This window comes from Euphorbia lathyris, chromosome 9, assembly GCF_963576675.1.
Source record: "Euphorbia lathyris chromosome 9, ddEupLath1.1, whole genome shotgun sequence".
In the NCBI taxonomy this organism is placed as follows: domain Eukaryota; kingdom Viridiplantae; phylum Streptophyta; class Magnoliopsida; order Malpighiales; family Euphorbiaceae; genus Euphorbia; species Euphorbia lathyris.
The window spans coordinates 58,282,197-58,354,285 of NC_088918.1; the positions used below are offsets into that span (position 1 = coordinate 58,282,197).

General features: G+C 36.4%; 1 non-coding gene across 1 annotated transcript; it reads right to left on the minus strand.

Moving 5' to 3' along the window:
• Positions 1 to 23,965: 23,965 nt before the first annotated feature.
• LOC136207648 (small nucleolar RNA R71) lies at positions 23,966 to 24,072 on the minus strand. Its single transcript, XR_010676778.1, has one exon. It is a non-coding gene; the product is annotated as a small nucleolar RNA R71 (small nucleolar RNA).
• Between the last annotated feature and the right edge of the window lie 48,017 nt (positions 24,073 to 72,089).

Here is a 72,089-nt window from a genome sequence, read left to right on the forward strand (position 1 = left end):
GTACATGGTCTCTAATGAAGTGATGTCGGATGCTGACATGCTTCATTCTGCTATGTTGTATTGGGTTCTTGGACAGATCAATTGCACTTTTGTTGTCACATTTGACCTCAATTGTCTTCGTTTGAACACCATAATCTTCAAGTTGTTGCTTGATCCACAGGACTTGAGCAACACAGTGACCAGCAGCAATGTACACAGCTTCAGTGGTGGACAAGGCTACTGACGCCTGCTTTTTGCTGAACCAGGATACAAGACAGCTTCCTAAAAAGTGGCATCCTCTAGAGGTGCTTTTACATTCCAGCTTATCTCATCCATAGTCAGCGTCAGTGTATCCGATAAGTGTAAAATCATGAGTATTTGGATACCACAAACCTGCGTTCACTGAGCTTTGCAAGTATCTAAGGATTCTTTTTACAGCAATGTAATGAGATTCCTTAGGGTTAGATTGATATCTAGCACAGTAGCATACTGAAAACTGAATGTCCGGTCTACTGGCTGTTAAGTAAAGTAGAGAGCCTATCATACCTCGATATAACTTGCTGTCTACTGACTTACCATTCTCATCAGCGCAGAGGACAGTGTCAGTGCCCATAGGAGTGGATATTGGCTTGCAATTTTCCAAGTCATATTTCTTTAAGATCTCCTTGGCATATTTTGCTTGACTGATGAAGATGCCATTGTTTCCTTGTTTAATTTGAAGACCGAGGCAGAAGTTGAGTTCTCCCATCATAGACATTTCAAACTCAGTCTGCATTTGTTTGCTAAACTCCTTGCACATTGATTCGTTAGTTGCACCAAATATTATATCATCAACATAGATTTGGGCCAGCAGGGTATCTTTACCCTTTTTCTTAATGAATAAGGTTGTATCAGCTTTGCCCCTGACGTAATTTCTAGTCAGCAGGAAACTGGTCAGCCTCTCGTACCAAGCACGTGGTGCTTGCTTGAGGCCGTACAGAGCCTTTTTGAGTTTGTAAACATGGTTTGGGAACTTAGGGTCCTCAAAACCTGGAGGTTGATTTACATAAACCTCCTCGTTTATAACTCCATTAAGAAATGCACTTTTGACATCCATTTGGAATAATTTAAAATTCATGTAAGATGCATATGCACATAATATTCTAATTGCCTCCAGCCTTGCCACTGGGGCAAAGGTCTCACCGTAGTCTATACCTTCTTGCTGACTGTAGCCCTGAGCTACAAGCCTTGCTTTGTTCCTGACTACGTTTCCTTGTTCGTCCATCTTGTTCCTGAAGACCCATCTTGTTCCGATGGTCTTTTGACTCTTTGGATGAGGCACTAACTCCCATACATCATTTCTTCGAAATTGATCGAGCTCCTCTTGCATTGCGTTCATCCAGAATTCATCATACTCAGCTTCAGCGAAATTCTTCGGTTCTTGTACTGAGACGAAAGCAACATTGCTGAGGTATTTCCTGAGTTGATTCCTCGTCATCAGGGTATTCCCAGCAGAATCAAGGATTGCACTTTCAGAGTGCCCTTTAGGAATCCTTATTTCTTTGGGTAGATTCATGTCTTGTGCTGTTCCTGTTTCAACAATCTCTACAGAAGTAGATGGGTCAGTAAAAGTAATCTTAGGTTCACTCTTACTCTTGGTCAGCCTTTTCGTGAATGACTCAGTAGCTGGTTCTGTGTCAGCGATGGTTACTGAGTTTGGATCATCTTCGGTCAGCGGCTGGTATCTACCTGCAGGGTCAGTTTCATCGAACTCTACATGTATTGACTCTTCTAAAACTTGAGTTCGCTTATTAAAAACTCTGTATGCTTTGCTGTTTGTTGAGTAGCCCAGAAAGATAGCTTCATCAGCTTTTGAATCAAACTTTGCTAAGCTATCTTTGGTATTTAAAATAAAACATCTACAGCCAAAGGCACGAAAGTATCCAATATTGGGCTTTCGTCCTTTCCAAAGTTCATAGGGGGTTTTCTTGAGTATAGGTCTAACTAGAGCCCTATTAAGAATGTAGCATGCTGTGTTAACAGCCTCACCCCAAAAATACTTTGGAAGCCTATGCTCATCCAGTATTGTCCTGGCTATTTCAACCAGAGTTCTGTTCTTCCTTTCTACAACCCCATTTTGCTGAGGTGTTCTAGGAGCAGAAAAATTGTGGTCAATGCCGCTGGCTTCACAGAATTCAACAAACTTTTGGTTTTTGAATTCTCCACCGTTATCACTACGGATATGAGCTAATTTTAGGTCTTTTTCATTTTCAATTTTTCTAACCAAATTTGAAAATGTCTCAAAGGTCTCATCCTTGCTGGTCAGCAAGATAACCCACGTATACCGAGAGAAATCATCTACAATGACCAAGGAAAATCTTCTTCCACCCAGACTCAGCGGCTGGACTGGACCAAAGAGATCCAAGTGTAGTAATTCTAACGGACGTTTAGTTGAGACAATGTTTTTACTGTGAAAAGATTGTTTGGTTTGTTTTCCAGCTTGGCAAGCGTGGCATAATTGATCTTTTTGGAATTTAAGTTCAGGCAGTCCCTCAACCAATTGCTTTCTTGCTAGTTTGGCCAGGAGGTCCATGCTTACATGACCAAGTCTCTTGTGCCATAGCCAGGAATTTTCTTCCTTTGTTACTAAGCACACAGTTTTTGAAAACTTTTTCTCTAAGTCTAGCATAAAGACATTATCTATCCGAGGGGCAGTTAAAATTAACTCATTAGTTTTACCCTCGTATATTTTACATCCAGTAGCATCAAATATAACTTTTCTCCCATTGTCACATAGCTGAGCTACGCTGAGTAAGTTATATTTGAGTCCGCTGACTAGGGAGACAGATTCAATAGTAGGATTACCTCCGATGGTTCCTGAGCCTACTATCTTACCCTTCTTGTTGTCTCCAAAACTTACACTCCCTCCTCGTTTACGTTCAAACGTGATGAACTGAGTTTCATCACCCGTCATATGCCTTGAGCATGCGCTGTCAATATACCACATCTTTGACTTCTCGGCACATCTCAGGCTTACCTGCATTGTAACTAGTTACTTTTAGGTACCCAATTCTTTTTGGGTCCTGACTTGTTAGATGCAACAGGTATAGCATCATATTTTATTTTATGACGACATACATGGACAGTATGGCCATTCTTTCCACAGAAGTCACAACTGACCTTCTGTTTAGGGTTTTTTACTGACTTGTCAGCACCCCAGTGCTGAGCATGCCAGCACACTTTAGTAGTGTGTCCTAACTTCCCACAAAAGTCACACTGGACTTTTCGCTGGGGATTCCATCTCTGCTGAGTACCTTGGTACTGAGTTCTCAGAGGGATGTTATTTTTCTTAGGAACCTTTAGTTGGTTCTGGATGGTTGTGACGTCCTTCCTCAGTTTCTTTGAAACTGTCTGGACTTCAGACACATACTCATGCATGATCTTCATGTTATCATGCAGAGTCGAGTTGTCCTGAAGAAGGTATCTGAGGTCACTCAGTTTGACCTCTTCCACTTCGTCACAGCGCCTGCTGAGTGCTCTAACCTTTTTATTACACTTCTTAACAAGTGTATAGAGATCACTCAGGGCATTAACCATATCGTTTCTGAGCTGGGGAAGAGAAATTACCTCATTTGATTGCTCTTCATCATCTGATGCGATGGATGGGTCAGCATGCTCAGAGACGCATGGCTCAGCAAGTTCGTCAGCCATAATGGGCTTTGAGCTGTCCTTTCTGTATTTGCTGTCGCTTGAGTCAGCCTTATACTTATCAAACTTTTTGTAAGGCTTTTTAGAATATTTGTCGTTCTTCCTGAACAGCCTCTTCATCTTTCTTGTGAACATGGCCATCTCCTCATCATCAGTTGAACTCCCATCAGTGGAGTCAGCCTTCATGACAAGTGACTTCTGCTTCTTGTCATCAGATTTTTTCTTCACCTCAAAGTTTTTCATGGATATCTCATGGGTCAGCAATGAACCGATGAGTTCGTCATATTTGTAGGTGGTTAAATTCTGAGCTTCCTCAACTGCTGTCTTCTTTGCTTGCCAGTCTTTTGGAAGACTCCTGAGTATCTTTTTGACTTGTTCTTCCTCAGTGAAGATTTTCCCAAGTCTCTTGAGCTCATTAATGATGTTGGTGAACCTTGCGTTCATGTCTGAAATGCCCTCATCATTGTTCATCTCGAACAGCTCGTACAGTCTCATCTGCTGATTCACCTTGGATTCTTTTACTTTGTTTGTTCCCTCGTAGGTGACTTTCAGCTTCTTCCAGATCTCTTGTGCCGACTCACAACCTGAGATTTTGTTATATTCTGCAGCATCGAGCGCACAGTGAAGCATATTGATAGCCGAAGCATGGTTTTGAAGCTTCTTAAGATCATCCTCTGTCCATTTGGCCTCAGCTTTTATAACTGTTTGGCCAGCCACAACCTTAACAGGTACAAACGGCCCTTGGTCTATAGATAGCCAGGCACTCATGTTTGTAGCCTGAATGAAGTTTTTCATCCTATTCTTCCAGAAGGTATAGTTTGACCCGAAGAATAGGGGAGGCCTAGTAATGGACAGCCCCTCAGGCAGTATTTGAGTTGTTTGGTTTCCAGGGAGAAACCGAGTGCTGTTTTCGCCCATGGTAGGGATCAGCTCAAGGTTGTTAGACCTTTTAAAATGAGCTTTTAGGCTCTGATACCACTTGTTGGTCCCTTGTTTAGTTGCAAGTATAGTTCCAAGGGGGGGTTAGAAACTATTTAAACTTTTTTTCGCAATTTAGGCAGACTTCTTTTTCTAAAGAAAAAGGTTTGAACAGCGGCGCTGAGTAAACAGCAAGATACTGGCTTAGTCAACAGGTGACTAGGTCAGTTCCTCAGCTTGAGTCAGGAGATAGCACTTGGAGTCTATTCCTGAACTCAGACGTTCAACGCGCACAACTCAACTTGACCTCTTTACTTGGTCAGTTTTGATTATTTAAAGCAAGCAATATAAATTAGGAGTTAAGGTTTAGAAATACTTCACTCAGCAGATTTATCCAGGTTCGGCTTCTTCCAAGCCTACGTCCTGTCCCCGGAACACTTCCGAGATTTCGAATCCTCTACTGAGCTCTTTAAAGGTAGAGCCTCAAACCTTTTACAATATCAGCAATTGAGTATGACAAGAGTACCTTCCTCTATACTTCTACTCAATCCTAATCTCTCCGCTGAGTACTTAAAACCGAGTACTCAGCCTCTCCTTTCTATTTCTAGAAATGATAAATGTTTTTGTCCTAATACAAAGATGTGCTAAGACACTTTAGACGATTTACAATCACTCTAGACTTTTACACAAATATGAAAATGTAGTGTAAGAAATTTGCTTTGCTTCTTGCTTGCAGAACTTGTAGAGATTTGGTCAGCATAATGGCTTGATCAAGTTCTGTGTGTTGTGAAGCTTGTGATGGCACTATTTATAGAGACGTCTGGTCATTCGGTCATTTCGAATTTCGAAATAACCGTTGGAGGGAAACGGCTATATGTCATTGTCATCCTGACTTGCATAGAGCTCTCGGCCAATCATAATCGTGTATCTTCTGTCCTCGGTCAGCACAGCAGATGGTCTCTCCTTTTATGGTAAAGTCAACTGGGCAGCATACTGTGTCGTCTGAACTTTGCCAAAAGAGGAAACACTTTGTCTGGAAGTTTTCCTTTGCCAGCTGCTGTCTTGTACGCTTTGTCGAGACTACTCAGCAGCTTCATCTTGAAGTTGTTCCCGAAGGTCTTCTAGATCCTTCCGATTGCTGAGTTGCGTTTTGAACAAAAACGGCAGTGTCTTGACATACGCGGGCTGAGTGTACTGAGTTGTTTAACTTGGGCCTTGGTTTCCGTATTGGGCTTGGGCCTTCCAATCCTTATGACTTATAACATTTATACTCAACATTGAACAAACACATTAGTAGAATAAATCAAAGCATTTAAACTTAGTGTGTTTAGGATATGTGTTATAATTTATATTTAAACAATTTTGTCAAATCAAAATTATGTGGAAAGGTATTTCAACAAAGTCTTCTTCAGAACAAATGCTTGAAGACAAAGCCGCCCGAAGACGCTGAGTAGAATGGTACTCAGTCTCTGATATAAATAAAGAACAAAGGCAACGTCAATAAAGTCAAGCTGAGTGTTCGTCAGGACAGCGCGAATGATGCATTTACTAAAAGACAAGATCTGACATGAGTCTGCGCCAATACAGAAGCTTTGGAATTACGCAAGGAGATAGTTTCGAGACGCATGGGTCAACTGGCGTTTGGCTAAAAGATGAAACTGGCGTTAGAAGACGAACCTGGTGGAAGAAGACAAGCCTGACGCCTGCTAAATTCAGACGATAAGATTGGCCTGCAAAACTGTATGCTGACCAGTGAATGATGCAAGAAGACCGTTTGAATTCAACGGATACATCCGAATTCAAATGATTGAAGCCTCAGAGTTCACTATAAAAGGACAAGTTCATCACTTGGATCCTAAGCCGAAATACAAAAGAGAAAAGCATACATACAAGCACATACAAACAAGAAAAGCAAATACTTACACCCAAATCCTATTTCTGTGTAAAAGTCTAGATTGAATTTGTATCCATCTAAAGTGTTCTTCATCTAGAAAGACAAATTTGTATCAATTGTAAAGATTGAGAGAGTGGTGCTGAGTACTCGGTTTTAGTACTCAACGGTAGAAAAATCTGAGTGTTTGGTTATAGCGCTCAGTAGGGTTGAGTAGAAGACTAGAGGACGGTACTCTTGCATACTCAACTGCTTGTAAACGGTTTGTGCTCTACCTTTAAAGAGCTCAGTAGTGGATTGAAAAAGCCCGGAAGGATTCTGGGGACTAGACGTAGGCGGTGAGGCCGAACCAGGATAAGTCTGCTGAGTAATCTCTAACTCTGTCTCTCAATATATATATGTATGTGTTGCTTGCTTAAATTACTCAGAATATAAATTATATAAGCTGACACTGAGTAATCAGAGTGTTGAGTTGGAAGCTGACCTTAAGTGTTAATTCCCAACTCACAAGTAAAACGGTTCTAATCAGCTTCTGACTAAAGCTGTCTTACATCTTGCTCGGCCTTGCTGACCAAAACTGAGTAAAGTAATTTAAAGATTTAAATTAAGTCAGCATAAATAAGCTAAAAGTTACATTAGTTCCTAACCCTCCCCTTGGAACTAATTACACAGGACCAACAAGTGGTATCAGAGCTCATTAGCTCACTACTCCAAGATAAAACTATCTTGAGCTGATCCCTGTAAATGGCTGAGAACAACACTCGTTTCCTTCCTGGAAATCAAACAACACAGATACTCCCTGAGGGATTGTCTATTAGTCGGCCTCCCTTGTTCTTCGGATCCAATTATACATTTTGGAAGAACAGGATGAAATTTTTTATTCAAGCCACAAACATGAGTGCATGGCTTGCAATAGTTCAAGGCCCGTTTGTGCCTTACAAAATGGTCAACAACGAGAAAGTTGTTAAGAGTGAAACTGAGTGGTCAGAAGATGACCTTAGAAAACTACAAAATAATGCTTCGGATATCAATATGTTTCACTGTGCGTTAGATGCTGCAAAGTATAATAAAATTTCAAGTTGTGAGTCGGCACAGGAAATATGGAAGAAGCTGGAAGTGACCTATGAAGGTACCAGCAAGGTCAAGGAATCAAAGGTGAACCAACACATGAGACTATACGAGCTGTTCGAGATGAATGACAATGAAGACATCTCCGAAATGAACACTAGATTCACCAACATCATAAATGAGCTGAAAAGACTCGGCAAGAACTTCACTGAAGAAGAGCAGGTGAAGAAAATCTTGAGAAGTCTACCCAAGAGCTGGCAAGCTAAAAAGACAGTTGTGGAAGAAGCTCAGAACCTGACCACATACAAGTATGATGAGCTCATAGGATCTCTGCTGACCCACGAGATCTCCATGAAAAACTTTGAAGCTAAAGAAAAGTCAGAAGACAAGAAGCAAAAATCACTTGTCATGAAAGCTGACTCAACAGAAGCTGACTCAACAGATGATGAGGAGATGGCCATGTTCACAAGAAAGATGAAGAAGCTGTTCAGAAAGAAAGACAAGAATAGTAAAAGGCCCTTCAAAAGAAGCGACAAATACAAAGTTGAGCCCAGCGACAGCAGATACAAAAAGGACAGCTCGAAGCCTGTCACATGCTTTGAATGTCATCAAACTAGGCATATTAAATCAAGCTGTCCCACTCTGAAGAAAGAAAAGAAAGGCAGCAGAAAAGCAATTGTGGCAACATGGAGTGACAGTGATGAGTCAACCTCATCAGAAGCTGATTCCACGGAGTCAGCAAACATATGTTTCATGGCTGACGAATCTGCTGACCAATGCCATTCTGAGCAAGCTGACCTCTCAGATGAATCTGACCAAGAGGAGCACTCCAATGAGGTAACATCTCTTCTCTTGCTTAGAAATGAAATGGTTAACACCCTGAGTGATCTATATACACTGACCAAGAAGTGTAACAAGAAAATTAGAGCACTCAGCAGGCAATGTGATGAGATCGAGGAAGTCAAACTAAGTGACATCCGACATCTCCTTCAGGACAACACTAGGCAAGATGAAAATTTAAAAATAATGCATAGATTTGTCTCTGAAGTCCAATTAGACTCCAAGAAGCTGAGAAAGGACATCACAACCATACAGAACCAGCTGAGTACATCGGCTAAGAAAAGGTTATATCCCAATGTTGAGTATCATGGTACTGGTCAGCATGGACGGTACACTCAGCAGAACAGTCAGTGTGACTGTTGCGGAAAAAGAGGACACACCATAGATATGTGTTGGTATACTCGGCGGAATATCCAATGCGACTTTTGCGGAAAGAAAGGCCTTACCACTAAGGTATGCTGGCATGCTCAGCACAATCGTGCTGACCAAAAACAAAATCACCCTCAAAGGGTAACTTAGTGTGACTTCTGTGGTAAAAGTGGCCACACCATAAATGTATGTCGTCATAAAATAAAATATGATGCTTCACATGTTCATGCTAACCAACGAGGACCCAAAAAGAATTGGGTACCTAAAGATGAATAGTTTAAAATGCAGGTGAGCCTAAGGTGCGCGGAGAAGTCAAAGCTTTGGTACATTGACAGCGCATGCTCGAGGCATATGACTGGTGATGAAACTCAGTTCATCACACTTGAGCGTAAACGAGGTGGAAGTGTAAGCTTCGGAGACAACAAAAGGGGTAAGATAGTAGGATCAGGTACTATCGGAGGTAACCCTACTATTGAGTCAGTCTCCTTAGTCAGGGGTCTCAAATATAACCTATTGAGCATAGCTCAGCTGTGTGATAGCGGTAGAAAGGTTGTATTTGATGCCACTGAGTGTCGGATACTCGAGGGAAAAACAAACGATTTGATTTTAACTGCCCCTCGTGTTGACAATGTTTACAGGTTGAGTTTAGAAAAGAATTTTTCGAAAAATATATGCTTAGTGTCAAAGGAAGATAATTCCTGGCTATGGCATAGGAGACTTGGTCATGTAAGCATGGACCTCCTTGCCAAATTAGCAAGAAAGCAATTAGTTGAGGGCTTGCCCAAGCTTAGATTTGAGAAAGATCAATTATGCAATGCTTGTCAGCAAGGTAAACAAACCAAAAAGTCTTTTCAAAGTAAAAATATTGTCTCAACCAAACGTCCATTGGAATTACTACACTTGGATCTTTTCGGACCTGTCCAACCACTCAGCTTGGGCGGTAAGAAATTTTCCTTAGTCATTGTAGACGATTTCTCTCGGTACACTTGGGTCATCTTGCTGAGTAGCAAGGATGAAGCTTTTGAGATGTTCTCAACACTGATCAGAAAACTTGAAAATGACAAGGATTTAAAATTAGCTCACATCCGTAGCGATAATGGCGGAGAATTCAAAAACCAACAGTTTGATGAATTCTGTGAAGTCAGCGGTATTGACCACAACTTTTTTGCTCCTAGAACTCCTCAACAAAATGGGGTAGTTGAGAGGAAGAACAGAACATTGGTTGAAATAGCTAGGACAATGCTGAGTGGGAATAGGCTTCCAAAGTATTTCTGGGGTGAAGCTGTCAACACAGCATGCTATATACTCAATAGGGCTTTAGTTAGATCTATTCTTAAGAAAACCCCCTATGAACTTTGGAAAGGACGAAAGCCCAACATTGGATACTTTCGTGCTTTTGGTTGTAAATGCTTTATACTAAATACGAAAGACAACCTTGCCAAATTTGATTCTAAAGCTGACGAAGCGATCTTTCTAGGGTATCAACTAACAGTAAAGCATATAGGGTGTTCAATAAAAGAACTCAAGTCGTAGAAGAGTCTGTCCATATCGAGTTCGATAAAACTGACCCTGCAGGAAAGTCAAGTCAGTCTGCCGAAGATGACCCAGGCTCATCTTCCGCTGACCAAAATGGAGCCGCTGAGTCATTACCACTCGGGCTGACCAAAGGTAAAAACGAACCTGAAATTACCTTTGCTGACCAATCTAAAACTGCAGAGATTGTTGAAACACCTGCTCCTGACAACTCAACATTACCCAAAGAGATCAAAATCCCAAGAGGACACTCAGTGAAGTCCATTCTTGATGCTGCTGAGAACAACCTGATGACAAGAAATCAACTCAGGAGATATCTTAACAATGTTGCGTTCGTCTCAGTCCATGAACCAAAGAATTTCACTGAAGCTGAGCACGACGAATTCTGGATCAATGCTATGCAAGAAGAGCTTGATCAATTCAAGAGAAATGAGGTATGGGATTTAGTACCAAAACCTAGGAATCAAAAGACCATAGGAACTAAGTGGGTCTTTAGAAATAAGCTAGACGAGCAAGGCAATGTAGTCAGGAACAAAGCCCGACTTGTAGCTCAAGGCTATAGTCAGCAAGAAGGCATTGACTATGGTGAGACCTTTGCTCCAGTTGCTAGGTTAGAGGCTATATGAATATTATGTGCATATGCTAGTTTCATGAACTTCAAGCTATATCAAATGGATGTCAAGAGTGCATTTCTTAATAGATTCATAAACGAAGAGGTATATGTTAGTCAGCCTCCTGGGTTTGAAGATCCAAAATTTCCAAACCATGTTTATAAACTCAAGAAGGCCCTGTACGGCCTGAAACAAGCACCATGTGCTTGGTACGAAAGGTTGACCAGTTTCCTGCTGACCAGGAACTATGTCAGAGGTACAGCTGACACAACCTTATTCATTAAGAAAAAGGGTAAAGATACCCTGCTGGCAAAAATTTACGTAGATGATATTATCTTTAGTGCTACTAATGAATCTATGTGCAAAGAATTTAGTAAATAGATGCAAACTGAGTTCGAGATGTCAATGATGGGTGAACTCAACTTCTTCCTTGGACTACAAATCAAGCAAGGGAAGAACGACATCTTCATTAGTCAGTCTAAGTATGCCAAAGAAATGTTAAAAAAATTCGATATGGAAGAATGTAAGCCCATATCTACCCCAATGGGTACTGACACTGTCCTCTGCGCTGACGAAAAAGGTATGTTAGTAGACAGCAAGTTATATCGAGGTATAATTGGCTCTCTACTTTATCTTACTGCTAGTAGGCCTTACATTTAGTACTCAGTATGTTATTGCGCAAGATATCAAGCTGACCCTAGAGAATCTCACTATATAGCTGTGAAAAGAATCTTTAGATATTTGCAGAGCTCAGTTAATGCAGGTTTATGGTATCCAAATACAAATGACTTCACACTCATTGGATACACTGACGCTGACTATGGACGAGATAAGCTAGATCGTAAGAGTACTTCAGGAGGTTGTCACTTCCTTGGAAGCTCTCTAGTATCTTGGTTCAGCAAGAAGCAATCGTCAGTGGCCCTGTCAACAACTGAAGTTGAGTACATTGCTGCTGGAAGCTGTGTGGCCCAGGTCCTATGGATTAAGCAACAGCTAGAGGATTATGGAGTACAAACTGAAACTATTGAAGTCAAATGCGACAACAAGAGTGCCATTGACTTATCCAAAAATCCAATCCAACACAGCCGGATGAAGCATGTCAGCATTCGACATCACTTCATTAGACACCATGTACTCAAAGGTGAGATCAAGATGACCTACGTACCAACCGATGAACAGCTTGCGGATATCTTTACAAAGCCTCTGGCTCGTGAGCAATTTAACATACTAAGGGAAGCTATCGGTATGTCTAATCCTCTTCAATAAAATTCTATGTCTAATTCAATGTTGAGTGATATGTGCTTAATTAGTAACTATTGCATGTTGAGCTAATATGAATTACATAAAATCATCTTATGCTGAGTAGACATACATACTGAGTGATTATCATAAGCTGAGTTACTAAGCACACGAATACTCCTTCTACGTAAAACTGAGCACTCAGAATGTCAAAAACGTTTAGTATTCTAGATACTGAGTAAAGCCAGTAACACTATAAATGCTAGCACACGCATTAAGTAGCCACCTATGATGACGTAGGCATAATAATTAGAAAACACATGCGCCGAATGTGTCATAAATGCCTGAGATAACTATCGATTGATCATCTCGAGATCAAACCGCCATTCTGACCTATCAGATCAACTCGGAACCTCTATAAATAGTGGACGAATTCCCACTAACTCCTCTTTACGTTTGAAATCTTAGGCATTCGATTTTGTCTCTCTAATCCCTAATCTTCAAATCCTCTCAAAATCTCTCAAAGAATCATGTCTGACGATTCTCAGAACAACTCCGACCGCGATTACGATAACAATAACTCCGATCTAAACCATCCGTCTCCTGCTCAGCAGGACTATGAGGAGACTTCATCTGAGTCTCAAGGACATGGTCAGCGTGACTAATCTAAGGTCAGCACTCCAAGCAAAAACCCTCAAACTGACCAAGCAACTCCATCAAAGAAACAGAAAAAGAAGAACAAGCAACCTAAGGAGAAGGTATTCCTCTCCGTATACAAAAACGCACAGAAGTGTGAGGTTGTCCGTTGCCGATGGTTCTCCCCAGGCTTTGTAAGCTGAGAAACCCTTTTGCGAGTGGATATCCAAGAATGGCTGGACCGAGCTATTCTCTCTCCCCGGTAACACTTACCCTCAGTTGGTAAGAGAATTTTATGCAAATCTCCGGGTTAACGAGGATAATGTTGACCACTTAGTGACCAAGGTCAAAGACAAGGACATCATGATCACTCCGTCCTATCTCGCAACTCTGCTAAAGCTGAAGGCCAAAGGTTCAGAACTCAGGACCACGAACGACTACTCAAAAATTGACTACCATGTTGAGTTCTACAAACTAAAGAACTATAAAGGGGAAATAGCCAGCACTTGTATGGGTCAGCCTCAGAAAATGGCTCATTACATCCTGACCAATTTCTTATTCCCTAAGATCAACGCCTCCTCCTCAACTTCAAATTTTGAGCAGTGCTTTATCTGGCACATGCTGAACTATATCCCACTCAACATTCCCGTCTTTCTTATTGGCGCATTCCAACGAAGTACCGAAAAACTCAGGATGGGCTCCCTCATCACCAAAATTCTGCAGGACCACCAGGTGAGCACCGTCAAAGAAATTGAAATTTGGGGTACATAAATCACAGCGGCACTGTTGTTTGGGCTAGCCTATAACCAACCCATTAAGCCCAAGAAAGGAAAGGGGGCAGCGGTTGAAGCGGAAAATGAAGAAGGGGATAATATGGTTGAAGAAGCACAGGATGTACCGACCAAGAAAGGGAAGAAGATAATTGTTGAAAAGGAACCCGCTGACCGCACTAGACAGGACAAGAAGCAGAAAGCTGACCAGTCCGTGAGAGATGTTAACACAGCACCAAGGAAGATTCGGATAATCTCTAGTGCAAAGAAAGCTGCTGCTGAGCAAGCTCAAGGGGAACCTAAGTCAGCAGAGAAATAGAAAAGACAAGTTGAGCCTGAAGAAGAAAGTGAGGAAACCCCGGAAATGCCACTAAAGAGGAAGAAAACCTCTGGGTTGACGCCGATCGAAGCCAACCCACTTGACTTCGTGGTCACTCCTGAATCACACTTTGTGAGGAGTCAAGAAATTGACCTTGAGAAGACTCCTACTAACCAAGAGGAAGAACTGGGTGATATTGGAAGTCAGTTTCAAGCTGATAAGACAGGTTCTGCTGAGCCGAGTATGACAGTTGATGCTGAGCAAACTGAGAATCAAACTGGGCAACCAGTGAAGGACAAGGTTGTGGAAGGCCTTGATGCTGACCTTGGTCCTAACTCCGCCTCTGAGTCCCCTGACTCCATTGCTGCTGATCCCTCTCCTCAAACAAACAAGGACAGCACAGGCAAGCAGCTCAAGCGTAAGGCTGTAAAACCAAAATTCATTGATCTAATGGATGAGTCTCCACTAAGGGATCCAATCACTGATCTCACCAAGCTTCAGTTTCAATTCTTCTCTACTGTCACTGAGCCTACTCCGGAACAACTCAAGGAAAAACAAGCCTCTGTTTCAAACTGAGGAACAAGCCGATCCCAAAGCTCCTCAGGGTCCTATTTCTGCCGAGCAAGTGCTCGAAGTCCACGCTGCTCAACCAAATGAGCTAGCAAAGGAAACTCCTACTCAAGTCAGCTCTGAATTAACTCAACCTTCACCTTCCACTCAACTTCAGACTGACACTGAGCAGGTCAATAACTGTGATGATCCACCACTTCCTAATCCTTCAACGCAGAATGAAAACTAGTCAGCTCCTGCTACTGACCTGGCTAAAAGTGCAGCTGCTGACCAAGCTGGCACCTCTACTTCTCAGCACCAAACACCTCCTCTATCCGGTACTGACAAGATTTCGGCTTCTAAACCACAGACTGATGAATCCTATGCTTACTTAAATGCTTCTGAGTCCGGCAGGAAGATTATCGACTTAGCTCAAGCTCTACTTCAGGATATTCATCAAACTTAGGCTGATGCTGCTGGGTCTGTTCATGTTGAGCCAACACAAATCTCATATGTCACTCAGCTTCTCACTGAAATCGAAGGTCTCAAAGACTTGATAAGTGTCATGACCTCTTTTGCTTCTCAACAGCCCAGGCAAGAATCAATAGTGAAGCTGGCCGAACTCCAGCTGATAATGGTGAATCATATGAACGCCATTCAAGGTCAACTCAATGCCTTATCAGCTGTGAACTCAACCTATGCAACCTTTGCTGAGGTTAATCAACATTTCTCCCTGCTGACCTCTGAGCTGACCGGAGCTCGTGATCTTATCTCCTCCTCCTCCCAGTGTTCCATCGAATAGATTGGTGAAGCCATTCGCCTACTCAACCTAAATAAAGCGGAAATGGACACTGACCTAGTGAAGACAAATGAGATTCTATAATGCACTCAATCTACTCTTAAGCAGGTTCGGCACACCAATGTTCAACGTCAATAATACGACACTGCCCTGCTTAGGATGTATCATCAATCATATGCCCGGATGACAGAATCCATAACTTGGATCGGGAAATCTCAAGAGTATCTATTAAGTATGCTCAGTGCCAACATTAAGATCCCCGCTTCCACTATGTCCGATGGCATGGAAGTCTTCAAAGGTCTTAGGGAGAGTACGAGTCAACTCCAAATGTACTCATCAAAATTGACTCGTGATGTTCAACAGGGAACCTTCTATCCTCCTCCTCCAACTCCCGATGCTGGCAAAACGGGGGAGAAAGAAAAGCAATCTACTGGAACTCAGCAGAAACAAGGGGAGATAACTAAGCCTGCCACCGGAACTCAGCAGAAGCCCGGTTCAACTTCTGCTGACCCAAGCAATCCAAGTCAGCAACAAAGAACTGCCAAGGGCAAAGGCAAATCCCACCAAGTTCAAGTCAACATAAAGAGATAAATTAGAAATTGTCTTAGACTTGTAACTTTATATGTGGCATGTTCCATTTTGCTATGCTGACTATCTATTATAAGCATCTTTTTATCCAAACTGAATTATCTATATGCGATGCTTACCTGCTATGCTTATATGCTGATATGTCATACTTAACTATCCATTTAACAACAAACTAAAGCTTGTGAACATAAGGAAAATACAAGTAAAACATACTCAGCACACATAACTCTGATACCTATATGATAACCTTGATACCTGTGTGCAACACTGAGTAACAACTATATGTTCCAAGTATTGACAATCTTCTAAAAGATAACCTAGGCTCATCTGAATTAGATCTTGGAAAGTCTAGAATCGAACTAAGTTAGTAAAAGCATGTCTTAAATTCACTCGATTAAACGTTAGAAGGTTTAGAGTTAAATTGAGTCAATAGATGCAACCCTTACGGGGGAGTAACTTCAGAAGAATAAAAGATAAATCAATCATGGGGAACTTTAATGCTGAGTTCCATAATTAAATATTTTTGCCAACATCAAAATGGGGGAGTTTGTTGAAACACCTTTCCACATGATTTTGATTTGACAAAATTATTTAAGTTAATCCCATGATTAAGACAATTAAATTTAAGTGCTTTTATTTAATTGTACTAATGTGTTTGTTCTATGTTGAGTGTAATTATAAATGAGAACAGAAATAAAAAGTAAGACAGGACGAAGTTAGCATGAGACACAACACAAGCTGAGTAGAAGTGTAACTCAGCATTATAAAAAGAAAAGTCTTCTTCAGAACAAATGCTTGAAGACGAAGCTGCCCGAAGACGCTGAGTAGAATGGTACTCAGTCTCCGATATAAATAAAGAACAAAGGCATCGTCAATAAAGTCAAGCTGAATGTTCGTCAGGACAGCGCGAATGATGCGTTTACTAAAAGATAAGATCCGACATGAGTCTGCGCCAATACATAAGCTTTGGAATTATGCAAGAAAACAGTTTTGAGATGCATGGGTCAACTGGCGTTTGGCTAAAAGACGAAACTGGCGCTAGAAGACGAACCTGGCGGAAGAAGACAAGCCTGACGCCTACTAAATTCAGACGACAGGATTGGCCTGCAAAACTGTTTGCTGACCAGTGAATGACGTAAGAAGACCGTTTGAATTCAACGGATACATCCGAATTCAAATGATTGAAGCCTCAGAGTTCACTATAAAGGACAAGTTCATCACTTGGATCCTAAGCCGAAATACAAAAGAGAAAAGCATAGATACAAGCACATACAAACAAGAAAAGCAAATACTTACACCCAAATCCTATTTCTGTGTAAAAGTCTAGATTGAATTTGTATTCATCTAAAGTGTTCTTCATCTAGAAAGAACAAATTTGTATCAATTGTAAAGATTGAGAGAGTGGTGCTGAGTACTCGGTTTTAGTACTCAACGGTAGAAAAATCTGAGTGTTTGGTTATAGCGCTCAGTAGGGTTGAGTAGAAGAATAGAGGACGGTACTCTTGCATACTCAACTGCTTGTAAACGGTTTGTGCTCTACTTTTAAAGAGCTCAGTAGTGGATTGAAAAAGCCCGGAAGGATTCTGGGGACTAGACGTAGGCGGTGAGGCCGAACCAGGATAAGTCTGCTGAGTAATCTCAAACTCTGTCTCTCAATATATATATATATGTATGTGTTGCTTGCTTAAATTACTCAGAATATAAATTATAAGCTGACACTGAGTAATCAGAGTGCTGAGTTGGAAGCTGACCTTAAATGTTAATTCCCAACTCATAAGTAAAACGGTTCTAGTCAGCATCTGACTAAAGCTGTCTTACATCTTGCTCGGCCTTGTTGACCAAAACTGAGTAAAGTAATTTAAAGATTTAAATTAAGTCAGCATAAATAAGCAAAAAGTTACATTAGTTCCTAACCCCCCCTTGGAACTAATTACACGGGACCAACAAAAACATCCAATATAGACGTAAGCACCGAAGTGGAATATCTTCAACTAAAAATCGAAAAACAAAATCAAGAAATAAAAGACCTACAAAAAGAAAATATAAAATTAGTCATAAATTCTACTACAGAATGAGTAGAAAAATATAAAAAATATAAACATAAATTTAAAAACACTAAAATAGAATTAAAGGAAACAAAGTTAGAACTAAAACAAACAAAAACAGAGTTAATCCACATTAAAGACCAATTGAAAGAGTTAAAGGAAGAAGTAAGAGTCTTAAGAATAATGGTTAAAGAAGTAAAAGGGAAAAATATTCACACCAGTAATAGTAGTAGTGATAGTTCCGATAGTTCAAATAATCAAATTGAAAATAAAATAAAAATCATTGGATATATAGAAGAAGAAAGTAAGGATGAAACAAAATTAATAGAAGAAAATAACCAGATAATGAAAGCATTAGAACAAATGAAAAACATTAATGGAATAATAGAAGAAGAACCATAAAGTGATATAGAAAATAACGAATACACTAGGTATGAAGAATCAGATATAGGATCAGAAAATATAGTAAACGAAGATGCAGATAATTATCCAGAAGAAGAAAGACCCCAATTTAGAAGTAGTAACTAAAAAACCACCTACAATTCCAAGACATATACATATAGGACAACAAGGAGAGTGTAAAGAATTTATAGGATCTATGTCTCAAGGATTAAATCCAAATGGATATTTTTTAGACTTAGATAATGTCTATGATGAACAAGAAATAAGTAGACGAATAAATGATTGGAATTTAGAAATGTACATAGCCTTAATGAATTCATCTCAAACTGGAAATTTAGATTATATGTATGACCTAATATCTAAAACAATGATAGGAAAAGTAGGATTTTGGATGGAATCAATAACTCATCAGTTAAGACCACAAATAGAAGCTTGTGCTCATAATTGGAAATCAATGTTATTATTATTTGATATGGTATTAAAAAAGAGAATTTTTAGGAGAAAGATGGTTAGTGGCAAGAGAAACAATATTTGCAGAAAGAAAAGCAGAAATAATAATGAATTTAAATAACATAAAATGTTGTAAAATTAGTAAATTACTAGAATATACTATCAGTTTTACTAAATTCTTTTATGAAGCTAGATTTTTACCACAAGAAGGATTGATATATCAACAACTATATTATGACCACTTACCAAACCCATACAACATAGAAGTTTCAAAAGAATATACTCAGTTAGAACCAAAAGAAAATACATTAGGAGAAAGAATAAGAGTTCTGAGAGCTTATCTTATGAGAAAATGTGAAGAATATAGAATTCAACAAAAGGTTAAAAAGGATAAGAAACTAGGACTAAAAGAGATATGTGGATTCACTGAAAAACGATTAGTTTTTGGTTGTGATGATAAAGTCAGAAGAAAATATAGACGATATAATCTTAATCGCAAATATAGAAATAATCCTACATATAAGAAGTCTTATGATAAAAATTATGATTATGGAAGATTTATACGATATAAAAATAATCCAGAAAATAGGAAAAGATTTAGATATAAACGAAAATTTAGGAAAAGATGAGAAAGATTACTAAGTGATAAGAATACTAAGCTTACAGAATGTAAATGTTGGAACTGTAATGAGAAAGGATATTATTAGGGATGGCAACGGGTAGGGTACCCGTGGGTAGTGTCAATCTCAAACCCTTACCCTTTTATTTTTTAATTACCCGTACTCGCTCCATTACCCTAACGGGTATATGATTTGCATCCCATACCCGTCCCATTTAATTCACGGGTACCCGCGGATACCTTTACCCGTTAAGAATCAATAAATAAAATAAAAAAATTACAAATTTAACAAAGTATAAATTTAAAAAATCATCCATTTTTAACCTTAATCAATAAAAATAAAGTATATTAATGGTACCACTTAATGGCTGAAGAACAAAAGGTTGGTGTTCAAATCTCACATTTTACATCTAAAACATAATAATATTTTTTTAAATTTAGAAGAGTTATGACAGGTAACGGGTACTGGGTACCCTATGGGGTATTTCCATTACCCTAACGGGTAATAATTTTGATCCTATACCCATCTCATATCCTTTTATACAGGGTACGGATAGTCCCATTAGGATCGGGTAGTGCCGGGTACCCACGGGTAGACTACTCGTTGCCATCCCTAGACATTATGCTAATAAATGTCCTAAATCTATATATATATATTAAAAGCTGGATACTGAAGTTGCTTATTTGGCTGAATTTCAGATGTTTTGCTGACATGTCATCTTTATAGAGTATTACTTTAATTTTAATAGATTAATAAATTAAAACTAATTTATTATTGTATTTTGTAACCGTTGAGAAAACCAACTCTCCATTTCACGTTCTCCCTCATTTCTCTTAAACCAGCGTCATCTCTTAGTTTTTGTTTATTCCTTTATAATAAACCACCCCCTTCCACCCGTTATCTTCAACAGTTGGTAAGTGCCTTTTAATTTCTCTGGTGTTTTTCATCTACAAATTGCTTCTCTTCCATTTGACAAGTTAAGCTGATTTTGATTTCCTTCTTCCTCTCTCTTTCTATCACATTACATCTAAATTGGTTGCTTTTATTTTAGGTTTTGAAATTGCTTTTTAGGAATGCACGATTCATGAGCTGGTGAGTTTCTCTTTCAATTCTAATTTTTTGTTTGTTTTATATCTCGATTTTCTATTGTACATTTGAATTTTTAACTACTGCACCATTTCAGATCAGTTTTTTTTTGCATTTTTTGATTCCTCATCTCACGGTTAGAATTTGTGTCAAACGATAACCATCTCTTCTTTGTCACCGTGATAGGCCTCTGTTCCACCCTCGATCACCTTATCCTTTGGTCCTCCATCTTTTGTTCTTTTGGTCCCCGATCATTGGCTTTTCAATCGTTTGATCGGGCATCTCAATCTTTTGTAACATGTAAATTGATCACCTTTTCAGATTTCAATTTCTTGATTTGATCTTTTATTCTTTAGATTTTGGGTTTCAGGTTTGTAATTGTGATTTCCACTCAATTCTGTTAGCGTTTTGCATAGGATTCCATTCGTATCTATTAGGTTCTTCAGGTTAGATTCCCTTTCATATGCATTTTACATCCAGATTTTCTCATTGTTGGTCTTCGCTACTACAACATTTTTCAGGTTAGATTATTTTAATAATGCATTTTACATATTGAATTTTGGAGCTTACTTAGTGTTTCTTCGTTCTATTTCTGACTCGGTTGCCTAATGATTCTAATTTGGTTTACTAATTTTTAATTTTTTCCCTCTCCAAATGGATCTGAACTGTGTGATTGCAGATTTTATGGACTGCAGCCTTTTGCTGAACTCTTTGCCAATATCTCTTTTTTGCATCTTCATCCTTAAGCTTATTTTCTATAACAGTAACTACTTTCAATTTCATATCTTATGTTATTTCAGGATAAAAATCCGCATCTACATGTAAAAGAACGCTAATTGAAGCATTTTCCCTTCTACTAATGACAAGCAACGCTCCTAAGGTTTTGTCAAGGTTAGGACCTTTGGTTTAGTTACTGTTTTAGGGTTGATAGCAACAACTATTTCTGCCTATTCCATAACAAATTTTCTTTGTCAAACCAAATATTGGAGAATGAAGTTTAGTCAATTTAGTCATTGTTTATAGTATATAGAGCCCTGAATTTTTATTTGCCAATAGTGATTTGGAGAGGGCAAATTAAAAAGAATATTCAGGATGACTTATATAGTATATGGATTCTGAATTTTGTTTGCAACAAATCAGTAGATATATAAAAAAAATCTAATAGGCAGGGGTAAACTCCATGTAATAGTCATCTAGAGTGTTACTCATTTGAACAGAGGTTTTGGAGTTTTTACTATCATTATTGGTATCACATGAAAAAAGTTTTACTTTGTTTGTATTGCTTTTGCCTCTCACCTTTTCCTTAAGGTGAGTTTATCTAACATAGTTTTGCATGTAAGCTTAGCCTCCTTTTAAGGATCTGCAAGCATAATTGTTAAGCCCAAAATATACCTAAAATATTATCAATAATTACATCAATATTGCTACGAATTTATGCTATTATAACTGTTTAGAAAGCTTTTACTCTCGAATATGTTTCTTTCTTGTAAGGTACATAAATATTTGGTAAAATCCAAATAGGAACGAAAAGAGCTCAAAAACAGAAGAAAAACCCTACAAAAGGAGTCGAAGACGACAGAAATTAATAACGCCAAATCGAGGACGAGAACAAAAGCCGAAGAAGTGAAAAACGTTCCGTGCCGCGACCGCGGCCCCCAAATTCTCGGTCGCGACACGCGTTCTTCAGCTTCTCCTTCCCTTCGTTCGAAGACCAATTGATGCTCCCCCATTCTCGGTAGAGAATTAAATATTCTCGGTACGAGCAGGAGTCTGTAGAAGCCTAGTTGCACACTTTCATTTTCGACGAAACGCGATCGTTCGGGTGGATAAAGACGTCCTTTCACAACGGATACGATCCTTCACAACGGACACGACACTTCAATCAAGACTCTTCAACATCTATAAATAAAGAGTTGATGGAGAGTTGAAGAGATGTAGAAGAAAGAGATTAGTATAGAATTTATGCAGAAATTCCGAGTCAAGTGATTCAGAAGTTAGATTTCGATTCTGTAAAAAGCAATATGCTATACACACATTGTTTATTCAATAATAACAAGTTCAGTAGCGTTTAGACATTGTTCCAATTTAGTTTTCATTTTGGTAGTAGACCGACCAAGTCTCTATTACGAAGATTCAACGAGAAGATTGAGTAGAGGATCCGCCCCTGAGCCTGACAAACTCTAACGAAACCCAAGGAAAGGATTGACAACCCGTTCACTTGCAAGTCATCGAATGTTTCCATGCTCCATGTTCTCTGTAAACTTGTATCAATTTATATTTCATCTAATAAAGTCCGTTCTATTCGATAGATTTTTATGCAGCACTTTGGTAAAGGATCCGAAGTGGATGCTGGTGTTTTCATTAAAACGTATTTAATTCAAAATCTTTACAAGGAAACTTTGTTGAGCACTTAGGCAAATTATTATCTCGAAAGAGTTTTAATTTGATTAAGGGAAATTATCCCGAATAGGGTTTTGTCATGTTCAAAGCCTAATAATTAGAGGTTCCGTCATTTATTTCATCTTTATAATTCATACAAAGTTTAAAGTTGTTTTCTTTGCTTAATGCAAACAAATACATTTGTTTACTTTTCTAAAAAGTACTAAAAGTTCCTGTCTTGCAAATTCATTCTTAAATCAGAATATTTTCTAACATCTTCATACTGTAATCTAATTCTTATTCTAGCAATTTCAAAACCAAAACCGATTAAACGATTTTCCATATTATAAACCTTAAAAGTAAATTTAACCGATTCTAAATAAGTTTTGTTTAAAAAACGTTCCCTGTGGGATTGATATCTTTTATTACTACAAGTGTATACCGTGCACTTGCGGAAATCGCTCAACAAGTTTTTGGCGCCGTTGCCGGGGAATGCCAAAATTTTTGACAAAATTTTAAATTTTTCGTGTTTTATTTCGAATCTAGGTTTATTCATACTTATTTTAATTTTTTTTAAAATTTAATAATTTTCACTTACTAATATATTTATTCTTCAAATTCTGTTTTATAGGTAGTTTCGGTTCGTGCAAGATTTCAAGTTCATGCGCAGTTCTCGAAGTTCAGGCATACCACCAAAACCACTAGACCCAGAAATTGAAAGGACACTTAAGAAGAACAAAAACAACAACAAAAATAAAAACAAAAACAAAAACAAAACCCCAGTAAAGACAAATACCGAATCTGGTAAAATGGCAGACCCACCAACACTTATGGATTAAGCTAGGCCAGGTGTGGCCGGTGTGACCAATAGTATCGTTAGACCCAGAATCACCGCAAACCAATTTGAAATTAAGCCTGCGTTGCTTAATATGTTGCAAAATAATGTAACATTTTATGGGTTAACTAACGAAAATCCTAACACCCATTTAACAAATTTCCTTGAAATTTGTGACACTTTTAAAATCCCAGATGTGACTGCAGAAGCAATCAAACTTCGCCTTTTTCCTTTCACTTTGAAGGATAGGGCTAAAGAATGGTTAACTTCTATGCCAGCCGCAACTTTTGCCACTTGGGAACAATTAGCCCAAGCGTTTTTATCAAAAAAATTTCCTTTAGCAAAAACCGCAAGAGTCATTAAAGAGTTAACATCTTTTTCTCAAAACGATAATGAAACTCTTTATGAGGCTTGGGAACGTTTTAAAGAACTTCAACGTTTATGCCCACACCACCAATTGCCCGCTGAACTTTTAATGCAAACATTTTATAATGGACTAAATCCTACAACTAGAGGTTCATTGGACGCTATGTCTGGAGGGTTATTCATGAAGAAAACATCTGCCCAAGCAAGAGAACTTTTGGAGGAAATGGCAATCAACAGCTGTATGTGGCCTGCGGAACGTGGACACGTACCAATAGTGAAACCATCATCCTCAACAACGTCATCAGTTAAAGGTATAGTGAATCTTGATCCAGTAGCGATGTTGCAAGCCTAATTTTCTGCCTTATCGCACAAAATTGATAGGTTTATGGAACCGTGTGATCCTAATGGTAACCCAATCCAAACGGATGTGGACTACGAAGGTATGAGTGAAATTGAACAGGTAAATTTTGTCCAAGGGCAAAACCAAAATAATAACCCTTATTCCAATACATATAATCCTGGATGGAGAAATCATCCTAACTTTAATTGGAGAGATAATAATAATAATGCAAATGTTAATCAAAATCGTACCACCAATTATCAAAATCAATCGAGAGATACGATTAGCACTTTATCTTCTAAAATCGACAAATTTATTGATGCTATGAGCAGAAAAATAAGTAATCACGACGATGGTTTTAAACAGATCGAGAATAAATTCGATCAGCTTATTAAAAACCAATCATCTAGCATCCATAATTTGGAGGTTCAAATTGGACAACTCGCTAAATCAATTCCATCCCGCAAAGAGGGAAGTCTTCCAAGCCATACGGAAGAAAATCCAAAAGAGCATGTTAAGGCTATCACTCTTCGTTCAGGGAAAAATTACTTAGGCCCGAAAATGCCCGGAAATTCGACTTTACCTGGAACTGATTTACCAAAGCCCAAAGAAGATACTTTAAAACAAAAAGATGCACCAATTGACTCTAGTACAAAAACTTTTGTACCCAAACCACCTTTTCCACACAAAGTCCGCAATAAGGACTATGACAAACAACTTTTAACATTTTTAGACAAACTTAAAAATTTGCATATTAATTTGACGTTTATGGATGCGATTATGCAAATTCCCAATTATGGTAAATTCCTCAAAGATTTAATTTCAAAGAAAATCAGTTGGGAAGGAATTTCATCCATTTCACTAACTGAAGATTGCAGTTCGATTGTGTCAAGCAATTTGCCCACTAAACTCAAAGATCTCGGATGTTTTACCATTCCGTGTAAATTGGGAGATATTGAATTTCCCAGTTGTCTCTGTGATTTAGGAGCAAGCATTAACTTGATGCCATTATCTATTTTTAATAAGTTAGGCTTAGAAGAAGATATCAAACGTACCAATATGGTTTTGCAATTAGCGGATCAAACCACTAAAAGACCATACGGTATAATCGAGGATGTTTTAGTTAAAGTTGACAAATTTATTTTTCCTACCGATTTCGTTATTCTAGATTTTGCTTATGATGTTAATTGTCCGCTTTGGTAGACCGTTCATGAACACGGGACGTGCTCTAGTTGATGTGTCAGAAGGGAAAGTAGTTTTAAGAATAGGAGATGATAAGATTGAGTTTGATATGAATCAAGCGATGAAATATCCTATGGAGGATTTCGCTTGTATGAAACTTGATTTAATTGAAGAATGTGTAAATGACATTGTTCAAAAAGAAGAAATAATAGAACCTATAATAAGTGAGGAACTAGAAGATAAGGACCCAGAACCTTTGATTCGTGAAGATGGACCAGTTCCACCTTCAATTATAGTTCCACCTAAATTAGAACTTAAAGAATTACCAAGTCATTTGAGGTACGCTTTCTTAGGCGAAGGCGATTCTCTACCTATAATTATCTCTAACAAATTAACACAAGTTCAAGAAGAGAAATTGAAAGAAGTTGTTAGAAATAGGATAGGAAGTATGGGTTGGCAAATTTCTGACTTAAAAGGTATTAATCCGAGTATCGTAATGCACAGAATTCACTTAGAAGAAGATAAGCCACCTAAAGCGGATAGGCAAAGACGCCTAAATCCCAATATGAAGGAAGTAGTAAAAAATGAGATTACTAAACTTCTAGACAATGGGATCATCTACCCTATTTCAGATAGTGAATGGGTTAGTCCAATCCATTGCGTACCTAAAAAGGGAGGCATAACAGTTGTAAGGAATGAAGAAGGTGAATTAATACCTACACGAACCACCACTGGTTGGAGAGTTTGTATAGATTATAGAAATCTAAATAAAGCAACTAGGAAAGATCATTTTCCTCTACCTTTCATTGATCAGATGATCGAAAGGATAGCTGGTCATGCTTTCTACTGTTTTCTAGACGGTTACTCCAGATTTTTTCAAATATACATTTACCCGGATGACCAAGATAAAACAACATTCACATGTCCTTACGGAACGTTTGCATATAGGAGAATGCCCTTTGGTCTATGTAACGCACCTGCAACATTTCAACGTTGTATGACTGCGATTTTTAATGATTTCATTGAAGATATCATTGAAGTTTTTATGGACGATTTTTCAGTTTATGGAGATTCTTTTGATTCGTGCCTAAAAAACTTGGATAAAGTTTTGTCTAGGTGTGAAGAAACAAATTTGGTATTAAACTGAGAAAAATGTCATTTCATGGTTGACGAAGGAATTGTTTTAGGTCACAAAATATCTGAAAAAGGATTAGAAGTGGATAGAGCAAAAACTTCAGTAATAGAAAAATTACCCCCTCCAATTACTGTTAAGGGAGTAAGATCATTTTTAGGACATGCTGGTTTTTACAGAAGATTTATTAAGAATTTTTCTGTAATTTCCAAACCACTCACTAATCTACTCATGAAAGATTCCACCTTTGATTTTAATGAAGATTGCGTTAAAGCTTTCGAAACATTAAAAACAACATTAGTCAGTGCACCTATTATTGCTAAACCCGATTGGGATTTACCATTTGAAATTATGTGTGATGCAAGTGATTTAGCTGTCGGATGTGTTTTAGGTCAAAGGAAGGATAAGAAACTTCATGTCATTTATTATGCAAGTCACACACTGTCCGGTTCACAATTAAACTACACCACAACTGAGAAAGAAATGTTAGCTGTAGTTTTTGCATGTGATAAGTTTAGGTCATACTTGTTAGGTTCGAAAGTTATTATTTATACTGATCATGCAGCATTAAGATATTTATTTGCTAAAAAAGATGCAAAACCACGTCTAATTAGATGGGTTTTATTGTTACAAGAATTTGATATAGAAATAAAAGACAAAAGGGGAGTAGAAAACCTTGTCGCCGATCATCTATCGAGACTTGAAGATGAGAACGGTCCTATAGGTGAAACTAACGGTATACGAGATGATTTCCCTGATGAACATCTCTATCAAATGAAAAGCGTCATGTCACCATGGTATGCAGATATTGCTAATTATCTTGCAGCCAATATTGTTCCGGAAGGATTAAATTTCCAACAAAAGAAGAAATTTTTCTTCGACATTAAACAGTATTTTTGGGAAGATCCTTTTTTGTTCAAGACTTGTGGTGACGGGATAATTAGGAGATGCCATTCTAGCTCTTATGGAGGACATAATGGAGCTAACAAGACAGCAGCTAGAATATTTGAATGTGGTTTCTTTTGGCCTACGATGTTTAAAGACGTCCGTTCATTTATTACTCGATGTGATAAGTGCCAAAGAACAGAAAATCTAGGAAGGAAAGATGAGATGCCCCTCACAACCATATTAGAAGTTGAAGTCTTCGATACGTGGGGAATAGATTTCATGGGACCTTTTCCCCCTTCTTTTGGTAAAACTTACATATTAGTTGCCGTTGATTATGTTTCAAAGTGGGTTGAAGCAATTGCAACCCCGACGAACGATTCTAAAGTTGTCATTAATTTTCTTGACGATATATTTTGTAGATTTGGTTGTCCAAGAGTCATCGTTAGTGATGGCGGTACTCATTTTATAAACCGAAGTTTTGAAACGCTTATGAAAAAATACGGAGTACGCCACCGCGTGTCTACGCCATACCATCCTCAGTCAAATGGTCAGGCGGAGATATCAAATAGAGAACTCAAATGGATTCTAGAGAAAACAGTTTCATCCTCAAGAAAAGATTGGTCTTGTAAACTAAATAATGCGTTATGGGCATACCGTACTGCATTTAAAACACCAATAGGAATGACTCCATACCGCTTAGTGTATGGGAAGGCATGTCATTTGCCAGTCGAATTAGAACATAAAGCCTATTGGGCTATTAGGGAACTTAACTTTGATTTACGACAAGCAGGTAAGAAACGTTTGCTCAATTTAAATGAGTTAGATGAGTTACGCCATCTATCTTACGAAAATGCAAAGATTTATAAAGAAAAAGTGAAAAAATGGCACGATGCCAAAATTAAAGTCAAACACTTTAATGTTGGGGATAAAGTGCTGTTATTTAATTCACGACTTCGTTTATTTCCAGGAAAACTTAAGTCCAGATGGATATGACCATATTTAGTCGTCAAAACATTCGATTATGGTTCTTTAGAACTGGAAGGTCCTAACAGAGTTCGTTTAAAGTTAATGGTAATCGATGTAAAATCTATTACGAAAATATTTCACAAATAGGAATTTCGTTCGTAACAAGATTATCTGACGTATAAATCACTCAGTTTTTCGATCACAGTTTATTTTGTTTTATTTCTTTTTATATTTTTGCTCATTTTATTTTTATTTTATTTTATTTTATTTTTATTTTATTTTATTTTATTGTATTTTTCCAAATGCCATTTTTATGATTAGATGACTTTATGTTATGCTTTAAATGCATAAAATATGTTTATTTCATGATTTTAGATTTAATTTTAGGAAATTAGAATGAAATTGAAGTTTCAGGCAATTCTCTGCCGAGAATTTGGAATTCTCAGCCGAGAATCCTATTTTTCAGATTTGTCCAAATAGGTTAGGTTTTTTCTGAACTTACTAAGAATAATAAATTCTCTACCGTGAATCAAGAAATGGGTTACGACGCCTGATTTCCGCAAGGAAATCAGCGTGTCGCGACCGAGAATTTGGAATTCTCGGTCGCGACACGCGTTTTTCCTACACAATCAGGTCTGAATCATCCTAAACCTTTAGACGAACCCTTTGACAAACGAAACCTTAAGTTTCTTCATTTCCGAAAGGTGTAATTTTATACCTTTTCATGATTAAAACAACACCTCTTTTCATCTTAAAATCTTATAAATTAGTCCTAGAAGATTCAAGTTCTGTTACAAATCTTTTCATCTTTGTCAGATTTCTGATTTCTTCAAACACCATTTTTCATTAGGTAACAGAAACCTTGTTTCTTTAAATTCTACACCATGCCTACCAAATACAAACCTTCAAGGCACAATGCTGCCTCAAGCAACAAACGCCCAGACTTATCCAAACGATATGGGGCGCCTTTTCCTATCTTCAATCACGATGAAGGTAGGCGTTACTGGAATCTCCGTTACAAATTCTTCACTGGAATGTTGTATATGGATGAATTTATTAACACCCAACTTGGCATTAGTGATGACATGAGCCGCTATATGGAACGTGGACAAAATTCGCCAAAATGCGATTTCCAATAATAGGCGACTGGATACTCGAATTCTTTTGTACCGTTCGTTTCACTAACAAACGACGGGTACGTCTCAGTTTTCATCGAGATGGCGAAACCTTCACTTTCGGCTATCCTGAGTTGCATGATTGGTTTGGTTTTCCCCCGAGGGATACAATCAAACGTCATCCTAGAAGAGACATGACATCCACGGATATTTGGAGAATGCTCACTGGATTTTGGCGATTCAATTCAAAAATCGCCTATAATCACTCCTTTCACTCCAACTCCATGTTGTATTTGCACAAATTCTTGTGTCACAGTTTATTCGGTCGCATATTTAGTAGTGTGGTCCGTGACACAGATCTTTATGTTCTTGGAGATATATTCCAAGGAAATACAGTAGATTCTTCAAAGATTCTGATGGAGGGTCTTGTCGCCGCTTCTCGATCCAATGATAAAAAGATTGGGTTCGGCAATATAATCTGTGGAATAATTCTTGGTACCAAGGGTACCATTGATGTTCCCTGGAGTGATGATGAATTCTTCCCGACAATAAACTATGAATTTCTCGAGCACGAAGGACTTGTGAAACGTGTCTTTCGCGCAGGGCCTCACTTTCTGTCTGCACCGGAACGTGAAACTTTCGTGCAGTTTCAAATTGATCGTATTAAGGCTAGAAATATCCCGCTTGATAGGGATGAGTATATAGAATAGTTTAGGTTTATAAGTTTTATTTTTGTAAATATTTGTGTATTTTGTGTTATTTAGTTTCATTTTTTTTTGTTTTTATGTTTTGTTTTATTCAATAAAATTTCTATTTCATTTTAGTTCATTTATTAATTTTACAATGGTTAGATATATGTTTGTTCCATTTCTTATATAATCATGGTTAAATCTATATATAATCCATAATGTTGAACAATTCTACTTATTTTTTGTTACATGAAGATAAAAAATGCTTTAAATAACTTATCATGGTTTTCTTAATTAACACATATATTCACACTTAATCCAGTTTCACAAACTTAATTCATTGAGTTTAATACATTAAGTTTTTTTTTTAAATTTATTCAATTGATTAAATTCATATAATTAATATATATTTATATGCACTTATTATGCACTTAATACGATTCTTTTAACTTATATGCATAAATGAACCATTTATTTCACTTTAATTCAATTTATTGAGGTTAAACCTTTGGTTTTCCTTGCAATTAATGTCATTTATTTTAGTTTTTAAGTGCAGGGACACTTTATATTAAGTTCAGGAACCATTCCATCAACAAAATTGCACAAACCAAGTCATTAGGCATCCAAATAGCCAGTTTTGACCAATTCTCTACCGAGAATTAATAATTCTCGGTATGAGCAGCAAAAACGGACCAATTTCAGGGCGAAAATTCCCCGAAAGTCGCGTGCCGCGGCCGCGGCTTTGCTATTCGCGGTCGCGACACGCGATTTATATGCCCTTTTGATTCCGATTTTTGACTCAATTTTTGCCTATTCCTATTCCTATTCTACCTATACACCTACCTAATTCCCCTATATAAACCTACCTCTTACACAAACTGTTGGGGTTTTGGTGTCCTATAGACAATTGTTCTAGGATACAAACTTAATGTAAATGAATTGTTCTTTATATCATTTGTTTTAATGAGATATATGTTTTATAACTATATAAAGGCAATCCCTTTTAAGCACTAAATAAAGTCTAATAAAAGGAAATCCGTAAGTTTGTTTAAAGTGATTATAAAGTGTTCATACAAGCATGAAGTGAGACAAAACTTTATAATAAACTAATAAACTTAAAACCACCCCAAGTCAAGTGATATGTTTAGGATTGATATATCACTGTTGAGACTTGTATGTAACAATGTCTTCTGTCCGACAGAAAGCTGATCTCACAAGCTTCATATATACAGATATCTGGACAGTTACATAGATCCGATGAAAAGTTGTTCATTAGGATTGGGGATCCGATTTGAGATAACAGGATGGGTAGATTCATCCTTGTCACCTGTTCATGTCATTGGTATTAATAGGTATAACTAATCCTCAGACTCAAAGGAATGTTAATTGGTCATCCTGAATTACTGAATGTGAGACTTTGATCCTGTTATCCCACGATCCTTAACAGAGATGACTCTGGGGTGTGAACAGCAAAGGTTGGGTGTCACAGGAGGTAATGTCAGGGTAGTTATACATTGGATTGAGCATTTATCACTCCCGATAAATGGGAGATACATCCAAGGATCGCTTGTGGAAGACTCGACTCTAAATCCTTGCAAGGTGATAGCTTAAGAGTAAGAAATACAGATTTCACTTAACCTATCTTTTTGAGTTGACTCGGCCTGAACAAGTAAAATGAACGTCTCGCTATATGTGACTTGACATCATCCATAGTCATAAGATTCAGTTCAAGGGTGTAGTTGATAAAGGATCGAATTATACTGTAACTAATACGGAAAGGTTAACGACAGAATCAACCTGTCTTCTTAACGGACTCTGGGGGAATGATTACAGACTTGCCAATAACATACTCAGTACATCATTCCGTTATGCAAAGATTAAATATAATTCTTGAAGAAATTAATTTAATAGTTGCATACGGCCAGAAGTAGTAAGAACCTAATGGATCACACATAAGACTTGGAACCAAAAGAGAGATGGATGTTATTAATTGATGGAAGCCCAATTGAGCCCAGTAAGGCCCATTTAATTAAGGGGGCCGAAATTTATATATAATTAGTAAGGAATTATTTTAATTCCATTAATCCTAATTTGATTAGGAATATGAATTAAATTAATTAAGAGATAATTAAGTTAGGAGTTTTAATTAGATTAATATACTCCTATTATTATCCAATAAGGTTATTTATTATTATCCTAGATATATTAGATATATAGTGAGATAATAATTAGGAATTCTATTCCGAATTGAATTCCTATTAAGTGACCTAATTCTATCTAACTAGGGTTTAGATACAAGTGATTATATATACCCTCTTTATACATGAATTTCGACTAATGCTCCCTAATCCCACCTAGTGATTTTCGAAATTCCTAGCTTAGAGAGAGAAAGAGAATTCGACTCCCCTAGTTCGTGGACAAGAATTCATACGGCTTCCATCGATCAATTAATTTCATCTATCTCCTTTTTCTTTGATCTTGTGTTGATTAATTAGAGGCAATCTATTTTGGTTGCATCTCATACGGTTGATTCTAACTTAATCTCACTGTGTCTTACTTTGTGCTTGGGAACTCGGAGAAGAGTTGTGGGCACTTCATTAACAACGGTAGATTGTTCATCAAAAGGTATTTCTTCTTATCCCTCTTTATATGAAATAACGATTAACAGATCCTATGGTTAAAAGGAAGTAGGCTAAAATTTTTATATTTCCGCTGCTATACCTTAGCCTAATTTCCTACACAAACCTCAGATCACCTCTATTTTTACCCAATCCCTTACTCCAAACTCTTCCCCATAAACCTACTTTTACTCTTCCCAATTTATTCATTCCAATTTCTATCCTCTTTTCCATTCAATCACTTCCAATTACAACTCCCAAACTCATCTTCAAGTTTTACTCTTTCTCTCAAATTCCTTTTTCTTCTTCTTCTTCTTCTCAAACCCTAAAACACCATTACCATGGTAAGGACTAAGCGTGTTGGTAACAAGCCCGCTGTTACGGAAGCTAATCGCCTTCGGGTTCAATGTGGAGCTTATTTCGACATCGCTTCGGAGGAGGAAGCCGCTCGTTTCAAACATTTTTCACAAGCCGATCGCCAATTTGTGGACATGCACTTCCTAGACTTCCATTCGGTAAGAGCATTGAATTTCTCTACTAGAATTGATGCTTTTATTGAGGCGTTGGGTTGGCAAGAATTCGTTAATATGCGTTTTTCGCGTATTAATGAATATGTGGTGGAATTTTTTGGTCACTTTGACCATGAACAAGAAGAAAACCTCAATCTCTTTTAGGAATAATGGTACCACTTACACCATTGATTATGAAGCAATGGGAAACATGTTTGGCTTCCCTACTTCTGATTTTTATGATAAGCCTAAGGATTTTGATAATGATGCTGTTTGGCGAACTCTTTCGGACCAAGACTATTTTAATTCGAAAAACACCTCAAGCAAGTTGATTAAGGACAACTGTGTGTTCTTCTTTCATAAATTTTTGAGTTTCTCCTTGTTTGGGCGTGTTGAGAGTTCAAAGATTCAGGTTCGGGATTTGTATGTTTTGGATAGTTTGTTTAAAGGCCTGAGGATTGATAGCATTGGTATGTTGTTTGATAATTTGTTCCGTGCTTCGAGGGCTACTACCATTCAGATCCCTCTTTGTAATTTTATCACCGCTATTGTGTTGGGAGCGCGAGGTGAATTGGCTGATTTTGACATGTCCACCTACCGTGGGTATGTTCCACTCTTGGACATTTCGGCTCTTGAGCGGGCTCATTTATTGCTTCCGCAATGTCCCCCCGTCTTTATTTCGTATGCCTCCCGTATTGCCCACCTTCGTGGCACTATGGGTGGTGGCGCTTCAAGTTCTCAATTTGCAGGTATCGAAGGCGGCGGAGAGGCGGAATGAGAGGAGGATGAACCCCAAGCTCAACCACAACCCCAAGCACCTCAAGCAGATGATCTGGTGGATTTGCGGAGGATTTTGAACCAAATCAATTCCAACAATCGTCAAATGAACTTAAGAATTGATGATTTGGTCGAAAACAACATGGTGATGAATGACAACCTCAATCTTTTGAGGCGTGAGCATAGATCGACTCGGCATCAGATGCTTTCCTTTTTCCGACGCCGAAATGTGGAGACTTCACCTACACCTCCGGATTCCCCGCCTCAAGCATAGGTTGTTTTCTTTAATTTTATTTTTATCTTGTTATAATTTGGTACAATTTTAATTTTCCTATGTTTGGTATAATTTTCCATTTTTAATTTTATGTTGAATGTTTCATTTGCTACAATTTATATCTTTATTATCGTATGCCTTATTTCGTATTTAATTTTTATGTTTTCTCCATTTTTGCACCAATGAGGACATGGTCCACTTTAAGTGTGGGAGGAGATATACATATATCATTTACACATATACGAAAAAAATGCAACGAAAATATTATTTAGCAAAACGAAAAAAATGCAACACTAATATATTGCAACACATTTTTTATGTTCATAAATTAACCATAAGTTAATATGATTATTTGTTTAGGTTATCATTATCGTTAGAAAAACAAAATTTCTATACGTATACGGGTAATATTTTTCAAAATTTTTCACAAATCTCCGATACGATTTTAAGTAAAATTGTCTCGAGTGAATGTATTTTAATTAAATAAATTCTTTATTTTCAATCTCTATTTTATATCATGAAATTCATGATACAATAAATCTTATTTTAAATTTTCAATTAGGTTTATAGGCATTAAATTGAACTAACATTTTTAGCTCGGTTTGATTTCGTCTTACATTAACACCAATTGAAGTTTTTAAGGAAACTTTAGCCATAATACATGTTGAATTTTAAGTCAATATAGGATGAATGTGCTATCTTTCTTTTTCCCAAGTTACAATTTTAATTTTATAATTCATATTAATTAATCAATTAGTTGAATTCTTAACTTTTGACCACGATTGAGACCAACCTTATCACAATCGAGGTATGAAATGGAAGAAAATTAAGTACCGTTTACTTTTGGCCACGATTGCGACCACCCTTATCACAATCGAGGTATGGAAGGAACGTTTAAACAAAAATAATAAGCGTGTTTAAGTTTAAAGTAACAATTGCGTCCACCCATGGCATGGTCGGTACCTCTTAAGCAAACACAAAGAAATAAAATACGTATAAAGTTACGATCAAGACCACCCTTATCTCGGGCGTAACTAAGCAATAATTAACCTAAGTACTTATTTTAATTTAATATATCTCATATATTAGTTTAGGTTTGGGAAAGGAAATTTTGTGCTTTAAAATGCCTTGAAATGAAAGATTCAAAAACATGCGTGCTTATATCGTCCCGAATGCTTCAATTCAAAATTGGAAATACAAGACGAGTGATATATCGTATATTATACTGAGTTAGTTTGATATTTTGCGTATAAATTTGCCATGCGAAGTAAGTCTTTTCGGCTTAACTAATTTAAAAGGTAATGCAGAGATATATGTTTTATTTTTATAAAGAGATTAGCTAAAGAATAAATTCAGTGAAATTTTGCTCGGGACTAGCAAAAGATTAAGTGTGGAGATTTGTTAAGCCCAAAATATACCTAAAATATTATCAATAATTACATCAATATTGCTACGAATTTATGCTATTTATAACTGTTTAGAAAGCTTTTACTCTCGAATATGTTTCTTTCTTGTAAGGTACATAAATATTTGGTAAAATCCAAATAGGAACGAAAAGAGCTCAAAAACAGAAGAAAAACCCTACAAAAGGAGTCGAAGACGACAGAAATTAATAACGCCAAATCGAGGACGAGAACAAAAGCCGAAGAAGTGAAAAACGTTCCGTGCCGCGACCGCGGCCCCCAAATTCTCGATCGTGACACGCGTTCTTCAGCTTCTCCTTCCCTTCGTCCGAAGACCAATTGATGCTTCCCCATTCTCGGTAGAGAATTAAATATTCTCGGTACGAGCAGGAGTCTGTAGAAGCCTAGTTGCACACTTTCATTTTCGACGAAACGCGATCGTTCGGGTGGATAAAGACGTCCTTTCACAACGGATACGATCCTTCACAACGGACACGACACTTCAATCAAGACACTTCAACATCTATAAATAAAGAGTTGATGGAGAGTTGAAGAGATGTAGAAGAAAGAGATTAGTATAGAATTTATGCAGAAATTCCGAGTCAAGTGATTCAAAAGTTAGAGTTCGATTCTGTAAAAAGCAATATGCTGTACACACATTGTTTATTCAATAATAACAAGTTCAGTAGCGTTTAGACATTGTTCCAATTTAGTTTTCATTTTGGTAGTAGACTGACCAAGTCTCTATTACGGAGATTCAACGAGAAGATTGAGTAGAGGATCCGCCCCTGAGCCTGACAAACTCTAACGAAACCCAAGGAAAGGATTGACAACCCGTTCACTTGCAAGTCGTCGAATGTTTCCATGCTCCATGTTCTCTGTAAACTTGTATCAATTTATATTTCATCTAATAAAGTCCGTTCTATTCGATAGATTTTTATGCAGCACTTTGGTAAAGGATCCGAAGTGGATGCTGGTGTTTTCATTAAAACGTATTTAATTCAAAATCTTTACAAGGAAACTTTGTTGAACACTTAGGCAAATTATTATCTCGAAAGAGTTTTAATTTGATTAAGGGCAATTATCCCGAATAGGGTTTTGTCATGTTCAAAGCCTAATAATTAGAGGTTCCATCATTTATTTCATCTTTATAATTCATACAAAGTTTAAAGTTGTTTTCTTTGCTTAATGAAAACAAATACATTTGTTTACTTTTCTAAAAAGTACTAAAAGTTCCTGTCTGGGATCGATATCTTTTATTACTACAAGCGTATACCGTGCACTTGCGGAAATCGCTCAACAATAATGTTAATATTGTCTTCTTCGTCTGATCATGTTTTCCTTTTTCAAATTCGACGTTGGTAACTGATGTTGTCCTTCATGTGATCGTCTATCTAAGGTAAAAGTTTTTTCTTTATATCACGTCAGAAGGGTGAAATATAAAGTCTATTATTTCCATCTTTTGTTTTGTTACGTACTATTTTGTTAATTTCAAAGTGTTCTACCTCCTTTTTTCACTGTTTCACTAAGCAGCAATTGGTAAATTTGGAAAAGGAAAGCTTAATGTTAATTCAAGTGTCTTAATCATTGTGTGTTCATGGATTTTGTGAATCTAACATTTTTAGATTATTACATTCTCAAGTTAAATCCTCTGGTTTTCTTTTCCTCATGATATTCTCAATCAACCATAAACTGTTGAAATTGGATGGTGTTCATTTTGTTTCCTACTCTGATTTTCAGTAACAAATGGGATAGGCATAGGTTGTTTGCAATTGAAGTTCCACTCTTGAAACTTTTCTCTATTTAATTCGTAGGGGATCGTAAGTGCTTTTCATATCCTTTGAATATCACCTTTCAATGCTTTAGTGGGTTTATCAAATTGAAAAGAGATTTTTTTTTCAAACTGGAGAATTATTTAGAGATTACCACAAGCAGGTTTGAGGTCTAGAATTAAGTTTTTATTTTTTAACAAGCTTATTACCTTTTTCCTTTATTTCCTGTAATGGATTTTCAACCTCTTATTTGTAAGTTCTTTTTTTCTTTTGTGTTGTATAATCTTCTTATTTGATTGTCGTTTATTAATTTTTAAAAATCTCTTGATGCCTTTTCAATAGTTCACATGTAATATACATCATTGTAGAGGTTATATATTTTTGTTATAGATGTTGAAAAAATTAACTATTAATTTAAAACAATTAAGGAATTGTTAGTTTGAAGTCCTAATAAATGAGGGATCATTTATGTAATTTGTATTAATTAGAGAGCTTTTCATGTAATTTGTAAATTATAAAAAAAAAATGTGAAAGTTGGACCACCGAAATTGGTGGTCCAAGTCAAAATAATGGGCAGCAGCAATTTGCTGCTGCCTAATTAATTGGGTAGGCCAGCAATTATTGCTGGCCTTATCCCCTTCTTGGCTTATAAAGCCAAGGAGATGCTTCCTTAATTTTTGGATTTTGAGGGATTAGAAATTTAGGTGGTAAGGAGAGAATTGTGAGTATTGAAAGAGAGTAATTTATATATGCAGTATTGTGTATTTGTTAAGAGAGGGTAGTTCAATTATTTTGGGGAAAGACAAAATAGTAAAGATAATTAATTCGGGTATTTTGGGAAACACCTGAGTGTATTATTTTTGTTTTTATCTCATTGTAACACCCTCTTGTAAACCTCACAATTCAATAAAATTATTTTATCGTTTCCGCTAAATTGTCGCAATCCTGAAAAATTCCCAACAACTGGTATCAGAGCTTCAACGATCTTAAGGGATCAGTGAGTTTTGGAGAATGGCAGCCCACCAATCATCCTCGGTTTTTCCTCCTCCAAGTTTCAATGGCGAAAATTATCAAATTTGGGCTATCAAAATGAAAACTCATTTAAAAGGGTTGGGTTTATGGCAGTGGGTTGAATCTAAGAAGGAGGTAACACCTCTTGGAGACAATCCAACTTTAAATCAAATAAGGGCTCATGAAGAGGAATCATCGAAAGCTCCAAGAGCTTTGTCTATCATTCATGGTGCTGTCTCAGAGTCAATTTTCACGAGAATTATGACTTGTGAAACAGGAAATGAAGCTTGGGAAAAGTTGAAAGAACTTTATGAAGGCAATGAACGAACAAAGAGGATGCAAGTCTTGAATTTCAAAAGAGATTTTGAGACTTTGAGAATGAAAGAAAATGAGTCGGTACATGAGTATTATGACCGGTTGATGGCGGTTGTGAACAAAATCCGGCTAATGGGAGAAGATCTGCCTGATAGCAGAGTTGTTGAAAAATTGTTCGTGAGCTTGCCTGAAAGGTTTGAGGCAAAACTTTCATCTCTTGAAGATTCAAGAGATATAAGTCAATTATCCTTATCCGAATTAATTAATTCTTTGCAAGCTCAAGAACAAAGAAGAGCAATGAGAAATGGAAAAAATGAGGAAGCAGTTGAGGGAGTTTTCCTCACCCAAGATTCAAAAGGAAAAAGGGAAATTCCTCAATGTGGTCATTGCAAAAAGCATGGTCATGATGAGAAGGACTGCTGGTACAAGGGGAAGCCTCAATGTTTCAAGTGCAAAAAGTTTGGGCACGTGCAACGGAATTGCAAAAACAAGAGAAAAGAAAGTGTCAATATGACAGACCATGTTGGCGAAGAAGAATTTGCTTAATTTGGAGACAAGTGCACCGAGAAGTTGTTTGCGGAGATAAGTGCTCCGGTGATGATGGGAAAGTACATCATTGATTCGGTGAGAAGTGCACCGAGAAGTTGTTTGCGGAGAGAAGTGCTCCGGTGATGATGGGAAAGTACATCATATAAAATATATATAAAAAAAAATGAAAAGTTTTAAATTAATAGTTAAGGGAAAGATTGTTGAAAAAATTAACTATTAATTTAAAACAATTAAGGAATTGTTAGTTTGAAGTCCCAATAAATGAGGGATCATTTATGTAATTTGTATTAATTAGAGAGCTTTTCATGTAATTTGTAAATTATAAAAAAAAATGTGAAAGTTGGACCACCGAAATTGGTGGTCCAAGTCAAAATAATGGGCAGCTTAATTGGGTAGGCCAGCAATTATTGCTGGCCTTATCCCCTCCTTGGCTTATAAAGCCAAGGAGATGCTTCCTTAATTTTTGGATTTTGAGGGATTAGAAATTTAGGTGGTAAGGAGAGAATTGTGAGTATTGAAAGAGAGTAATTTATATATGCAGTATTGTGTATTTGTTAAGAGAGGGTAGTTCAATTATTTTGGGGAAAGACAAAATAGTAAAGATAATTAATTCGGGTATTTTGGGAAACACCTGAGTGTACTATTTTTGTTTTTATCTCATTGTAACACCCTCTTGTAAACCTCACAATTCAATAAAATTATTTTATCGTTTCCGCTAAATTGTCGCAATCCTGAAAAATTCCCAACAATAGATTTGGTAATGTCTTAAATTGGGTTGCTTTTTAAATAGAAATTGTAAATTATCAATTTCAAATGAATTCAAAGTTTACACAATGATGCTCATCGCTTTGAGTTTGTTGCATGTTAGTTTAGGCAACGTGGTTATTCTTTGCTGCCACGCTTAAATATGTTTCCAATATTCTGCATATTTATGAGGCTCAGTAAATTAACTTAGTTAATTTGATAAATTTTGTATTTTATTTTATTTGAATTAATAATTTTTGGATGTATTTTTAATATGTTCTTCAGATCTTTGAAAGGAAGAGCAGAAAAAAAAACCAGTTCCAATCATCAAATGTGAAAGCCCATCCGCTGAATAGGAAGAAGATTCAATGAATTGAATCAAATATCAAAAGGAGTAGAAGCAATTCACTCCCTATAAAGAACAAGAAGAAGATGCATAATGAATTGCAGGTCTAAAACTATTTGTTTATCGTGTTGAAAAAAATGATTAGTTGAGGCCAATTGTTTTTTGCTTAGGTTATATCGTGTTTACAACTAATCATTTTAGTAGACTTCTGCATTTGAGTAGTGCCCAAATTTGTAATTGAGGATGGGGATATCTCGACAATGTCAATTGATAACTTGACAATTAAGCAAGATTTCAAGATTGGAGGTTAATTAAGCATAGTTTTGATGGTTTTATCCTTTTCAAATCTTTATGATTCAATAATTGAAACTCACTCCATTAGATGCTTTTCTTTCTGGGTGCACAGATAACTTAAATTGAATTGTCAATGAATTCTCAATCTTTAGCTTCAAGGTGGCATTTACCTCTTTGGAGCAGTTGCGTGTCCTACTATAGAAGCTTCAGATGGAGTTAGGACTGAGTATGAAAAAAACGAAATGGATGGTTAAGGAGAATCCACAACAGTATTCATAAGCAAGTTTGGCAAACTGGAGAGGTTTACACAACTTTGTATTCAAATAGATATTTAATGATATGATACAACATAGTGATTAATTTATCATACTCATAATTTTGATTGAATTGTTTGTATATTTAATTACATTATGTTATATATCCAATTATTTGAATTGAATAAATTGCTATACCACATCAGCGACATAGTGAAAAAAAATGTTAAAAAAACATGAAAGGTCAATCTATCCAAAATAAATCTTTGGGTATAAACTGAGTTTTTAAAGTTAGCATGAAGAGTAAATTAACTCATGATCAAATCAGTCCTGAAAGTATAATATATTTTTGATACATAAACTTTATCATGTTACATTTTAATATTTGGAATCTATTTTTATACTTAAAAGGTGTTGAAGCCGTTCTAATAAATGAAATCTCTAAAAATCTCTTGAAATAGAAGTACAGGCCACGAATAATTAATTTTGATAGAAATCTTTGACTATGGGTTAATTTGACCCTTTAACGTCAACCTTAAGGACTGAATTTATACCATTAAGATAAGAGAAAATTACAGGCTGTAATATTGGACAAAAGGTTCTCATTCCTCGACTGACTTTAACTCCATCCGATATTACCATTCAAATTCCAACAAAGATAATATCCCTTAGTCATTGTTTTGCCATGGCAATTAATAAAAGCCAGAGACAATCACTTTCACATGTTGGATTATATCTTCCACGTCCGGTTTTCAACCATGGTCAATTCTATGTTGCAGTATCTCGAGTAAAAAGCAAAAAAAAATTGAAAATTCTTATTTGTGATGAGGAACAGAAAACATGCAATTGTACTCAAAATGTTGTATTTAAAGAAGTTTTTAATAGCCAATATGGGTTGGTATGAGTGTTAAGGAGTTGAATCTCTATTTTTCAGGTTTGACGTTTGATTCCTCACCCTGTCAAATTTAGCTCTTATTGGTAGGTAATATGTAAATTCCACTTTAAATCCTTATCAAGGTCTTTGGTTTGCCATGACCTTGGAATGGATAGACCTATCCTTACCTAAACTTTTTGTTTAAAAAAACAAGTTTTTAGTAATATAGACCAATTCATTTATTCCACATTTTTAAAAAATAGAAGTTATGTATAATTTTTGAATGCTTACTACTATTTAAGTATTTACTAATACTTTTATAAAATAGTTCTAATATTGCAAAATTAATCGAATTCCGTGCATAGCACGGGCTTACAGCTAGTTAAAATAAAAAGGTGTAAAATATATAGGAACAACAGAATTTATAATGAGCCTAGAACAAATAAGAGCCACTGATGATAAATGGTATAAAGAAGATGAATTTTATATTACTGAAACAGAAGATGATAACTTGGAAATAGAACAAATAGAATATGAAGATAGTAATAGTGAAACGGATAATTAATGGTAGCCATATATGTAGAAGCACCAGTAGAATATAAACCTAATAAGATTATAAAACGCCGAATATTCATATATAGTGGAGCTAATATATGTTTAGCTAAGCAAGAAGTATTAGTTCCCCATAAATGGAAACGATCTAAAGGTCATAAGGTCAGAGTCACAGGATTTGATGAACAAGTTAAAGAATTAGATATTATAGCCGAAAATATGAGATTAATACTTAATAAGACAATCTTTTGATTACCTATAATTTATCAAGAAAATAATATGAAACAACATATATTATTAGGTAATAATCTCCTCGATTTCTTTAAAATACAGATTATAAAACTTGAAACCATAAGTCTATTAACTCCTTGTAATAAATGGATTGTCCTTAAGCGAGTCCTGCCTTTATATCCACTAACAATACATAATATAAAAACAAATAGAGATAATAATTTAGAAGTTTTAAAACAACAATATTTATAACGTTTAAAGATAAACTTTGGAGAAAACCCCATAACTTTGTGGGAAAAAGAAAAGGTATATGCTAAGATGGAACTCATAAATCCTAATGACGTTAGAACCAGGCCAATAAGATATAGTCCCGATGATCAAAAGGAATTTGAAATACAAACAAAAGAGTTATTAGAATTAAAATTAATCCAAGAAAGTAAAAGCCCTCATAGTAGCCCAACTTTCTTAGTAAGAAAACATAGCGAACAAAAGAGAGGAAAAGCTAGAATGGTAATAGATTATAGAGAACTAAATAAGAAAACAATTTTTTGATGGATATTTTTTACCTTATAAGAGAAATTTACTTAATAGACTATCAGGAAAGAAGTGGTTCAGTAAATTTGATTGTAAAAGTGGATTTTGGCAAATTAAGCTTACTAAAGAATCTAGACCTTTAACAGCATTTAGTGCACCACAAGGGCAGTATGACTGGATTGTGTTACCTTTTGGTTTGGAAAATGCACCTTAGATATTTCAACGAAGAATGGATATGATATTTAGAAAACTAAATGAATTCTGTGTAGTTTATGTAGATGATATATTAATCTATAGTAATAATATAGCAGACCATTTACATCACCTAGATGCATTTATAAAAACGGTAAGACAATATGGAATCCTTTTATCCGAAAAGAAATCAGAAATTTTTAAAAATAAAATAGAATATTTAGGATATATAATAGATAGTGAAAGACTACAACTACAAGACCATATAGTAACTAGAATAGAAAATTTTAAAGAAAAATTAGATACTAAGAAAGAAGTCCAACAATTTCTAGGAATCATAAATTATGCATCAGATTATATAAAAGATTTACCAAAATTACGATAACCATTGCAAGAGTTAATTAAGAAACATAAACCATTTGAATGGACGGCAACTCATACTGATACTATAAGAAAAATAAAAGAAGCAGTAAAAGTTCTCCCAAAATTAATATTACCTAAAGATAATGATCAATTAGAATTATATACAGATGCTAGTGATATCGGGTGGGGAGCAATCCTCATAGCATATAGAAAGGAAGATATAGATAAAGAAACCCCTTTAATATGTGGCTATAGATCAGGAACTTGGAAACTATCAGAGAAAAATTATCATATTAATGAGAAAGAGTTGCTAGCGGTTAAAAATGGAATTAAAGGATTCAGATATCATTTGTTACCCATAGAATTTATAATAAGAACAGATAATACACAAGTAGGAGCATTTATCAGAAATAAAATAGATCTCATAATACCAGAACTTAATAAAAGACGACACTGGCAAAGTTTTTTCAATTGCTATAATTTTGTTGTTAAACCTATTTCTGGAAAACGAAATATCTTAGCTGATTTTTTGAGCAGGAATGGAGACAATCTTACAGCAAATATCAGAAATTAGAAATTAGAACCGCCGGATGCTGGCAATGATCAGAAATCATGAGAACTTTCTGGACAACCTTGAGGAAGAACTCAAGAAACTCCAGTCTCAGAATAATCAGAATATAAGAACCATGACTCCTAGATCATCTTATGATTTGTTAGGAGACCTTCATAAGAAGCCAGTTGATGTACCAACTTCATCGAGTGGAATCTCAGGAGCCACCACCCTGAACCATTCTAAATTGGTTAATCAGAAGTCATCAGAGATCACAGCCTCTCAGGTTTTACAATTTCCTCCAGAAATGACAGAAGCATATAATAATATCATGAATTTTTTTACATATAAGAAGTGTCAAACCGTATATAGAACCATTAAGATGACCAGATACCCTAGGTATATATGCTCAGAAGACTGCAGTCCAGATGTTGTTCAGAAGCTATTCAAATATGGATTTCTGGACAAAGTAATGACTGATGAGAGCCTTAATAGTGTTTCAAAACTACCATCTATAATACCTAGATCTATTGACGAACTTGGATTAAGATTTGGGAGAGGAATATTTTGTGTTCAAATTTTTGACACTGCTATGGACTTAGAAGGGAACCCCATAATAATTGCTCAAATCTTTAAAATTGGTAGGAACACTAAGATTAATGTAGATAATTCCGACCATCAATGGGAAATTCCATGCAAATTAGAAAATTTTAAATCTTGGTTAGGAGAAAAACGAGCACATGGGATCCATACAATCAAGTGCAGACTAGAAGACAAAAGGTTGCTATAATCGCTAAATCAAATCATGGAGAAGTTGAAGAGATGATGATAACCATCAATTATTAAATGGAAATGGGTGATGAAACAAGTCAGCAGATTTTGACAGAAATGCATACGAAATTAATGGATAAGAAATATAAGCACAGTTCAGAAACATTGGCCCATTATGAATCCATATATGGACCAAGAAAATCATGTTTAATTAGAATTGAGCCCATAAGGCATGAGCCCATGAATATTGACTCCATAAGGCCCAAAGAAGAAGCCCATCAAGAAAAAGAGGAGGATCCATTTGTTTAGAAAATGAGATAAAAATGTATAAGAAAAATAAGAACGAGGTGGCAATAACCAAGGATAAGGTGGCAATAAGATCAACATGTGGCAGGATGCCTAGTTTTAGTGCCAGCATACTGTTCAAAATCATAAGCAGTAAGGAACTGTTTATATACCATTCAGTCAAAAATTCAAAAGAAAAGCACCATAAAACATAAAAGTAATATTGTTCCCTCAGGAAACAAAACTTACTCTTGAGAGAAAGTACACAACACAAGTATCCACCAGCTTCTATAATTCCATCTAGCTCTGGATGGCAAACAATTTAAAACACATAAGACACTATATTAAGAAAAAAACTAACTACGCAAAAATTTCAAAGTAACCAATAGAATAATTATTTTGAAAGATATAAATATATCCTTACTTCACCCGGGCTCCATTAAGTATACCAGTTGCTCGGAACAACCTTTTTAGACAACTTCAATTCCATATTAGGAGCACAGAAACGTCTGTCTCTGCCTTGAATCATTTCTGTAGCTGGATCGTAGCCCTTCCTATTACTAAAATATAATTGTTGAACAATACCAGTATCCACATGACTAGCCAGTGAAGCAATAATTTGGTTATCATAATCCTCTTTTCTTTTGCTGAACTTAAATGTTATCCTGGCAAATGGAAGCATTCTCCTTGGGAAAAATTAGAGAATTAGAAACTTCAGAAAACAAGTCACCATAATCCATATACATGTGTTTGGGAGGATGTGAGCTTGTACACACATTTGCCCCCAATCATTACCTACATATTTATTGAACCAAAGATTGACATATATTTAGTATCAATGGACAAAATTGCTGCATAACTAGTGTAAATTTGAAAGGTTGCATACTTGATTAACCAATTTACTGCTTTTCGTTTGGAAGAAGGTTCTTAAGTTTCAATCGTCGGCTCACCGCCATCGTGTTCTTCTTCCGAACAAAGAAACGAGACCTTCCTCTGCTTCTGCTTATCAAATACCTCATCAATGGCGATGGATACTTCTCTGCCCGACCCAGACTCGATCTCCATATGGATTTTGCAGGCAGCTTCTGTTGAAACACCTTTCCACATGATTTTGATTTGACAAAATTATTTAAGTTAATCGCATGATTAAGATAATTAAATTTAAGTGCTTTGATTTAATTGTACTAACGAGTTTGTTCAATGTTGAGTAAAGTTTACTAACGAGAACAGGAACTAAATGTTCAATAAGAAAGACAGAACAAAGTCAGCATGAGCAAAGATACACAGCAAAAGCTGAGTAGAATGTAACTCAGCCTCATAAAAGAAAAGTCTTCTTCTGAATAACGCTTGAAGGCAAAACCGACCGAAGAAGCTGAGTAGAACGTAACTCAGCCCCGTCACACGAGATCTTAAAGGCAACGGCAATCAAGTCAAGCTGAGTGTTCGTCAGGACAGCACCAATGATCCGTTGACTAGAAGACAAAGTCCGATAAAGGTCTGCACCAATTCAGAAGCCTCGGAATTACACCAAGAGACCTTTTCGAGACACATGGATCGCCTGTCATTTGGCAAGAAGACAAACCTAGCGGTAGAAGACGGAACCTGGCGCAAGAAGACGAAACTGGCAAGCCTGACGCCTGCTAAATTCAGACGACAGGATTGGCCTGCAATTCTGAATGCTGACCAATGAATGACGCAAGCAGACCGTTTGAATTCAACGGATATGACCAAATTCAAATCATTGAAGCTTCAGATTTTGCTATAAAAGGACAAGTTCATCACTTGGATCCTTTGCCGAATTACAAAAAGAAAAAAAGACAAGCAAGATCTTCACTAAGTTAAAAGATCCAAAAGAGAAGCTGTCTGATTAGAAAAAGCAAGTTTCTTACACCCAATTCCAATCACTGTGTAAAAGTCTAGAGTGAATTTGTATGCATCTAAAGTGTTCTTCATTTAGAGAGAACAATCTTGTATCAACTGTAAAGGTTAGAAGAGTGGAGCTGAGTACTCGGTTTTAGTACTCAGTGGTAGAGAAAATCTGAGTGTTTGGTTATAGCGCTCAGTAGGATTGAGTAGACGAATAGAGGACGGTACTCTTGCATACTCAATTGCTTTGTAAACGGTTTGTGCTCTACCTTTAAAGAGCTCAGTAGTGGATTGAAAAAGCCCAGAAGGATTCTAGGGACTGGACGTAGGCGGTAAGGCCGAACCAGGATAAGTCTGCTGAGTAATCTCTAACCCTTTCTCTTGATATATATATGTATGTGTTGCTTGCTTAAATTACTTAGTATTAAATTTGTATAAGTCGACGCTGAGTAATCAGAGTGCTGAGTTGGAAGATGACCTAAAGTGTTATCTCCCAACTCACAATTGAAACAACTCTACTCGGTGTCTGATTAAAGCCGTCTCACACTTCACTCAGCCTTGCTGACTTAAAGCTGAGTTAAATTATCAAACATTAAATTAAGTCATCCTTATTAAGCGAAAAAGTTATATTAGTTCCTAGCACTCCCCCCCTTAGAACTAATCCTATTACATTACACGGGACCAACAACTTCTTCTTTCTTTATCTCTCTTTTTCTATGGTGTTTCCTTGCTCGGATGGGTGAATCTGACTAAGGTTTTTTATTTTGAGGTTGTAGAAGTTCTATTTGGTTAGTGATTTATTGTGAAACCCTAGAATGCACTTAGGGAGTGTTTGGTTAGAGACAAAGAAAGTAAGGAATGAGAATGGAATGAAATTCTCCCATTGCTAAAGTTTGGTTAACTAATATTAAATTTGGAGTGGAATCACATTCCCTTGAATATAGGAATTAATGATTCCTCCTCTTTACCCCCATCAATCAAATTTGGTTCCCACCTTACTTCAAACACCCGCGTTTCTTTTTTTTTATTATCACAACCTAAATTTCATTTAAAATCGTTTGATATATTTTTGTAAAAAAAAATCATTTGTTATATTGCACGTCTGACATAAATTAATGGTTGAATGAAATAACAATTCATTGATATTCAACGCAGTAATATACTGTAATCTATTTTTATATATATAATATAATTAAGGCATAAAGCCCAATTGAGCCCCTAATCTATACATCAAAAATCAATTGAGCCCTTATTCTTCTAAAATCATCAAATCAGTCCTATACTTTAGGAAAATGAACAGTTGGATACCTGTTGAAGATAGAACTAAATGACTCACTTTATGCTATCAAAATTGGACGCAAATGTTGGACTTTTGATAGAACAAGAAATAAGATTACAAGGACTTGATACCTATATTGAATTTGACAAAAAAACTACTGAAATTCAAATTAAAAATTGCTGGAAACCGAACATCAACTCAACTTACATATAATTGGAAGTTGATTGATAAGACAAAATGAATAAATAGGTGATCAACTCAACTTTCATATATACCAGAGAGAAATATAAGAAATGAAAAATTCATTACTACTGAAAATGTTTTTCAACTCAAATACGCAAACAAACTTATTTTGCATCACATATTGGTCCAAAGTTCTAACCCAATACATATCTTACATTGAATTCTTATTGTAGATGATGGAAGAAACAATAAGAATTGTTAATGTTTCACAAACTATGTTCAGATTGGAAACCGAAGTTGTGGAGTTTAACGATAATTAACAAAACTATGAACCCAATTTAATTTTAAATCCTAACTAACTATATATGTAATTCAAGTTATAGAATACCAAAAGGTTGAATAGTAATTACGTGAAGTCGATACCTACATTTAGATCCTCAAAACTTTGACGACACAATATGCTTTAACCCTGATAGATGGGATGTAAGATTCCTTAATTTGGATTTCTTTGAAAACTAATAAAATATAAAGGCAAAAAAGCATCATGAGACCCATGATCTTTTATTGTTTGGTGCATTAAGCCTTTGATATTTTATTTTCACTCACATTAAGCCTCTAGTGACCATCAAACTTAGTTTTGAATATAAAACTCGAGTAACATAGTGTTATACATTTCACATGCGTTAGAAATTTGTATTTTTAACAGTTCGAATTTTTTTATATAATATAATTAAGGTAAAAAACATTTTGAGATTTTTTATTTGGACATATTAAGTCCTTAATTATTTATTTTTAATCTCATTAAACTCCTGCTTATTTATAGTTTTTCTATAGTCATATTATATATATCAAAAAATTGTTTTTAAACGGTGAAAAATACAAATTTGAAGTACATGTGAAATGAATAACATTTTATTAATTGAAATTAAGTTACATCATAATCAAATGGTACAAATAGACTTATTACATCAATTCTAGTCCTAAATAACTATTAAACCTGCAAAACCCATAAACGTTAGTCGTGAGACATTGGGACCCGTCTTTCGGATTTAACTACGACCTCAGACTCGATCAAGTAGGACTCACCAAAGCCTATGAGATCTAACAATGAGCATTCAATTATATCCACAACCAAAATACCCCTCTTAACCCGAGATTGACTTTATTCCATACAAATTTACATTAGAATATAAATACACAGTAAACATAAATTTACCGAAAATAACATATTCCTGTAGTACCTGAACCAAGACAGAATTATATCTATCTATCTCTGACGTCGATCGGCAACATGTGTCGTCGATCGGCGGCTACATACTGCAGATAGCATATTTCAGAAAATGGCAGAAACTCGAAATAAGCCAACCAAGTTGCAAACAAGACCGTTTGAATTCAACGGATATGTCCGAATTCAAATCATTGAAGCTTCAGATTTTGCTATAAAAGGACAAGTTCATCACTTCGATCCTTTGCCGAATTACAAAAATAAAAAAAGACAAGCAAGATCTTCACTAAGTTAAAAGATCCAAAAGAGAAGCTGTGTGATTAGAAAAAGCAAGTTTCTTACACCCAATTCCAATCACTGTGTAAAAGTCTAGAGTGAATTTGTATTCATCTAAAGTGTTCTTCATTTAGAGAGAACAATCCTGTATCAACTGTAAAGGTTAGAAGAGTGGAGCTGAGTACTCGGTTTTAGTACTCAGTGGTAGAGAAAATCTGAGTGTTCGGTTATAGCGCTCAGTAGGATTGAGTAGACGAATAGAGGACGGTACTCTTGCATACTCAATTTCTTTGTAAACGGTTTGTGCTCTACCTTTAAAGAGCTCAGTAGTGGATTGAAAAAGCCCGGAAGGATTCTAGGGACTCGATGTAGGCGGTGAGGCCGAACCAGGATAAGTCTGCTGAGTAATCTCTAACCCTTTCTCTTGATATATATATATATATATATATATATATATATATATATATATATATATATATGTATGTATGTATGTGTTGGTTGCTTAAATTACTCAGTATATAATTTGTATAAGTCAAAGCTGAGTAATCAGAGTGCTGAGTTGGAAGCTGACCTAAAGTGTTATCTCCCAACTCACAATTGAAACAGCTCTAGTCAGTGTCTCATTAAAGCTGTCTCACACTTCACTCAGCCTTGCTGACCTAAAGTTGAGTTAAATTATCAAACATTAAATTAAGTCAGCCTTATTAAGTGAAAAAGTTATATTAGTTCCTAACCCCCCCCCCCTTGGAACTGATCATATTAGATTACACGAGACCAACAAGTGGTATCAGAGCTTAATAGCTCACTATTCAAGATAAAACTATCTTGAGCTGATCCCTATAAATGGCTGAGAACAGCACTCGTTTCCTTCCAGGAAATCAAACAACACAGATACTCCCTGAGGGATTATCTATTAGTCGGCCTCCCTTGTTCTTCGGGTCAAATTATACATTTTGGAAGAACAGGATGAAAAACTTCATTCAGGCAACAAACATGAGTGCATGGTTGGCAATAGTCCAAGGCCCGTTTGTTCCCTATGAAATTATTGACGGAGTAAAGTCTGTCAATAGTGAGTCTAAGTGGTCAGAGGATGACCTTAAAAAATGCAAAATAATGCTTCGGCTATCAATATGCTTCACTGTGCGTTAGATGCTGCAGAGTACAACAAAATTTCAGGTTGTGAGTCAGCACAGGAAATCTGGAAGAAGCTGGAGGTGACCTATGAAGGAACAAGCAAGGTCAATGAGTCGAAGGTGAATCAACACATGAGACTATACGAGCTGTTTGAGATGAATGAAAATGAAGACATCTCTGAGATGAACTCAAGGTTCACCAATATCATAAATGAGCTTAAGAGACTCGACAAGAACTTCACAGAAGAAGAACAAGTGAAGAAAATCTTAAGAAGTCTCCCCAAGAGCTGCCAAGCTAAGAAGACATCTGTGGAAGAAGCTCAGGACCTGACCACATACAAATATGATGAGCTGATTGGATCTCTACTGACCCACGAGATCTCCATGAAGAATTTTGAGGCTAAAGAAAAGTCTGAGGACAAGAAGCAAAAATCTCTTGTCATGAAAGCTGACTCAATGGAAGCTGACTCATCAGATGATGAGGAGATGGCCACGTTCACCAGAAAGATGATGAAGCTGTTTAGAAAGAATGACAAGAACAGCAAAAGGCCATTCAAAAGAAGCGATAAATACAAAGCTGAGTCCAGCGACAGCAGATACAAGAAGGACAGCTCGAAGCCTGTCACTTGCTTTGAATGCCATCAAACTGGGCACATTAAATCAAGTTGTCCCACTCTGAAGAAAGAAAAGAAAGGTAGCAGAAAAGCAATGGTGGCAACATGGAGTGATAGTGATGAGTCAACCTCATCAGAAGCTGATGCCACTGAGTCAGCAAACATATGTTTCATGGCTGACGAATCTGCTGACCACTGCCGATCTGAGCAAACTGACCTCTCAGATGGATCTGACCAAGAGGAACACTCCAATGAGGTAACATCTCTTCTTTTGCTCAGAAATGAAATGGTTAATTCCCTGAGTGATCTCTATACACTGACCAAAAAGTGTAATAAGAAAATACGAGTACTCAGCAGGCGATGTGATGAGATTGAAGAGGTCAAACTCAGTGACCTCCGACATCTGCTCCAGGATAATACCAGGCAAGATGAAAACTTGAAAATCATGCACGGGTTTGTCTGTGAAGTCCAATCAGACTCTAAGAAGCTGAGAAAGGACATCACATCTATACAGAACCAGCTGAGTACATCGGCTAAGAAAAGGTTCTATCCAAATGCTGAGTATCAAGGTACTGGTCAGCATAAACGGTAAACTCAGCATAACAGTCAGTGTGACTATTGTGGAAAGAGAGGACACACTATAAATGTGTGTTGGTATGCTCAGCACCATCGGGCTGACCAAAAATGGAAACACCCTCAAAGGGTTGTTCATTGTGACTTTTGTGGGAAAGATGGCCACACCTTAAATGTATGCCGTCACAAAATAAAATATGATGCCTCACCTGTTTACGCTAACCAATGAGGACCCAAAAAGAATTGGGTACCTAAAAATGACTAGTTTAAACTGCAGGTGAGCCTGAGGTGCGCGGAGAAGTCAAAGCTATGGTACATTGACAGCGCATGCCCGAGGCATATGACTGGTGATGAAACTCAGTTCATCACACTTGTGCATAAACGAGGTGGAAATGTAAGTATTGGAGACAACAAAAAGGGTAAGATAGTGGGATCAGGTACTATTAGAGGAAATCCTACTATTGAGTCAGTCTCCCTAGTCAAGGGTCTCAAATATAACCTATTGAGCGTTGCTCAGCTGTGTGACAGCGGTAGAAAGGTTGTATTTGATGCCACTGAGTGACGGATACTCGAGGGAAAAACAAATGATTTAATTTTAACTGCCCCTCGTGTTGACAATGTCTTCATGCTGAGTTTAGAAAAGAAGTTTTCGAAAAATATATGCTTAGTGTCAAAGGAAGATAATTCCTGGCTATGGCATAGGAGACTTGGTCATGTAAGCATAGACCTCCTTGCCAAATTAGCAAGAAAGCAATTAGTTGAGGGTTTGCCCAAACTTAGATTTGAGAAGGATCAATTATGCAATGCTTGTCAGCAAGGTAAACAAACCAAAAAGTATTTTCAAAGTAAAAATGTAGTCTCAACCAAGCGTCCATTGGAATTACAACACTTGGATCTTTTTGGACCAGTCCAGCCGTTGAGCTTGGGTGGTAAGAGATTTTCCTTAGTCATTGTAGATGATTTCTCTCGGTATACTTGGGTCATCTTGCTGAGTAGCAAGGATGAAGCTTTTTAGATGTTCTCAACACTGATTAGAAAACTTGAAAATGACAAAGACCTAAAATTAGCTCACATCCGAAGTGATAATGGCGGAGAATTCAAAAACCAACAGTTTGATGAATTCTGTGAAGTCAGCGGCACTGACCATAATTTTTTTGCTCCTAGAACTCCTCAACAAAATGGGGTAGTTGAGAGGAAGAACAGAACCTTAGTTGAAATAGCTAGGACAATGCTAAGTGAGAATAGGCTGCCAAAGTATTTCTGGGGTGAAGCTGTTAACACAGTTTGCTATATACTCAATAGGGCTTTAGTTAGACCTATACTTAAGAAAACCCCCTATGAACTTTGGAAAGGACGAAAACCCAACATTGGATATTTTCGTGCCTTTGGCTGTAAATGTTTTATACTCAATACGAAAGACAACCTTGCTAAGTTTGACTCTAAAGCTGACGAAGCGATCTTTCTAGGATACTCAACTAACAGTAAAGCATATAGGGTGTTCAATAAATGAACTCAGGTCGTAGAAGAGTCTGTACATATTGAGTTCGATGAAACTGACCCTGCAGGGAAGTTAAGTTAGCCTACCAAAGATGACCCATGCTCAGCTTCCGCTGACCAAAATGGAGCCGCTGAGTCATTACCATAAGGGCTGACCAAAGGTAAAAACGAACCTGAAATTACCTTTGCTGACCAATCTAAAACTGCAGAGATTGTTGAAACACATGCTCCTGAAAACTCAACACTGCCCAAAGAGATCAAGATTCCAAGAGGACACTCAGAAAAGTCCATTCTTGATGCTGCTAAGAACACCCTGATGACTAGAAATCAACTCAGGAGATATCTCAGTAATGTTGCGTTCGTATCAGTCCATGAACCAAAGAACTTCACCGAAGCTGAGCACGACGAATTCTGGATCAATGCGATGCAGGAAGAGCTTGATCAATTCAAGAGAAATGAGGTATATGATTTAGTGCCAAAACCTAGGAATCAAAAGACCATAGGAACAAAGTGGGTATTCCGAAATGAGCTAGATGAACAGGGAAACATAGTCAGGAACAAAGCCAGACTTGTAGCTCAAGGTTACAGTCAGCAAGAAGGTATTGACTATGGTGAGACCTTTGGACCCGTAGCTAGATTAGAGGCAATAAGAATATTATGTGCATATGGTAGCTTTATGAACTTTAAGTTGTTCCAAATGGATGTTAAAAGTGCATTTCTTAATGGAGTTATAAACGAAGAGGTTTATGTTAGTCAGCCTCCAGGGTTTGAAGATCCAAAATTTCCAAACCATGTTTATAAACTCAAAAAGGCCCTGTACGGCCTGAAACAAGCACCTCGTGCTTGGTACAAAAGGTTGACTAGTTTCCTGCTGACCAGGAACTATGTCAGAGGTAAAGCTGACACAACCTTATTTATTAAGAAAAAGGGTAAAGATACCCTGTTGGCACAAATATATGTAGATGATATTATCTTTGGTGCTACTAACGAATCTATGTGCAAGGAATTTAGCAAACAGATGCAAACTGAGTTTGAGATGTCAATGATGGGCGAACTCAACTTCTTCCTTGGACTTCAAATTAAACAAGGAAAGAATGGCATCTTCATTAGTCAGACCAAGTATGCCAAAGAAATATTGAAGAAATTTGATATGGAAGAATGTAAGCCCATATCTACCCCAATGGGTACTGACACTGTGCTTTGTGCTGATGAGAAAGGTAAGTCAGTAGACAACAAGTTATATCGAGGTATGATTGGCTCTCTACTCTATCTAACTGCTAGCAGGCCAGACATTCAGTACTCAGTATGTTACTGTGCGAGATATCAAGCTGACCCCAGGGAATCTCACTATATAGCTGTGAAAAGAATCTTTAGATATTTGCAGAGCTCAGTAAATGCAGGTTTATGGTATCCAAACACAAATGACTTCACGCTCATTGGATACACTGACGCTGACTATGGACGAGACAAGTTGGAGCGTAAAAGCACTTCAAGAGGATGTCACTTCCTTAGAAGCTATCTAGTGTCTTGGTTCAGCAAGAAGCAGTCGTCAGTTGCCTTGTCAACCACTGAAGCTGAGTACATTGCTGCTGGAAGCTGTGTGGTGCAAGTCCTATGGATTAAGCAACATCTGGAGGACTATGGAGTACAAACAAAAACAATCGAAGTCAAATGTGACAACAAGAGTGCCATTGACTTATCCAAAAATCCAATCCAACACAGCAGGATGAAGCATGTCAGCATTAGGCATCACTTCATCAGAGACCATATACTCAAGGGTGAGATCAAGCTGACCTGTGTTCCAATAGATGAACAGCTTGCGGATATCTTCACGAAGCCCTTGGCTCGTGAGCAATTTAATATACTAAGGGAAGCTATCAGTATGTCTAATCCTCTTCAATAAGTTCTCTGCGCTAAATGAATGTTGAGTGATTATAATATGCCGAGTGATTATTGCTTAGTGAGTAACTATCGTATGCTAAGCAAATATGAATGACATACAATCACCTTATGCTGAGTAGACATACATGTTGAGTGATTACTATGTGCTAAGTTACTAAGCATGCTAAATTCCCTTCTACATAAAACTGAGCACTCAGAACTTCAAACGTTTAGTATTCTAGATACTGAGTGAAGCCACTTGCACAATTAATGCTAGCACGCGCATTTAAGTAGCCACCTAGGATGACGTAAGCGTAATAATTAGAAAACCATGCGCCGAATATGTCATTAATGCCAGAGATAACTATCGTTTGATCAACTCGAGGTGAAACCGCCATTCCGACCTATCAGATCAACTCAAAACGACTATAAATAGTGGACGATTTCCCACTAACTTCTCTTTACACTTGAAATCTTTGGCATTCGATTTCTCTCTCTCTAAATTCCCAAATCCTCTATACTTCTTTAATTCTCAAGAACACCATGTCTAGCGATTCCCAGAACAACTCCGGCCAAGAATACGATGACAATCGCTCCGATCTGAACCCTCCGTCTCCTGCTGAGCAGGAATATCAAGAGACTTCCACTGAGTCTCAAGAACATGGTTAGCATGACCAATCTACTCCCAAGTTCAGCATGCCTCGCAAAAACCCTCAAGCTGACCAAGCAACTCCATCAAGAAAGAAGAAAGAAAAGGAGAAGACGTTCTCCCCTGTCTTCAAGAACGTCAAAAACCTTAAAGTCTTCCGTTCTCTGTGGTTCTCCAAAGGATTTGTAGAAGCTGAGAAACCCTTTTGTGAGTGGATTTCAAAAAACGGCTGGACCAAACTCTTTTCTCTCCCTGGAACCACTTACCCACAGCTGGTCAGAGAATTTTACGCAAATCTAAGGGTTGCCAACGATGATGTTGACCATTTAGTCACCAAGGTCAAAAACAAGGACATCACCATCACTCCGTCCTATCTTGCAAAATTGCTAAAGTTGAAGGCAGAAGGATCAGAACTCAGGTGTACGAGCGACTACCTGCGCATTGATTACCCTGTTGAGTTCTGTAAACCAAAGAACCATAAAGGAGAAATCACCAGCACCTGCATGGGTCAGCCTCAGAAAATGGCCCACTATATACTGACCAACTTCCTGTTCCCCAAGATCAACGCCTCCTCCTCAGCGTCGAACTTTGAGCAGTGTTTTATCTGGCACATGCTGAACTACAAGCCGCTCAACATGCCCGTCTTTCTCATCGGTGCTTTCCAACGCAGTACCGGGACCCTCAGGATGGGTTCTCTCATCACAAAGATACTTCAGGATCACCAGGTGAGCTTAGTAGAAAAAATTAAGATTTCGGGTACGGAAATCACCGCAGCAGTGCTGTTCGGCTTAGCCTACAATCAACTTATAAAACCTAAGAAAGGAAAGGGGGCTATGGTTGAAGAAGAACCCGCTGAGGAAGATGTTGAAGGGGATAATATGGTTGAAGGAGCACAAGATGCGCTGACTAAGAAAGGGAAGAAAGTTATGGGTGATAAAGCACCCGTTGAGCGCACTAGGCAGGATAGAAAGAGGAAAGCTGACCAATCCTCAAAAGACATTAACACAGTTCCGAGGAAGCTTAGGATAGTGTCTAGTGCAAAAAAAGCTGCTCTTGCTGAGCAAGCTCAAGGGGAACCTAAGTCAGCTGAGAAACAGAAAAGGCAAGTTGAGCCTGAGGAAGAAAGTGAGGAAACACCTTATCAGCCTTTGAAGAGGAAGAAAACCTCTGGGTTGAAGCCGATCGATGCTAACCCACTTGACTTTGTGATTACTAATGAATCACACTTCGCACGAAGTCAAGAAATTTATATGGTGAAAACTCCTTGTGATCAGGAGGAAGAACAAGGTGATACCGAGGGTCAGCCTCAAGCTGACAAGATGGGTTCTGCTGAGCTAAGTAACACAGGTGCTGTTGAGCAACCTGCTGAGACCCGAGCTGAGTCACCAGTGAAGGACAAGGTTGTGGAAGGCCTTGATGCTGACCTTGGACTCAACTCCTCTTCTGAGTCCCTTGACTCTATTACTGCTGATCCTTCACCTCAAACCAACAAGGACAACATAGAAAAGCGGTTCAAACGCAAAGCTCTGAAACCCAAAGTCATAGACTTATTGGATGAATCTCTACTGAGGGACCCTATCACTGATCTCACTGGGCTTCAGTTCCAGTTCTTCACCAACGTTACTGAGCCAACTCTGGACCAAATAAAGGAAAAACAAGCCTCTGTTTCTCAAGCTGAGGAACAAGCCAACCCAATAGTCCCTAAAGGTCCAATCTCTGCCGACACTTCTGCTCATCCTTCCACTGAGCAAGTGCTCGAAGTCCATACTGCTCAACCCAATGAGTTAGCAAAGGAAACTCCTCCTGCTCAAGCCAGTTCTGAGTTGCCTCAACCTCCAACTTCTACTCAGCCTTAGACTAACACTGAGCAGGTTAATATCTCTGCTGATCAACCTCTTCCTACTCCTACAAAGCAGAAAGAAAACCAGTCAGCACCTGCTGCTGACCTCACTAAAAGTGCAGCTGCTGACCAAGCTGGCACCTCCACTTCTAGACAGCACCAAACACCTCCTCCATCTGGTGCTGACAACATTACGGCTGCTGAGCAACACACTGATGAATCCTACATTTATCTGAATGCCTCTGAGTCTGGAAGGAAAATCATTGACTCAGCTCAAGCTCTACTTCACGATATTCATCAGACTCACGCCGAAGCTGTTGGGTCTGTTCCTGCTGAGTCAACCCAAATATCCTCTGTCACTCAACTTCTGACTGAACTTAAGGGTCTCAAAGAACTGATGAGTGGCATGACATCTTTCGTCTCTCAACAGCCCAAGCAAGAGTCCATAGTGAAGCTGGCTAAACTCCAACTGATGATGGTGAATCACATGAACTCCATCCAAGGTCAACTTAATGCCTTATCAGCTGCGAACTCCACATCTGCAACCTCTGCTGAGGTCAATCATCTTTTCTCCCAGCTGTCCTCTGAGCTGACTGGAGCTCGTGACCTTATCTCCTCCTCTTCTCAATGCTCCATAGAACAGATTGGTGAAGCCATTCGCCTACTTAATTTAAGCAAAGAAGAGATGGACACTGACCAGGTCAAGACCAATGAGATTCTGCAATGCACTCAGTCCACACTTGCGCATGTCCGATACACAAATGTTCAACGTTAGTCTTATGATACTGTGCTGCTCAGGATGTACTATCAATCCTATGCACGGATGATGGAATCGATAACTTGGGTCGGGCAATCTCTAGAGTATCTACTCAGTATGCTCAGTGCCAACATCAAAATCCCTGCCTCAAGTATGGCAGATGGCGTGCAGGTCTTTAAAGGTCTAAGGGAAAGTACGAGTCAAATGCAGCCATATTCATCGATACTGACTCGTGCTGTTCTCCAAGGGACTTTTTATCCTCCTCCTCCATCTCATGATGCTGGCAAAATGGGGGAGAAAGAACAAACGAAGCAAGCTGGAACTCAGCAGAAAACGAGGGAGATAGCCAAGCAGCCAGCTGCCGGAACTCAGCCGAAGCCTGGTTCAACTTCTACTGTCCCGGGCAATCAGAGTCGGCAACAAAGAACAACCAAGGACAAGGGCAAATCTAACCAAGTCAACATAAAGAAATAGATTAGCAATAATCTTAGTTTATGACTTGTAACTTTATATCTGGCGTGTTCTATTTTTTTGAGCTGACTATCTAATATATATGCATCTTTTATCCAAAATTGACTATGTTTATGCGATGCTTACTTGCTGTGTTTATATGCTGATATGTCATATTTAACTATTCATTGAACAACAAATTAAAATTTGTGAACATAAGGAATATACAAGTAACTCATACTCAGCATAAACTCTGATACCTATATTTGAAACTGATTAATAACTAAATGTTCCAAGCATTGACCATCTTCTGAAAACTGACCTTAGACTCATCTGAATTAGATCTTGGAAGGTCTAGAATTAAACTAAGTCAGTAAAGGCATGTCTTAATTTTACTCGATTAGATCTTAGAAGGTTTAGAGTTGAATTAAGTCAATAGATGCAACCCTTATGGGGGAGTAATTTCAGAAGAATGAGAAAGGTAAACAATCATGAGGGATGCTCAACACTGAGTTCCTTAATTAGATATTTTTGCCAACATCAAAATGGGGGAGTTTGTTGAAACAACTTTCCACATGATTTTGATTTGACAAAATTATTTAAGTTAATCCCATGATTAAGACAATTAAATTTAAGTGCTTTGATTTAATTGTACTAACGAGTTTGTTCAATGTTGATAAAGTTTACTAACGAGAATAGGAACTAAGTGTTCAATAAGAAAGACAGAACGAAGACAGCATGAGCAAAGATACACAACAAAAGCTGAGTAGAATGTAACTCAGCATCATAAAAGAAAAGTCTTCTTCTGAATAACGCTTGAAGGCAAAGCCGACCGAAGAAGCTGAGTAGAACGTAACTCAGCCCCGTCAAATGAGATCTTAAAGGCAACGACAATCAAGTCAAGCTGAGTGTTCATCAGGACAGCACCATTGATCCGTTGACTAGAAGACAAAGTCCAACAAAGGTCTGCACCAATTCAGAAGCCTCGGAATTACACCAAGAGACCTTTTCGAGACGAATGGATCGCCTGTCATTTGGCAAGAAGACAAACCTGGCGGTAGAAGACGGAACCTAGCGCAAGAAGACGAAACTGGCAAGCCTGACGCCTGCTAAATTCAGACGACAGGATTGGCCTGCAATTATGAATGTTGACCAATGAATGACACAAGAAGACCGTTTGAATTCAACGGATATGTACGAATTCAAATCATTGAAGCTTCAGATTTTGCTATAAAAGGACAAGTTCATCACTTGGATCCTTTGCCGAATTACAAAAAGAAAAAAAGACAAGCAAGATCTTCACTAAGTTAAAAGATCCAAAAGAGAAGCTGTCTGATTAGAAAAAGCAAGTTTCTTACACCCAATTCCAATCACTGTGTAAAAGTCTAGAGTGAATTTTTATTCATCTAAAGTGTTCTTCATTTAGAGAGAACAATCTTGTATCAACTGTAAAGGTTAGAAGAGTGGAGCAGAGTACTCGGTTTTAGTACTCAGTGGTAGAGAAAATCTGAGTGTTTGGTTATAGCGCTCAGTAGGATTGAGTAGACGAATAGAGGATGGTACTCTTGCATACTCAATTGCTTTGTAAACGGTTTGTGCTCTACCTTTAAAGAGCTCAATAGTGGATTGAAAAAGCCCGGAAGGATTCTGGGGACTGGACGTAGGCGGTGAGGCCGAACCAGGATAAGTCTGCTGAGTAATCTCTAACCCTTTCTCTTGATATATATATATATATATATGTATGTGTTGCTTGCTTAAATTACTCAGTATATAATTTGTATAAGTCGACGCTGAGTAATCAGAGTGCTGAGTTGGAAGCTGACCTAAAGTGTTATCTCCCAACTCACAATTGAAACAACTCTACTCAGTGTCTGATTAAAACTGTCTCACACTTCACTCAGCCTTGCTGACCTAAAGCTGAGTTAAATTATCAAACATTAAATTAAGTCAGCCTTATTAAGCGAAAAAGTTATATTAGTTCCTAGCTCCCCCTCCCCTTGGAACTAATCCTATTACTTTACACGGGACCAACAACTTATTCTTTCTTTATCTCTCTTTTTCTATGGTGTTTCCCTGCTCGGATGGGTGAATCTGACTAAGGTTTTCTATTTTGAGGTTGTAGAAGTTCTATTTGGTTAGTGATTTATTGTGAAACCCTAGAATGCACTTAGGGAGTGTTTGGTTAGAGACAAAGAAAGTAAGGAATGAGAATGGAATGAAATTCTCCCATTGCTAAAGTTTGGTTAACTAATATTAAACTAGTCGAAAATCCGTGCGATGCACGGGGTATGAAACTTTTATATAATTTAGATAAATAAATAAATTGACATATTTACTTTTAAATAATTTTATATCATGCTATGAAAAAAATTTATATTATGTATATTTGAAATTAATATATATTTTTTAATGATAATTCAAATTAAATTAATTTTAAAAATAATTGACTACTTTTTTTATAAAATTTTAACTAAAGATGAATGATTTATTTATTTTTACAAAATTCAATGATTTGTACTTTTTAGAAATTTTAATACATTTTCATATTCCAAATATTCTGTGAAACAATAATAATAAAATAGCAGATTAATTAAGAAATATATTAGAATATAATAAAAAACCAAAAATTGAATTAAACTATAATTAAAATTAAAAATTATATTTACGATACAAAAGAATTACAATATACGTTAAACAAAAATTGAATTAAACTACAATTAAAATTAAATATTATATCTACGATACAAAAGAATTACAATCTATGTTAAAATGGAAGCAACATCAATATATTATTCTATAAACTATTACAATCAATACTTTTCTAATTTTGCATATGAAGAAACTTTATCAATTCAATATTTAAATATAAAAAAATAAAATTCGTAAGAATTCACAAATTCATCTTGATGATAATTATTTTAGTTGATGGAATTTCATGATCACCAAAAGAGAAGCTGTCTGATTAGAAAAAGCAAGTTTCTTACACCCAATTCCAATCACTGTGTAAAAGTCTAGAGTGAATTTTTATTCATCTAAAGTGTTCTTCATTTAGAGAGAACAATCTTGTATCAACTGTAAAGGTTAGAAGAGTGGAGCAGAGTACTCGGTTTTAGTACTCAGTGGTAGAGAAAATCTGAGTGTTTGGTTATAGCGCTCAGTAGGATTGAGTAGACGAATAGAGGATGGTACTCTTGCATACTCAATTGCTTTGTAAACGGTTTGTGCTCTACCTTTAAAGAGCTCAATAGTGGATTGAAAAAGCCCGGAAGGATTCTGGGGACTGGACGTAGGCGGTGAGGCCGAACCAGGATAAGTCTGCTGAGTAATCTCTAACCCTTTCTCTTGATATATATATATATATATATATGTATGTGTTGCTTGCTTAAATTACTCAGTATATAATTTGTATAAGTCGACGCTGAGTAATCAGAGTGCTGAGTTGGAAGCTGACCTAAAGTGTTATCTCCCAACTCACAATTGAAACAACTCTACTCAGTGTCTGATTAAAACTGTCTCACACTTCACTCAGCCTTGCTGACCTAAAGCTGAGTTAAATTATCAAACATTAAATTAAGTCAGCCTTATTAAGCGAAAAAGTTATATTAGTTCCTAGCTCCCCCTCCCCTTGGAACTAATCCTATTACTTTACACGGGACCAACAACTTATTCTTTCTTTATCTCTCTTTTTCTATGGTGTTTCCCTGCTCGGATGGGTGAATCTGACTAAGGTTTTCTATTTTGAGGTTGTAGAAGTTCTATTTGGTTAGTGATTTATTGTGAAACCCTAGAATGCACTTAGGGAGTGTTTGGTTAGAGACAAAGAAAGTAAGGAATGAGAATGGAATGAAATTCTCCCATTGCTAAAGTTTGGTTAACTAATATTAAACTAGTCGAAAATCCGTGCGATGCACGGGGTATGAAACTTTTATATAATTTAGATAAATAAATAAATTGACATATTTACTTTTAAATAATTTTATATCATGCTATGAAAAAAATTTATATTATGTATATTTGAAATTAATATATATTTTTTAATGATAATTCAAATTAAATTAATTTTAAAAATAATTGACTACTTTTTTTATAAAATTTTAACTAAAGATGAATGATTTATTTATTTTTACAAAATTCAATGATTTGTACTTTTTAGAAATTTTAATACATTTTCATATTCCAAATATTCTGTGAAACAATAATAATAAAATAGCAGATTAATTAAGAAATATATTAGAATATAATAAAAAACCAAAAATTGAATTAAACTATAATTAAAATTAAAAATTATATTTACGATACAAAAGAATTACAATATACGTTAAACAAAAATTGAATTAAACTACAATTAAAATTAAATATTATATCTACGATACAAAAGAATTACAATCTATGTTAAAATGGAAGCAACATCAATATATTATTCTATAAACTATTACAATCAATACTTTTCTAATTTTGCATATGAAGAAACTTTATCAATTCAATATTTAAATATAAAAAAATAAAATTCGTAAGAATTCACAAATTCATCTTGATGATAATTATTTTAGTTGATGGAATTTCATGATCACCAAGTATTCGAATTCAATTATTCATTCTGCTACAATAACCCAATATATCTAACTGAATCAGTTTAAGATGATGATTTCTCCTATTTTCATCTCGTAATATCTCATCAAGACATTCGATCAATTTATTCTTCATTTTTTCACTATATAGAATATCAGCCATACTCGCAGATATCACTTATTTGACTTCATTAATATTTTCTAATAATTATATATTCTTGAATTTTGTAAGTAAGAAAAACAAACAAAAGAATTGAAAAAAAAATGAAGGGACGAAAAAGATAATTAGGAGAGAACCATCTTCCTCTCGGGTTTTTTTTTTTTTTTTTGCAAATAAGAGAGAATGTCGAGACATAAGAGTATAAAGAGGAGAGTGAAAATATTTTTTTCCCATTAATTAAACATTTTATTTTTTCTTAATGAAGTATTAAGTCCATAAATTAATTTTAGTTAAATAGAATTAAATTGCAATTGTAACCACTCAGTATAAAAAAACATTTTATAATTAATATGTGAAATTAATTATAATCATTATGCTCAACATTTGAGAATTTGAAGAGATTCAAATAATAATATTTTCTTAATTAATATTTTTCAATAATTTGTCCTATGATCATATTTCATTTTCATCTGTTAAAAACTCTTGAAATACTAACAATTTTGTACGAACCATAATATAATAGTTAAAAATTATATAAGCCAATGTTGCAAAAGCAATTATCTCAATATTCATAATTAATGTACATTTTTAGGATTTTGAGCATCAAAATTTATTTTTATTTACCTTGATTTTGAATTCGTATCTAGCATATCCACATTCTTCAAGAATAAACATCTTATCAAGCGTATTAGACGCTTACAATCTCCTTGTCTAAAAAATTGGAAAAAAAATAACTTTTTGATAATAATAATATAACGTAAACTTCATTGTAAGTATAATATTCCAATATCTCTTTAATATTTTATTTAATATGTCTCAAACTTCAATGAACAACTATCGTGTGAAACTTTATATATATTTGTACCGAAATGCATAAAAATAAAAATTCAATCCATATCAATTAGCTAAACTCAAACTAAAAAAAATGAGTGGATTTCAACAAGTTCCGAATTAGAAAAATTAATCTAACTTCAATTAAAACTAAAAATTGAGTTCATAAAAAGCCGAAAATCTAAATTTTAGTTAGAATTAACAATCAAAACGATAACACCTAGGAACATATACTAAAAAAGAATGCAAATATACAAAATCTTTATTTTAGTCATTTTGAAAAATAAATAAATAAATAAATAAGAAAACATGGATAAGGTAGCGAGAGGTATGGAATCTGGATAACGACAGAAATGGAATTTCATCTCTGAAAGATGAAACTATAACAACAATTGTTTAATAAAAATAAAACAACAGCACAATTGAGAAAGGCAAAAATTGAGTTCATATAAAGCCGAAAATCTAAATTTTAGTTAAGAGTTAGCAATCGAAACGATAACACCTAGCAACATATACTAAAAAAGAATACAAATTTATAAAATCTTTATTTTAGTCATTTTGAAAAAAAAAGACAAATAAAAAAGAAAACATGGATAAGGTAGCGAGAGGTATAGAACCTAGGTAACGATAGAAATGAAATTTCATCTCTGAAAAATGAAACTATAACAACTATTGTTTAATAAAAAGAAAACAACAACACAATTGAGAACAAAAATATCTACAACATATGAAAAAAAATCGAATAATTACTTTGAGAAACATAAGAATTTCTTGTAATTTTTGACACTTTTGTGTTTTCCGGTTTTAGTTGTTCATGCATCTTCTATTTCTGTCGGATTTCTTCAATTGAAGCTATCAGTTAGGAAAAAAAAAAGACAAATAAAAAAGAAAACATGGATAAGATAGCGAGAGGTATAGAACCTGGGTAACAACAGAAATGAATCTGAAAGATGAAACTATAACAACTATTGTTTAATAAAAATAAAACAACAATATAATTGAGAACAAAATAACTACAACATATGAAAAAAATCGAATATTTACCTTCAGAAATATAATACTATCTATCGTGACCAATGAATATAATGGTGGAATACTATCTATCATGCTTTATATAGAAGTTTTTTGTGACTTTTGGATTTCATTTGCTTTGTGTTTTTTCATCTTCCCGTAACTCTTGCTTTTTTATTATTTTATTTAATAGGCTAGTAATTATTTAATATATTATAAATATAAATTTGTTATTTTTAATTAATTAAATATTTATTTTTAATTAATTAAATATTTTTAATCTGATTTTTTACTACGTTGACAACTCATCAAAAAGACCTCTAAAACACGTCTTCTCATTTCTCTCTGCTTCCGTAATTATATATAGTATAGATTTGGAGTGGAATCACATTCCCTTGAATATAGGAATGAATGATTTCTCCTCTTTACCCCCATCAATCAACTTTGGTTCCCACCTTACTTCAAACACCCGCGTTTCTTTTTTTTATTATCACAGCCTAAATTTCATTTAAAAATTGTTTGATATATTTTTGTCAAAAAAAAATCATTTGTTATATTGCACGTCTGACATAAATTAATGGTTGAATGAAATAACAATTCATTGATATTCAACGCAGTAATATACTGTAATCTATTTTTATATATATAATATAATTAAGGCATAAAGCCCAATTGAGCCCCTAATCTATACATCAAAAATCAATTGAGCCCTTATTCTTCTAAAATCATCAAACCAGTCCTATACTTTAGGAAAATGAACAGTTGGACACCTGTTGAAGAGAGAACTAAATGACACACTTTATGCTATCAAAATTGGACGCAAATGTTGGACTTTTGATAGAACAAGAAATAAGATTACAAGGACTTGATACCTATATTGAATTTGACAAAAAAAAACTACCGAAATTCAAATTAAAAATTGCTGGAAACCGAACATCAACTCAACTTACATATAATTGGAAGTTGATTGATAAGACAAAATGAATAAATAGGTGATCAACTCAACTTTCATATATACCAGAGAGAAATATAAGAAATGAAAATTTCATTACTACTGAAAATGTTTTTCAACTCAAATACGCAAACAAACTTATTTTGCATCACATATTGGTCCAAAGTTCTAACCCATTACATATCTTACATTGAATTCTTATTGTAGGTGATGGAAGAAACAATAAGAATTGTTAATGTTTCACAAACTATGTTCAGATTGGAAACCGAAGTTGTGGAGTTTAACGATAATTAACAAAACTATGAACCCAATTTAATTTTAAATCCTAACTAACTATATATGCAATTCAAGTTATAGAATACCAAAAGGTTGAATAGTAATTACGTGAAGTCGATACCTACATTTAGATCCTCAAAACTTTGACGACACAATATGCTTTAACCCTGATAGATGGGATGTAAGATTCCTTAATTTGGATTTCTTTGAAAACTAATAAAATATAAAGGCAAAAAAGCATCATGAGACCCATGATCTTTTATTGTTTGGTGCATTAAGCCTTTGATATTTTATTTTCACTCACATTAAGCCTCTAGTGACCATCAAACTTAGTTTTGAATATAAAACTCGAGTAACATAGTGTTATACATTTCACATGCGTTAGAAATTTGTACTTTTAACAGTTCGAATTTTTTTATATAATATAATTAAGGTAAAAAACATTTTGAGATTTTTTATTTGGACATATTAAGTCCTTAATTATTTATTTTTAATCTCATTAAACTCCTGCTTATTTATAGTTTTTCTATAGTCATATTATATATATCAAAAAATTATTTTTAAACGGTGAAAAATAAAATTTGAAGTACATGTGAAATGAATAACATCATATTAATTGAAATTAAGTTACATCATAATCAAATGGTACAAATAGACCTATTACATCAATTCTAGTCCTAAATAACTATTAAACCTGCAAAACCCATAAACGTTAGTCGTGAGACATTGGGACCCGTCTTTCGGATTTAACTACGACCTCGGACTCGATCAAGTAGGACTCACCAAAGCCTATGAGATCTAACAATGAGCATTCAATTATATCCACAACCAAAATACCCCTCTTAACCCGAGATTGACTTTATTCCATACAAATGTATATTAGAATATAAATACACAGTAAACATAAATTTACCGAAAATAACATATTCCTATAGCACCTGAACCAAGACAGAATTCTATCTGTCTATCTCTGACGTCGATCGGCAACATATGTCGTCGATCGGCGGCTACATACTGCAGATAGCATATTTCAGAAAATGGCAGAAACCCGAAATAAGCACGAAATAAGCCAAACAAGTTGCAAACTTAAAGGAAAAAGCTTTTAGAGCGTTTTCCGAGTTTGTATTGTGGTAGACCCATGAACACGAAGACTCCAGGACTTTAAATAGTGACCCGAATCCGAAAGTTGATAATCAGAAAGGGTCCCGGAAGACTAGAAAAGCGATTCTAAATAAGTTTTATAACCAAATTGTAACAATAATGAAAGGTTTTAAACCCGAAACAATAATCCCTGAAAGCTCAGTGACTTTAGGAATAAAAAATACAGTGAATGGATTATGAGAAATATGATTTCGCATGTATAAACTTGTATTAGTGTTTGATTTGGGTGTTTAAACTCTCAAAAGTGTAATCAAAATGGTTGAAGAACTCTATTTTCTCTTTTTTTCTTTCTTTGTAAGGTCTTTTTGTGTTGTAAAATCTCTTTTTTGTCAAAAAAATGTTTTCCAAATCTATTTTTTCTCTCTCCTTCATCTGCCAATTTTCTACCGAATGTATATTGAATTTGGCAAAAAAACTATTGAAATTTAAATTAAAAACTGGTGGAAACCATCCATCGCAGCCGATCGGATACTGACGTGGCAGAGACGTCGCTTTGGTTTTTAAAAACGACATACTTTGACTAAAAACAATTTTTCAAACTAAAAGACGGGGTTCAGATCCTGGCTCATGTTCCCCTACAATGTGACACTGATCCCACCTACGTAAACCGTAACCAAGTAACATAGTATCATCACTATGGTCGGAAAAAGTCTACACTCACATCAGTGTCAACCTATCATATCCCAAATATACTAGACCCACTCAAGTCCATAGTTAAGGCTCGTTTTAAGCCTGTAAATTACAGGGTATAATTGGAAGTTTGATTGATAAGACAAAATGAATAAATAAATGATCAACTCAACTTTCATATACCAGATTGAAATATAAGAAATGGAATTGAAACAGATGCATGCTGGGAACTGGCCAGAGAGATTGAAAGGCTTATTGAGAGAGGAAAGCTGGATAGGTTCATCCAGAATGATGAGAAAGGAGATGGTGATAAGCCAAAAGATGATTCAAAGAAAAATGCTAAAGGTGTCATTAACGTCATCGCTGGCGGACCAGGATATCATCCTACAGTGAAGAAATCGAGAACTACCGCCCTTGATAGAGCTTCACTTAACCACCCATTTGCAGACATTGGTCCCGCGATCCCTCCGCATGCAGATGCTCTCGTTATCACCATGATGGTAGAAGGATGGGAAATGAAGCGAGTGATGATAGACACTGGCAGTTCATGCAATGTCATCACTAGAGGGGCATTCGCCAAACTTAAAGTTGATCCTATCCAGATAGAGACCACCATCGTGGACATCTTGGGGGTAACAGGCCACACGATCCAAACAAAGGGACAAGTGACTCTGGAATGTGAGCTGGCGGATGAGGATCAAGCATGGATTGGAGACCTTGAATTCTCCATTATGGATGGACAATTAGCATACAACATCATCCTGGGATGCCCTTTTATCTCAGAAGTGGCGGCTCTAATATCGATACGCCATTTGACGATGTACATCCCTACGGCCAAGGGAGGAGTGATGATCAAGGGGAATCAGAAAGTTGCTCAAGAGACATACTCGGCATCCTTATCAATTCGCCCGCAGTCTAAGGATGATGAAGAGGATGAGCTTGTTACAACGGCCCTTGGAGATACAGAAATGTTCCTCATTGCGGATGGAAAGCAAGTGCGGATCACCAAAGGATTGAGAGCTGAAATCAAGGATGATGTTACGAAGGTTCTCCTCGAGTCAAAGGACGTGTTCGAATGGAAAGATGAGATCCTCACAGGGGTCAGTCCAGACGTGATCACTCATAAACTCAATATCGCCGAAGATGCGATTCCTGTAGCTCAGAAGAGAAGGAATCATGGTCCGGAGAGACAGAAAGTGATCAAGGAGGAGATATCTAAACTGAAAAAGGCAGACGCCATTGAGGAAGTTATTTATACATAATGGCTGGCGAACGTGGTCCTGGTTAAAAAGGCAGGCGAATCATATCGCATGTGTAACGACTTCACGGACCTTAATAAGGCATGTCCTAAAGACAACTACCCTTTGCCTTGCGTTGATATTCTAGTTGATGGAACAGCAGGACATGCCATATATTCCTTCACAGATGTGAAATCGAGCTATCATCAGATTCCCATGGAGCCATCTGACAGAATCAAAACTTCCTTTGTAACTCACCAGGCAACCTATTGCTTTAAGGTCATGCCTTTTGGGCTCAAGAATGCTGGAGCTACTTACCAGCGGATGATGAACAAGATATTCGAAGGAAGAAAGGGTGATAACTTCTCAGTGTACGTGGATGACATGATCATTAAAAGCACCACAATGGAAAAGCATGCAGAGGACATAAGAGAAGTCTTAGGAGTCTTTCACCACCACAACATTAAGCTAAACCCAGAGAAGTGTACCTTCGGGGCAACTTATGGAAAGTTCTTAGGATATATGATCAGTCAGAAAGGAGTAGGCCCCAATCCAGACAAGATCAAGGTTGTATTGAATATGAAAGCGCCGCAAAATGTTAGAGAAGTGCAACGCCTCAACGGGCGGATCATAGCACTTGGCCAATTCATCTCATGCTCTGCTCGTAGGTGCCAGCCATTCTATGAGGTGATCAAGAAACAAAAGACGTTTGAGTGGAATGAAGACTGTAAACAGGGCTTTGAAGGGATCAAGAGTTTCCTCACATAACCACCTCTAATGAGTCGGCCCCTTGAAGGTGAGGATCTATACATGTATGTTTCTGTCACTGATAAAGCAGTTTGTACAGTTATGATCAGAGAATAAGGAGGTCAACAATACCCAATCTACTATGTTAGCAAAGTCTTGAAGGATGTCGAGACTTGGTATTCAAGATTGGATAAAATGGCACTCGCCGTGGTCACAACCTCCATCCGCCTCAGACCCTATTTTCAGGCTCACACAGTTATCGTCCGCGCCAACATACCTATGAGGAAGGTATTACAAAAGCCAGAAACTTCAAGAAGGTTAATGGAATGGGCAATCCGCCTGGGAAAGTTTGACGTCCGCTATGAAGGCAGATCTGCCCTAAAAAGCCAAGTCTTGGCAGACTTTGTGAACGAATTCACCGAGGAGGGCGTTAATCTTCCTAGACCGAAACTGGAGGAATGGACGATGTACACCGATGGCGCTTCATCAGTGGAAGGTGCTGGAATAGGCGTAGTGATCAAGGGACCTCATTACATCAAGTTACATTATGCAGCAAAACTAGAATTCCCCGCAACAAACAATGCTGCAGAATACGAGGCCTTGATACTGGGGTTACGCCTGTTGAAGGAAATTACACCAGAACGGGTTGTTATCTACAACGACTCCAAGCTAATGGTCAACCAGGTAATCAAAAACTTTGATGTGAAAGACGAAACTTTGGTCAAATATGTAGAGGAGGCCAAGAAGCTACTGAACCACTTGGAAACCAAAGAAATGAAATGG